The sequence below is a fragment of the Microcebus murinus genome, chromosome 18 (genome assembly GCF_040939455.1).
Source record: "Microcebus murinus isolate Inina chromosome 18, M.murinus_Inina_mat1.0, whole genome shotgun sequence".
Classification (NCBI taxonomy): domain Eukaryota; kingdom Metazoa; phylum Chordata; class Mammalia; order Primates; family Cheirogaleidae; genus Microcebus; species Microcebus murinus.
The window spans coordinates 4,762,234-4,834,322 of NC_134121.1; the positions used below are offsets into that span (position 1 = coordinate 4,762,234).

Sequence of the window (72,089 nt, forward strand, 5' to 3'; positions counted from 1 at the left end):
GAAATTAAATCCTGTTTAGAGGGGAAAAAGTTACAGTTTCTTACCTTTGAGTTTGTGACTTAAGAAACTTTTACCCACTATGTATCCTTTTGGGCACTAATCTTGAGTGTCAAGGCAAACTCTTTAGTTAAAGGAAAAGGAGAAAGAGGTTTACCAGCAACACAATTCTCCAGCAAGCTCGCCCTTCCGTGTGTGCGGTCCACAGCCGAGCCCCACGGGTCACCATGGCTTCTATCTAGTGGGGTGCCACCCTTCCCCAGCAAGAGGATGACCAAACTCCCCTCTCTGATTTTAAAGTGCAGATTTGCCCAAGATTCATTAATTTGTGCAAATAAAACCATTTAGGGTCTTTCAGGCAGTGGTGCTCAAACTTTAGCATATATCAAAATTACCTGGTGGGGCAGAAGGCAGGATGGTTGATAACGCAGATTCTTAGTACTGACCCCTGAATTTTGATTTTGATATAAGTGATCTTTGGTATACCCTTTGGGAAACAGTGTTAAGGGTATTGTATACCATTTGGGGTTCCTGAAAGTCTCCCAGAATGGAAAAATAACTCATTCAGATTCTGTCCTGCAGATTAGTTCTAAAGGCAAACCAAAGTTTTTGGGGGGGAAAAATCATGTGAAAGGTAGTTTCTCTAGAAAGTTGACAGCAACTGGGAGAATAAATGTTCCTGGAATAGAAATGACATCTTAACCATTGGTACTGGGGAGCTATAATGCCAGACTATAGAAAGCTTAAATAAAACTGTAGCCCTTTTTCTTTTATTAAAGAAAGCAAGCCCAAGAGTACAATGCTAGAACAAGAACTAATGCAGGAAGCTTGCTGGCACGACATTGTCAGTCACACCAGTGATGTGGATAAAAGCTTTGGGCAGATGAACAATTTCAGTGAAAAGGCTTGATCACTTTTTATTTCCTGGGCATTTACAGGAGGATAAACATGCTCGCATATATTATTTACGGAGTAAAAGTCAGCAGCAAAATGCAAGCAAAGACCACCAGACGCAGTTGGCAGACAGACATGGTTGCTTAGCAACCAGGCAAACTACAGAATTCTCTCTCCCTTTCTTTCTTTTTTTATTGGGAGCCAAGGATCGAGCTGCTAACAGTTGGGGTTCTAGAGGTCAAGCTTATTTCAATGAAATTAACTTTCCTCAGTCAATCAGTCAAGGACTCCTACTTAGGTTAATAATAGTGCCATTTCCTTAGTTTGAAACAGATGAATGCATGGGGTGGTGATGTGAGGGAGGTGGATGGATAGCGGAGGCCAGGCAAGGTGGGGGCATACCTTTCTGAACTCTGTGGTTCTTTCTCTTTGAGGTCTATCAGCCCTAGATGAGTGGGGTTCACGTGAGTAGCTCAGCTCCCTTTCTCTTTGAAAATGAAGGTGAAAAGTCACTTTGCAGCCCCAGCTTCCTCGTGGTCTTGAATCAGCTTTGGGGTGCACACTGCCAGCAGGAGCAAAGGCTACTTTCACGGCCTGTGCGTGGCTCAATTTAAATGGGGAACCTAACCCCCAGGCCAGGTGGGTTGTGGGCGTTACTCGCCCAGCCTTGTCTACATGCCCATAGAAGGCCATGTCCTTTGATGTCTTAGGACACTGGACACAGGGTAGGGGAAATCATCTTTCCAAATAAGCCTGTCAACAAGTATTGTTGGGGATCTGCGAGGGGTTGAAGGAAGGGAGGGCTGTCTGGCCCATGTGACAGTTTTCTGCTTGGAAGCCCCACATCCAGGTGTGCCATTGGTTCATGTTACCTGGTGACCATGCAGTGGCTCCTTGAACAAGGCTGAAAAGAGCATGAGCAATGCTCTCTCACCTTGCAGATCCTCAGAGTCTGGGCCTGGTCTCATCAGGCTGGGGCCTAGCACCTGTCACGCCCCCTCCTCAATTACTCCCACCTGATCAACTGCCTGGGTGGGGAAGCACTTTGAACTGAAACGGTCTTAGTGTTTGCATCTTACTTGAGCTTTAATTGTAGTTCTCCACCTGCTCCTGCACTCCAGGACATCTCTGCAGAGGCTGGTGTGGCTGATTTAGAACCTAGGGAATCCCAGCAAGGCTGGTCAAAAACTCAGGGGCCTACCAAAGAAGAATCCTCAGTTCATTTCTTTGCGGGTTGCCACTAACTCCCTAATGAGCTTATCCCTGTGTCCATGAATAGACTAACATTAATGAGATTGCATTTTAATTCTTACTGCTATCATCTTAGGAAGAATTTGGGATGTTGAAGCCATTGTTGCTAAAATTCTTTCTTTCTTCTCTTGCTGCAAAAGGAGCTGAAAATCAGAAATAAATAAGCCAGTGGAACAGTTCAGCTGCTGACAAGCTTATGCACTCAAAGCAATCACAGAGGGCCATGATTTTGAGTAGTTGGAGGTAAACATTTTATGGCTGGGACTGTTCCATTCTAAGGCCTGACAACTTATAGTGAACCTAACCTAGTTACTGATAAGAACTACTACACTGTCCATGCCTTGGCTGATGCTAGAGCTGTTCAATTCAGTGTGAAAAGAATTTAATTTAGTAAATAGTATCAGCCAAATGGGTAGTTCCATGGTGTAGGGGCACATCGGAGGCCTAACTAACTCTATTCTTTGCTTTCCCTAAGTTGAGTTAGAATCATGCAAGGGTCACCTGTAAGCCTTTGTATCTTTATCCTTGGTTATTAACTGTGTGCTTGGGGAGGAAGAGATCACAGAATAAGCACAATGGGGAACATAGACTACAGAGAAGATAACGACAGAGATGTGCATTGTCTGGGCTTCAGAGATCTAGGAATCTCTATAGAAAAATCTTTGAGTGGGAGGTGTCACCCAAGATAAACATTCCCTGTAATTTTAGTCCAATAGGTGTTGGAAATAACATTTTCCTAAGGATGCCCCACGGAAGTAACCATCTAGGTAGAGTATGACCATCTTTATTTACTGTCTTTTGGTTTTAACCATTTGTGCAGATTTTCAATTTGGGAAATTGACATTTAACTAAAGTGTCAACTCTGAAAGTGTAGCTTGATGATCAAAATTGGAATGGAGGAAAGTAGGTAAAAAGGGGGTGGCAGCACAGGGGAGTTGCCATCGCTGAGTTTTCCTGCAGAATCATCCACAAAGCACTTGAATCAGACAGTAGTGTGGGGTGGCCAGAAACACCAGGAGTTGGTGCATAACATGACATAAGGGGAAGAGGCATTTTGAGGGACATTGGGTGACCTGGGGACATTGCAAGGTGGCTCTGTGCATTTCCAGTCTCCATGAATATGAGCCAGAACTCTGATATTGTTTAATAGGCCTATCGAATCTTAAGAACTTCAGGAAAGCAAGACTGTTTCTGAGATGTGTTTTTCACATTTGCATCCTGGGACCTGCAGGGAGAGACACGAGGAAGGATTAGGGTTTTTTCTGGTCCCCAAATGTCCTGGCTTTGGATACAAGCAGTGGGGTGAGAGGACACTATCCTCAGCCCTGAGAGGACACACATGGAGAATGTAAGGACTTTCAGACTAGGGGTAGTCCTGGAACCTGTGTCTGTGACAAAGTGTGGTGCCAGCGGGGCCCAGGGACTGCTGGGAAGACTTGGAGCAGGCGTCATTCCGGGGCTGTGCTCTGCCCAGCTTTTAGCAACTTCTTCTTGTCTTCCTCCACTTCTTCCAGAAGAGGCTGGCCTCATGGTTTTGTACCTGGACGTTTCAGCCTTATCAGAGAGCTGGCCAAATGTTTGTCTTTTATGGACTTCACATTTCCAGTGTACTTATTGTCTCAGTCCGTTTGGGCTGCTGTTACAAAGAACCATAGCCTGGGTGGTGTATAAACAACAGAAATTTATTTCTCACTGTTTTGGAGGCTGAAAGTTTAAGATCAGTGTGCCAGCATGGTAGGGTCTTGGTGAGGGCCCACTTCCAGGTTGCAGACTGACATCTTCTCACCGAATTCCCACTTGCTAGAAAAGAGGGTGGGAAAGTTCTCTGAGGTCACTTTCATAAGGCCACTAATCCCATTCATGAAGGTGCCACCTTCATGACCTAATTAACTCTCAACATCCCTGTCTTCTAACACCATCATACTGGGGGTTAGGGTTTCAACATGAATTTTGGGGAAACAAACATTAAGTTCATTGAGCTTATGGTACAAGAGTGACTAACCAGGCCGGGCGCGGTGGCTCACGCCTGTAATCCTAGCTCTCTGGGAGGCCGAGGCGGGCGGATTGCTCAAGGTCAGGAGTTCAAAACCAGCCTGAGCAAGAGCGAGACCCCGTCTCTACTATAAAAATAGAAATAAATTAATTGGCCAACTGATATGTATATAAAAAATCAGCCGGGCATGGTGGCGCATGCCTGTAGTCCCAGCTACTCGGGAGGCTGAGGCAGAAGGATCGCTCGAGCCCAGGAGTGTGAGGTTGCTGTGAGCTAGGCTGACGCCACGGCACTCACTCTAGCCTGGACAACAAAGCGAGACTCTGTCTCAAAAAAAAAAAAAAAAAAGAGTGACTAACCAAAGAATGGTAGTCTCCCAGTTAATCAAATCTATATTCATTTCCTAAGCACCTAATTTCATCCAAGGCTCTGGATGTAGGCTGCCTGAGACTGAAACCTCCATAGCTACTATCTGTAGATGAGTTACTTAACATTTCTGTGCCTCAGTTTTTCTATCTGTAAAGTGGGGTAATAGAATCTGCTCATGTTCCTGGCACAGGGTAAGTACTATGTAAATATTTGCTATTATAATTATTAAAAATCTTCATTCAAAGGGGGGACTATCGAGTTAACCAAAGATTCTAATTAGATGGGTTCTGGTTAATTGAAAATCTTCTGTAAATAGGCAAGTCTTGAAAAATAAGTCATTTCTAACTCAGAGAGAAAGAGAATGCATGACACAGTTGGGTTTGGAAGTATCAGGCATTTAAAAGATTTCATCTGGGTGATACACTTCTTCCCAGAAGAGTGTTGTATCTATGCAGACACTCCCTAAGTACCCAATGGTTGTGAAGAGCTTATCTTGTCTGCAACTGTTATCTGATGCTCCCAGGTTTGGGAGCCAGGGCAGGTTGCACCATGATTTGGGAAGTTTCTCTCTCCTTTTGCTGGGTTCTGTAAGGAACAGCTCTTTTGCCATAGGAACAGGCCCCTGGAGATTGTTTCACTTGCTGTGGCTTCCCCCACATGGTCCAAGGTTGGGGCCCTCTAGGGATAAGATAGCTTATCCCAGCAGGAAAAGATTGTAACTTCAAGTATCTGCGTTAAATAAAGTTAGTCCCTGGGGCAAGACCATAGCAATTCCTGGGTACTGGTGGCCTCTGTTCTATTCAATGCCCAGAATCAATATGGCTAATTTCTACCTTCTAAACTGTAATTACTGAAAAACTCTTATTTCCGTTTTAACCAAATTTAATTTCTGGCGTTTGGCATATAACCATTCAAATTTAAAATGCCTCTAATTTTAATAATATAATTAGTTATAATCAAGTTTTAAAATAATACTTTGCCCCCCCTTTGAATATTTACCATCTCATATTTTAATTTGTATAATGATTTTCTCCTAAATCTGTCTTTTTACTTTTAATTTTGATTGACACATAATTGTACCTATTATAATACCATGATTAAATTATTGTACAATGTATACATGTATTGAAATATCATAATTATACCCCTATGTTCTTTTATAGAAATGTTCCTATATAGCTTTATTCCCCTTTTACTCCTTTTTGTTATACTAATGTTATATTTATTGTACCTGTATAGCTACAAATGCAACAATATGTTCTTATAGTTATCTCTTTAAAATTTTAAATAAGCTGAAATAAGCTCATTTAAAATAAACTGAAAGAAGAGGGCAATTATATACTGAAAAATTTGTGATGTTAAAATTTTGCCCAGTTTTGGTTCTCCTTGTTTGTGAATTCAAGTTATTATCTGGAAGCATTTGCTTAGCACAATATACCTTCCTTCCCACTCATCTCCTCTGTGCTGTGATTGGCAAATACATTAAATTTCTATATGCTATAGCCTCCATAAAATTACAAACACACTGTTATACAGTTTCTTTTAAAAATCAGTTAATGCAAGAAAAAAATTCATTTATACTGTTTTATAATTATATAATTACCTTTAATGGTATTCTTTGTTTTTCTTATGCATTCAAATTATTGTCTGGGCTCAATTTATTTTGGCCTAAAAAATCTCTTTTAGTATTTCTTATAAAATATCTTTACTTGCAACAAATTGCCTTCATTTTTATTTTTCTGGAATATTTTTATTTCTCTTTAATATATAGTTTTTCTGGGTATAGAATTCTTGGGAGACAGTTTTTATTTTTTATTTTTTTTGAGAATTAGACAAAACAAATTACAAATACGAATTTAAAAATCTTCCAAGAGGGCAAACAAGTGAAGACCTAAGAACACTGGCTGGATACAGCAACAAAGTCAGAATGAGGGCCGCTGGTGATAGATCGGACTGGGCTGGAGACAGCAGGGAAAGCTGTGGTGGAAGACGCGGGACTCTGGGGATCTGGTGGTTTGGACTGCAGCCAAGTTACTGCAGCCAAGTGTAAAGTTACTGGTGACAGCATGAAAGATAGTACATGAGGGCACACCAGGCTAAACCCAAGCAAGCTTAGATCTGGTGCCTTGGCCAAAATCCATAGATTGAGTGGGGGGAAAGTTACCACTTTAGCATCAGACAGTATTTGATTAAGAAAATGTACCACAAACATGGCAGTTATGATCAAGGTTAAGGTCAAGGTTAATGTCAGAGTTCGTGGTGGATGGGTGTCACAGAAGCAAATATTAATAAACTGTGTCAGTTGCTAAGGATGCTCTAACCATTTTATTCCACACACTCTAGTGCTGAGTGTGTGAAGTAAAGCGTCCCTGTAAGTAGAAACGACAGAGGGGACTGGGCCAGGGCGGCAGAGCACGCCACCGCGGGAGCCTGGATGTCCACATTGGAACGAGGTGTCCTGGTGAGGACAGCGCACAGCCCAGCCCTCCACGCTCCTCGAGTGCAGCTTTTCCTTCTGCCCTCCAAAATGCACCTTCCCGAACTGGTTGGGGCAAAAGGGTAAAAAGGCATCTTTGCATTCTGCTTCCTATGCCAGGTGCCCCGTCTCAAGGCTGTGGTCTCCGGGTGACAAAGCCCTTCACCTATGTAGATCTGGCACAGGGGCATTTCCTTCATTCCCAAAAAGCGGCACATAGGCGACCTGTGCCCCCGAAATCAAGGGACCACTGACGAATAGGTATGAAGACCACCAGGAATCTCGGAGTCAGCAAAGATACACTGAATAATATGACATGGAAATGAAAAACAAAGTTGAAAATTAGAGTTATTTTAAAACTTCTGTTTTGTTGACAAGGACTGAGCCCAGACAACCCACCTGGGAAGGATTACCTAAGAAAATGAGCTCACACATCATAAAATTTGGAACCCAGCTGTTGCTACTCTGTTGTTTTCCAGTGAGTAGGTAAGCTCAGTTTTCTCTTATGAGGCTCCCCTTTCCAACAATGCCAGGGCCAGGGCCACCCTGCGCCTACAGGTGACATGTCAGTTAAGGGCCCTGGAGGAAGATGACTGACAGTATCCCTGCTCACATGTCTTAGGGACCACAATCCACATGCACAGAATGGCCCCAAGACTCAGGTGGTTGAATGTGTTTCTCACCTTCAGCAACAGTGAGATCTCAAGAGTCAGGCGGGTGGCGGGAGGAGGCAGAGCAAGTCACCGCCCACCCCAGGCCCATCCCAGGAAAAGGGAAGCGGGCGTCCCAGAGCAAGTCACCGCCCACCCCACGCCCATCCCAGGTAAAGGGAAGCGGGCGTCCCAGAGCAAGTCACCGCCCACCCCACACCCATCCCAGGAAAAGGGAAGCGGGCGTCCCAGAGCAAGTCACCGCCCACCCCACGCCCATCCCCGGAAAAGGGAAGCGGGCGTCCCAGAGCAAGTCACCGCCCACCCCACGCCCATCCCAGGAAAAGGGAAGCGGGCGTCCCAGAGCAAGTCACCGCCCACCCCACACCCATCCGAGGAAAAGGGAAGCGGGCGTCCCAGAGCAAGTCACCGCCCACCCCACGCCCATCCCAGGTAAAGGGAAGCGGGCGTCCCAGAGCAAGTCACCGCCCACCCCACGCCCATCCCAGGAAAAGGGAAGCGGGCGTCCCAGAGCAAGTCACCGCCCACCCCACGCCCATCCCAGGAAAAGGGAAGCGGGCGTCCCAGAGCAAGTCACCGCCCACCCCACACCCATCCGAGGAAAAGGGAAGCGGGCGTCCCAGAGCAAGTCACCGCCCACCCCACGCCCATCCCAGGTAAAGGGAAGCGGGCGTCCCAGAGCAAGTCACCGCCCACCCCACGCCCATCCCAGGTAAAGGGAAGCGGGTGTCCCAGAGCAAGTCACCGCCCACCCCAGGCCCATCCCAGGAAAAGGGAAGCGGGCGTCCCAGAGCAAGTCACCGCCCACCCCACGCCCATCCCAGGTAAAGGGAAGCGGGCGTCCCAGAGCAAGTCACCGCCCACCCCACGCCCATCCCAGGTAAAGGGAAGCGGGCGTCCCAGAGCAAGTCACCGCCCACCCCACGCCCATCCCAGGTAAAGGGAAGCGGGCGTCCCAGAGCAAGTCACCGCCCACCCCACGCCCATCCCAGGAAAAGGGAAGCAGGTGTCCCAGAGCAAGTCACCGCCCACCCCAGGCCCATCCCAGGTAAAGGGAAGCGGGCGTCCCAGAGCAAGTCACCGCCCACCCCACACCCATCCCAGGAAAAGGGAAGCGGGCGTCCCAGAGCAAGTCACCGCCCACCCCACACCCATCCGAGGAAAAGGGAAGCGGGCGTCCCAGAGCAAGTCACCGCCCACCCCACGCCCATCCCAGGTAAAGGGAAGCGGGCGTCCCAGAGCAAGTCACCGCCCACCCCACACCCATCCGAGGAAAAGGGAAGCGGGCGTCCCAGAGCAAGTCACCGCCCACCCCACGCCCATCCCAGGTAAAGGGAAGCGGGCGTCCCAGAGCAAGTCACCGCCCACCCCACGCCCATCCCAGGTAAAGGGAAGCGGGTGTCCCAGAGCAAGTCACCGCCCACCCCAGGCCCATCCCAGGAAAAGGGAAGCGGGCGTCCCAGAGCAAGTCACCGCCCACCCCACGCCCATCCCAGGTAAAGGGAAGCGGGCGTCCCAGAGCAAGTCACCGCCCACCCCACGCCCATCCCAGGTAAAGGGAAGCGGGCGTCCCAGAGCAAGTCACCGCCCACCCCACGCCCATCCCAGGTAAAGGGAAGCGGGCGTCCCAGAGCAAGTCACCGCCCACCCCACGCCCATCCCAGGAAAAGGGAAGCAGGTGTCCCAGAGCAAGTCACCGCCCACCCCAGGCCCATCCCAGGTAAAGGGAAGCGGGCGTCCCAGAGCAAGTCACCGCCCACCCCACACCCATCCCAGGAAAAGGGAAGCGGGCGTCCCAGAGCAAGTCACCGCCCACCCCACGCCCATCCCAGGTAAAGGGAAGCGGGCGTCCCAGAGCAAGTCACCGCCCACCCCACGCCCATCCCAGGAAAAGGGAAGCAGGTGTCCCAGAGCAAGTCACCGCCCACCCCACGCCCATCCCAGGTAAAGGGAAGCAGGTGTCCCAGAGCAAGTCACCGCCCACCCCACGCCCATCCCAGGTAAAGGGAAGCAGGCGTCCCAGAGCAAGTCACCGCCCACCCCACGCCCATCCCAGGAAAAGGGAAGCGGGCGTCCCAGAGCAAGTCACCGCCCACCCCACGCCCATCCCAGGAAAAGGGAAGCAGGTGTCCCAGAGCAAGTCACCGCCCACCCCACGCCCATCCCAGGTAAAGGGAAGCAGGCGTCCCAGAGCAAGTCACCGCCCACCCCACGCCCATCCCAGGTAAAGGGAAGCGGGCGTCCCAGAGCAAGTCACCGCCCACCCCACGCCCATCCCAGGAAAAGGGAAGCGGGCGTCCCAGAGCAAGTCACCGCCCACCCCACGCCCATCCCAGGAAAAGGGAAGCAGGTGTCCCAGAGCAAGTCACCGCCCACCCCACGCCCATCCCAGGTAAAGGGAAGCAGGCGTCCCAGAGCAAGTCACCGCCCACCCCACGCCCATCCCAGGTAAAGGGAAGCGGGCGTCCCAGAGCAAGTCACCGCCCACCCCACGCCCATCCCAGGAAAAGGGAAGCAGGTGTCCCAGAGCAAGTCACCGCCCACCCCACGCCCATCCCAGGTAAAGGGAAGCAGGTGTCCCAGAGCAAGTCACCGCCCACCCCACGCCCATCCCAGGTAAAGGGAAGCAGGTGTCCCAGAGCAAGTCACCGCCCACCCCACGCCCATCCCAGGAAAAGGGAAGCGGGCGTCCCAGAGCAAGTCACCGCCCACCCCACGCCCATCCCAGGTAAAGGGAAGCGGGCGTCCCAGAGCAAGTCACCGCCCACCCCACGCCCATCCCAGGTAAAGGGAAGCAGGTGTCCCAGAGCAAGTCACCGCCCACCCCACGCCCATCCCAGGAAAAGGGAAGCGGGCGTCCCAGAGCAAGTCACCGCCCACCCCACGCCCATCCCAGGAAAAGGGAAGCGGGCGTCCCAGAGCAAGTCACCGCCCACCCCACGCCCATCCCAGGTAAAGGGAAGCAGGTGTCCCAGAGCAAGTCACCGCCCACCCCACGCCCATCCCAGGTAAAGGGAAGCGGGCGTCCCAGAGCAAGTCACCGCCCACCCCGCGCCCATCCCAGGAAAAGGGAAGCAGGTGTCCCAGAGCAAGTCACCGCCCACCCCAGGCCCATCCCAGGAAAAGGGAAGCGGGCGTCCCAGAGCAAGTCACCGCCCTCAGGCTCAACAGGGACTGCAAGACAAGGCCAGCCTCTGATGCCAGGAATTATGACATGGACCAGGCTTACAGACAAGAGTCTCATAACTCTCATCTTCATCTGTGTAATTTAAACAACTAGATTATAATTTAAATTTATTAGATAACAGGGAAAGTCATAACTTAATCATCAAATCTAATCATCTCAGCTCTCATCTGGGCCCGGGCCCTCTTTCATCCTCCCTAACTGTCCCTCCCTCCCTCCTTATCACCTCTGTCCTCACCTTCTCTTCCCCTTCCCCTTTCCCCTAGGCTTCTGATTCCTGCCCTCTTCTCTCCTGTCTCTCCACTCCTGCTGTTCATTCTTGTGTCTCTTCTGCTCCCTTCTTGCAGCTCGTTTCAGCTGCTTTGCGGTTCTCTCCAATCTTTTCATCGTCTCGCACGGGAGACTGTCCGACCTTACACATCTCCGCCTCCCTGTTAAACTCCCTCTTCCCGCCACAGCCTCCTGTCCCCAGGCCGCGCCCCAGGCTCCCTCTGGCGGGCTCCCAAGGCAGCATCCCGCAGGATCCCGCACCGGCCTCTCCGCGCCCCCCCTCGGGACGTCCCGCACCGGCCTCTCCGCGCCCCCCCTCGGGACGTCCCGCACCGGCCTCTCCGCGCCCCCCCTCGGGACGTCCCGCACCGGCCTCTCCGCGCCCCCCCTCGGGACGTCCCGCACCGGCCTCTCCGCGCCCCCCCTCGGGACGTCCCGCACCGGCCTCTCCGCGCCCCCCTCGGGACGTCCCGCACCGGCCTCTCCGCGCCCCCCTCGGGACGTCCCGCACCGGCCTCTCCGCGCCCCCCCTCGGGACGTCCCGCACCGGCCTCTCCGCGCCCCCCCTCGGGACGTCCCGCACCGGCCTCTCCGCGCCCCCCTCGGGACGTCCCGCACCGGCCTCTCCGCCCCCTCGGGACGTCCCGCTCGTCCTCCACTGCCGCGTCTTTTGCGGGCCCCACCCTCTGTCCCCGCCGTCTCAGTTTCTCTTTCCTCCCCTGTCCTCCTCCCGGCGCGCTCGGCCGGGCGAGCGGCCTTTGCCAGAGCGGCGGAGTGGCCAGACTTCGCGAGGGGCCGCGCCAGGGCCAGGACGGCGCCTCCCGCACGGCTGGGGAGCGCGCCCGCGCGGGGCGGGGGGGGGGGGGGGGGGGGGGGGAGGTGCGGGGGGAGGGTCTGGGGGCGCAGGAGAGGATCTGGGGGGGCGGGGAGAGCGCGGGCGGGGGCAAGCGGGGAGCGGGAGGGGGCATAGGGGAGGGTCTGGGGGACGGGGAGAGTGCGTGGGGGGGGCCGCGGGGAGGGATGGGGCCGCAGGGAGAGGGGGGAGGTGCAGGGGGAGGGCCTGGGAGCCAAGGGGCAAGGGGGGGAGGGCCTGGGCGGGAGCAGGGAGCTGGAGGGGGGAGGGCCTGGGAACCGGGGTGCAGGGAGCGGGGTGGAGGGCCTGGAAAGGGGGAGCGGGGAGCGCGGGGGGGGGGGGGGGGGGCGCGGCCGCGGGGATGGGCGAAGGGCGGGGACTGGGGGTAGGGCCTGGAAAGGGGGGTGGGGATCGGGGCGGGGCCTTGGGGATGGAGGGAGGGCCTGTGGGGGGCCGCGGGGAGCGGAGGGCGTGGTGGGGGGGATGCGGGGGAGGGGGGATGCGGGGCGTGGCGTGGCGGGACGTTCGCCAGCTCCTGTCCTGCGGCGACCAGGGGCCTTGCGTGGCGCTAGGCGGCGAATGCACCCGGGAGCTCAGGCAAGGGTTTTAGGGCTGGGAAAACTCTGCTTAAAGATTTAAAAAACGTGAAAAGCGGCGTTTAGCTGGGGCGAAGGCAGGAAGAGCGGGCGGACGGGCCAAGAGATTTCCAGCAGAGGGAAGCTGTGCAGGGCTGCAGGGCTGCAGGGCTGCAGGGCTGCAGGGCTGCAGGGCTGCAGGGCTGCAGGGCTGCAGGGCTGCAGGGCTGCAGGGCTGCAGGGCTGCAGGGCTGCAGGGCTGCAGGGCTGCAGGGCTGCAGGGCTGCAGGGCTGCAAGTGCGGGAGACAGGCACGGACGCTCCGCGGTTTGATGTTTGCCCCGCTCTGTCCGCTTCCGGGCCTCAGATTTATTTTTTTATTTTATTTTATTTTTTTTTTTGAGACAGAGTCTCACTTTGTTGCCCAGGCTAGAGTGAGTGCCGTGGCGTCAGCCTGGCTCACAGCAACCTCAAACTCCTGGGCTCAGCGATCCTACTGCCTCAGCCTCCCTAGTAGCTGGGACTACAGGCATGCGCCACCATGCCCGGCTAATTTTTTTTATATATATTTTTAGTTGGTCAATTAATTTCTTTATATTTTTGGTAGAGACGGGGTCTCGCTCAGGCTGGTTTCGAACTCCTGACCTTGAGCAATCCTCCCGCCTCGGCCTCCCAAAGTGCTAGGATTACAGGCGTGAGCCACCGCGCCCGGCCTTATTTTTAATTTTTTAAATTTCGTACTATTACTGGGGTACAAACATATTGGTTACATAATTGCTTTTGTGCCCTGTGAGTCAAAGCTGTAAGTGTTTCCATCCCCCAATAGTGTGCATGGTACCCCTGGGTGTGAATTTACCCATCCCCTTCTCCCCCTTCCTCCTGCTAGATTTCTGCTGAATGTTATTTCCATCTGTGCAAATGGGTGTTGACTGATTAGTTCCAGTTTAATGGTGAGTGTGTGTGGTGTTTGTTTTTCCATTCTAGATTTTGTATTTCTAGTGTAAATAATAATTCAGCCATGAAAAATGAGTTTTTGTGTTAAAAATATTGTTTCCAGTTGCTGTTGTATATTTTAAATATCACCTCTGTCTAGAAATAGCTACATTCTGTAGCTCATAAATTTACTTTTGAAGTCACAGTCAGCCATACTAAAATTTAGAATTTAAAGGGTCACAAATAGAGGAATGAATGTAAGTCACCCTGGTCCAAAGCTGGATGTTAACTAAAGGACAGGAGACAAGCACAACCTTTCTGATTACCTTTGCTTCTGGTCATGATCTAATAATAACAGGAACCAGATTTCCTATCTTACACAACTAGAAAACCAAACAAAATACATGAAACAAAAGTTTTCACACACTGAAAATAGACAGCAAAAGACTTTGACCAGGGAAAGAAGGAAAGGAGATGAGTTGAGCTCTGAAATTAAATCAGCTTCCTGCCTGCAGGCAGCTTCCACGTCACTACACAGAGTGAAAAAAGACCAAACAGAAAATCCAAATTTTCGCCTGATTAGGGAGGCAGAGATCAGCGTTCATAGACGCAAGAGAAATAAACTGCACACACAAAAAAGCTTTTGAAATGTGCAGAAAATTCCTCTTGCGCCATTTGCTTTCTAATCTGTTCATGCTTGATAGGAAACTTCTGTAACCGGTTCCACAGGCACAAAAAATGTTTTCTCAATAATGATAGTGTTTTTAGTTCTCTCATATTTCAAATGCGTTTTCAGTGTTTACATTATGGCTGGGGCCAGCAGCTCTAAGTGAGGCCGACAGCAAGATTTATCTCAGCCCTCATAACAGCAGCTACACAGTTTCAAATTAGGCAGAAAATAGAAAACTCTTCAGTTAAATTTGCTGAGCAGAACTTTGTAACTTTCCGTTGCTCTGATGCATTCTCTATTGAGTGTTTTTTTTTTGGCCAGGAATGGCAGAATACCCTACAAAGCCTCACACCACCTACTTGTCCAGGGAAGACAAGATAAGCGATGCCCCACCACAACTGTGCCCAAAGACCCACCGGGCCTGCACACAAGGCTGAAAGAATGACCAATATTAACCCCTAGCTCATTATAATACTAAAATCCTCATCCTGGGAGGGACTTATCTGCCATTTTTTGATCATGGGACATATGTACTGGCATGATTTCTCACTGTGCTTGCGTGCCCTGCACTCCGCCCCAAACACACAACGATGCTCACTCCCCTCCTGCATTGTTCATTTCACCAGCAGAAAAACCCTGTGATCCTGTTGGTCAGGCAGGTGGATTTGAGGCAATTCATAACCTCCCCCTCCCAGTTGATGCATCCACTGAAATTAATCCTTTCCTCCTTCCCAGGAGTTTGAGGTTGCTGTGAGCGAGGCTGACGCCACGGCACTCGCTCTAGCCTGGTCAACAAGTGAGACTCTGTCTCAAAAAAAAAACAAAAACAAACACCCTCAAGCATCCTATGATTCAATCAACTTCCGGCATCTATGGCATCTAATAAAAAATTGCCTGGCATTGAAAAAAGTTAGAAAAAAATATGGCCCATAGAGAGAAAAATTAGCAAATACAAAGTTCTAGAAATTACAGAGAAAATGGAATTAGCAGGCAGTACTGGGGAATAATTCTCTTCTCCATGTGGCCCTAACATTTTTGTATATCTTATGAGTAAGGTTCACTGACCAATCTTTTGTCTGATTATGTTTTTAAGAATGTTGGTGATAGCCAAGGCTATTTTAAGAATAGCCTTGGTGATAAAGACATTTTCTCACTTCAGATCAAATTGTAGGTCTGCTTATCACTTAAAATAAAAACAGGTAGTGTCTTCCTACAGAACAAAATGCAGGCATCATTTAATGCCCAGAATAGTAAAGACAATGTCTCCATATGGGGCAAAAGGATGGAATGCTTACCGTCCATTGTAAGACATTCAGGCTCCCTAACTCTCCTCTCCTGCAATGCAACATATTCTGTGTACAGGTATCACGAAACCATCTTTGCATTGACCTATGGGCATTGGGGATTGAAAAACCAAGGTGCAAATGCCAGCATTCTGGCTGCTGCTGTTTCTGTGAGTGCTACGCTGTCCATTGTTTAGGCCCCACGAGTATCGTATCTTCTGCAATCATCCATAAAACTGTGTCAAAGAAATTTGTTCACTTGCAAGTGGTATAAAATATCATTCTCTTCACAAATTTTGACCACAAATATATTAAAATATAAATTATACAAATGCTTTGTATGTCCTTAGAAAACAGAGGAAAACAAAAGACATATGAAGAAAATATAAAAGATATTTAAAAAGACATAAGTCAAACTAGTAGAGATAAAAAATCAATATATTATATGAAATGCTGTGAGATTCATAGCAGATGAAGCACTGGTGAAGAAAACTTCAGTAAACATAAGTACACAGAAAACAGCAACTATTCAAAACAAATTACAGAAAGACAGAGAGGGAAAGAAAGAAACAAAGAAAAGAAGGAAGGAAGGAAAAAAGAGAAAGAAAGGAAGGAAAGAAGGAAGGGAGGGAGGAAGGAGGTAAAGAAGGGAGGGAGGCAGGGAGAGAAATCTGGTAAAAATGAGCAAAGCATTGTGACCTATGGAAAAAATGTCAAGTTATCTAATATATGTCCCATTGTAGTCCCAGGAGTAAAAGAGAGACATGGAAAAAGAAGAAAAAGTCAATAAACAGTGACCAATAATTATCTAAATGTAATGAAAAACATAATCTTATAAATCCAAGAATACTGAAGAATAAAATAGAAAATAAACCACCAGGCACACCATAATCAAATTTCTGAAAACAAGTGACAAAGATACAACTTTAGAAGGACTGTGTAAGGTAGGAGGGATAAATATATTTCATGACAAGGAATAAACACAAGAATAAAAGAATAAAAACTTTTGTAATCAGAAAATATGTAGCTCAAAAGACACTGGAGAAGCATATTTAAAGTACTGAAAAAGTCAACTTAGGATTTTATATTCAGTAAAATGTGTTTCAAAAACAAAATCTGTGAGAGTTTGTCTCCATGAGACCTTGCACTAGCAAAAACAAACAAAAAAGTAAATGATTATGACATATTTTTTGCAGAAGAGAGATGATACCAGAAGAAAATGTGAACCTACAAAAGAATGAAAAAGACCTGAGAGGGTAAACATAGTGATTAGCAGATAACAGATATTTTTCTCATATCATAATTTATTTAAGAGATAATAAATTACTTACAGAAAAATAATGCTACAGATTTATTATGTGATTTATAATATACGTTGAAGTAGTATATGTGATAACCATAACTACATGGATAGGAAGGGAAACAGAAGTCTATAATAGTAACGTCTAAAAACATATGAGAAGTGGTATAGTTATTAGTGTAACACTAAAAATATATATGATAAATCCTTAAGTAGAAACTAAAAAATCATTTCAGTATGTTTTTGTATATTAAGACATCATTTTGTAAAACTTAAATATATACAATATAAATAAAATAAGATAAAGTCGAGCTAAAATTCAATGGTAGAAGTAAAACTAAATAGTAAAAATATTCAAATAATAAGAATAATAAAGCACTGGATAAAAACAAGAAAGAAAGAAGATATGAAAATTTTAAAAATCTTAAGCTGCTAGATTTAAATAGACATTAAAGATTTGGTAATTTAATTATATGTAAATGGTCTTTTTCCAATTTAAATACAGAAATTACCAAAATGGATTTTTAAAAAATATATAAATAGCTATATGTCCTACATAAAATTATTTTAAATACAAAGAAAAATTTTGCTAATAGTAAACAGATGGTAAAAGATGTACCATTAAATATGCATTAAAAAGCTGCAGCAGTTATTCTAATGTCAGAGAAAATAGACTTGGGAACAAGGACTACTGCCAGGAATAAGGAGATATGTTTCATAATCAAGGAATAAAAATAACAGAAAGACATAACAATTGTAAAGGGGTATTTGCACACGGTAACATAGATTTAGAATACATGAACCAAAAAGAGAAACATATAAATCCAAAATTTCATTTGGGTATTTCAATACTCCTCTCTTAATAATTAATTGACAAATAGAGAAAATATAATTAAGGCTATGAAAAGCTGGAACAATAGTAATAAAAAACTGTTCTTCATAGTTACTTACTGAATGAGTTCTCCATGTAATTAATAACATAATATACATTATTTGCAAGTATATATACAATATTCACCAATATAGATTATATTCTCAGTGATAAAACACATCTCAGTAAATATAAAGTAATAAGAATCATACAAATTATGTTCTATGACCAGAAAGAAATTCAATTACAAATCAAAAATAGACACATATCTGAAAAAACTATAAATATTTGAAAAATAAACAACATATTTTTAAATAACCCATGATTTAGGGAAGCAATCACAAGGGGAAACAAATAAATAAATATTTCCATATATTTCAGTGTATATTATTCACAAAATAAAATCTGTGGAGTAAAGCTAAATTGGTACATAGAGAAAAAAGAATAAATGTCTTAAATCATTCATCTAAGCTGCTTCCAGCGTTTCAAGTACTGGTTATTTGAATAGCTTACTTAAAAAGTGATAAAGCTCTGCCAGATTAACCTGTTAAAAAGACACAAAGTATGGCCGGGCGCTGTGGCTCACGCCTGTAATCCTAGCTCTTGGGAGGCCGAGGCGGGCGGATTGCTCAAGGTCAGGAGTTCAAAACCAGCCTGAGCGAGACCCCGTCTCTACTATAAATAGAAAGGAATTAATTGGCCAACTGATATATATAAAAAAAAAAATTAGCCGGGCATGGTGGCGCATGCCTGTAGTCCCAGCTACCCGGGAGGCTGAGGCAGAAGGATCACTCGAGCCCAGGAGATTGAGGTTGCTGTGAGCTAGGCTGACGCCACGGCACTCACTCTAGCCCGGGCAACAAAGTGAGACTCTGTCTCAAAAAAAAAAAAAAAAAAAAAAAAAAAAAAAAAAAAAAAAAAAAAAAGACACAAAGTAACAATATCAAGGCTATAAGAGAGGATAAACTATAAATCCTGTTAATATTAAAAGGATAATAAGAAATATTATAAATACCTTTATTGCAATAAATTTGGTAAACCAGATCAAATGAACAAATTTCCTAAAAAATACAAACTGTCAAAATTCACTCAAAAAATACAGTTCACACACAGCACCACATAGATATATATAAATTGAATTTGCCACTAAACAAAAAAAATCCAACCCATGATGGCTTCAGTGATGAATTTTACTAATTGATGGCAAATCATAAGAATTCTATAAAAACTCTTTCAAAATACAGAGAATGATACATTTTGTCTCATTTTATAGTACCAGAATTACCCTGATATTAAAACCAGACAAAGGTATTACAAGAAAGGAAAACTGAATATAAATGCAGAAGTCATCAACTTTTAAAATTTTAGTAAATTTATAAATATGTATTTAAAGGACCACACATCATGATCAAGTGGGCTTTATCTCAGGAATGTAAAGTTTATATAATATTTGGAGATCTATCAATTCAAATCACTATAATAGACTACAAAACAAAACAAACAAACCAAAAAAACCCCAAAAAAACCCATGTGGTCATTTTACTATATGCAGAAAAAAACTTAGCAAATTAAACAGACACTTACTATTAGTCATCTCAGCAACACACGGATGAAAGGAACTTGCTTAATGTGATAAAGGTTATTTCTGAAAAATCTCCAGATTAAGTCAAGCATATCAAGGCCACGATGTCCACTCTTACCTCTTCTATTTAACATTTCCATGGAGGTCTTAGCCAGTGCAATAAGGCAACAAGGAATAAAAGGCACATAGATAGAAAAGAGTGAAATAAAACTGTTATTATTCACAAACAACATTATTTTTCATGTAGAAAATTATAAGAAATCTACAAAACGACTACTAGAACAAATAAGTGAGTAAGATCACAGGACACAAGATTACCATTTCTGTGCTATCGTGAACAATTAAACATTGAAATTAAAGTTACCACTTATAGATGCATCAAAAATGCTTAGGGATTTTAAAAATGTTGGCAAATTTGTGGAAAAGAAACTATAAAACATAGAGAAATAGTAAAGATGACATCTAAATAAAGAGAAGTGGCATGTCTATGGATTTGAAAACTCAATATGGCTAAGACGTTGACCTGCAATTTCTTTTAAAATCCAGAGAATTGTGTTTTATGGATATCAATAAGATAATTTTTAACAGAAATTCAAAGATAATTAAGTAATCAAAACAATTTTTTTAAAGGAAGAACAAAGTTGAATGACTATCATTACTTGATACCAATACTTTCTATAATACTAATGAAATCAAGATAATGTAGTTTTTCCATAATGGCAGAGAATTGTTAAATGGAACAGGATATAAAATCCAGAAACAGATCCACATGGAAACAATGTAAAATTGTCTGAAGACAATATGAAATGTATAGCCATTTAAGAAAGAGAGTCTAGCTGTTGTTTTCACATAGATACCACTACATTTATAATTGAACAATCCCCTTTCTAGATATTTACTTAATAAAAATTAAGACTAATTTCCATAAAAGGTTTGAACTTGAATATTTAAAACAATATTCATAATAGCCTAAAAATAGAAATAATCCAAATGTTTAACAAGTGGTAAATGGATACATAGAGTATGCTGTATAATATGACAAAATAGTACTCAGCACTAAAAAAAAAGAAGACTACTGATGAATCTCAAATGTCTTACGTTAAGTAAAAGATGCCAGACACAAAACTACATATTTTATGATTAAATTACATAAAATTCTAAAAGGGCTAAATTATGAAGACAAAAAGCAGATCAGTGGTTATCAGAGGCCAAGGTGGGAAAGAGAGATGGGCTGCAGTGGCCATGAGGGACAATGTGGGGTGAGAGAAATATTCTATATTTGACTTCTTTAATGGTTACATTATAGTATATACATTTGTCAACACTCAAATTTACACTTAAATTGGGGGATCATCCTATCAAAGTTCTAACTCAATAAAACTGGATTAAAAATTTTAATACCCTTATTGTTTAATGGACAAGGAACACTTTGAGACTCTAGGATTTCAGAATTTAACACTACCAAAAATCAATTAAATGATGGTGAAATGCTGCTTAAGTGATTAGATTATTTTACATTTTAAATAGATTCAGATTCTCTGTGTCACTATCATAGCTTCTATCAATGATTATATATCCTTCCCTGTATTCTACCAGAAAAGAGGAAAAGGGAAGAGTGTTCGGGATCAGGCTGAGAATACATGTCTGTGGTTTGAGGACATGAATCTCCTTTGTTAATTCAAATAATTTTTCTCACTACTCTCTCCTTTCCTTCTGAGACTGCTGTTACTTATATGTAAGAAACTTGATATTATTTCACAATTCCTTTCTCTGTTAACCTTATTCAGTCTCTTTTAGGCTATCTTTACTTAATTGTAGTTGAATCTATTGCTGTATCTTCTTAATCACCAATATTTTCTTCTACGCTGCTTATTCTGATATTGATCACATCTAGAAAAGTTTTATTTTATGTTTTAGTTTTTCACTAAAGTTTCATATAGTGTTTAAGATATTTCATTGCTTTTCTCATTGTGTTTATGTTTTTCTTTAAGTTGTTATACATAGGTTTAGCAGTTCTTCAAACATAGTTTTTTGATAATTTCATAATCTTGATCTTCTCGGAGTTTCTGTATATTCACTTTTTTTGCAATGGGGTACTTTTTTCTTCTTTTCATGTTTTTAAATCAGATATCCTATATTGTTAATTTACATTGTCAAGTGTATAGATTTAATTATCTTCCTTTTAAGAATGTTTAATTTCGTATTTTATAGACAGTTAAGCTAATTAGAAAAGAATTTGATCCTTTTTAGCCCTTCTTAAAAGTTTTTATATAACTAGTCTAGGATGACCTTTAATCTGTGAATAGTTCACCACTCTGACTTCCCCATTCAATGTCCTGGATATGAAGGACAAAGAGTCTTTGTCTTGGCTGTTCAGAGCTCAGAAATGTTCTTACCGTATATTAGCTCTGGGAATTGTTCATCTTACAACTCCAGGTTGTTCCTTCAGTGTTCTGTGTACTTTTACTTTACACAAGAGGGGCCAAAGAACTAGGACAGCTTAGAGGGGCCAAACATGCATGCTTGTGGAGTCTTTTTTGCATAGTTTCCTTTTTTTTCTAGAACTCTGCTTTATAGCTTTGAGCCACTTCAGCCCAAAACTCTGATTTCTGCCTCTTCAAGTCACTGAGGCTGCTAGACTCTGTTTGGGTGCCTCACTTCTCTGTGTCCATTGTTTGGAATTGCTTCTCTGAAGAAAGCCAACTCATCTCGTTTCCTTTCTCATTGTGACAGGTGGTACTGCCTCTTGTCCAACTTTTTAAAAAGGCGTTTTGTCTATTGTCTATATGTATACAGTGAGATGGTTTCACCAAAGAGCTGAAAGTGAAAATCTTATATTTCTTTCTAATTCTATTATTACAGTTTTTAAAAATTGAATGGTATTTCCAAAGGCTATAACTAGAAAAGTTACCAAGTTCCATAAGTACATGTATTTCTATTATTTATGTCTTTATTTTTAAAATTTTATCTATATTGGCTAGAGCATTAAGCTCTGACTCAGCTGAACTTGCTACCTGCCTTCCTGTTTCTTTCCTCCCTCTCTCCCTCATCTTTCTTTCTTCCTCCCTTCCTTCCTTCTTCAGTAATGTACTACATTTATGAAAGAATAATTGTCACTCAGTGTAGGAGGTTTGTCTCTGTCTTATTTCCAATGAGTTATAGCATATATATATTTACTACAGCCATCAATTCCCTTAAATTAGCCAAGAAGAAATGTTTTTCTCTACTTTTTCCCATTAGTATTTTGCTATAATTCTGATAAAGAGGTTTAAAATCTCTTCTTCTTTTTTTTTTTTTTTTTGTTTTTTCCCCCCGTATTTCACAGGGTAAAAGAGAGCTACAATAATATAACAAATATTACAATAATAAAAAGTAAATACAAAGCACATACTGAAACCAAATAAATTATTAAAAGTCTATGCCTGGCCAGGCATGATGGCTCATGCCTGTAATCCTAACACTTTGGGAGGCCGAGATGGGAGGATCACTGGAAAAAAGGAGTTTGAGACCAGCCTGACCAAGAGTGAGACACTGTCTTTATGGATGTGGTGGTGCGTGCTTGTAATCTCAGCTACTTGGTAGGCTGAGGCAGGAGGATTGCTCAAGCCCAAGAGTTTGAGGTTGCAGTGAGCTGTGATGACACCACTGCACTCTACCCCAGGAGACAGAGCAAGACCCAGTCTAAAAAATAAGAAATCTATTCCTAAGGCACCAAGATATAATTTTCAAACTAACTTTGTCTAAACTAAAATTACAAAGCACAAATTCTATGTCTGACAAGCAGGTTGTTCCTAAAATTTCCTATGGAACAACAATTTTGGAGTTAAAAGTCCCACTGGAGAGATTTAATCAGTCCTTCTGCTCTTTCCAGGGAACTCCTGCATCACTCACTGCCACTTAACCCTTTTGATGCCAATGGAAGGAAGTGTTCACTGGAAACCAAAATAACTGATCTCCCGAAGTTGCCTACTAGTCTCTAGGAGAGTAACTGAGGCCCTTTCTGATTCCTCTCTGTCCAAGGTTGGAGATGAGCCCTGGAAAGGAAGAAGGGAAGGTGCTGAATTCTAATTTCCCTCAATCCTTTTCCCCAGCACTAGTTGTGGATCTGAAAGTAGGAATTAATAAAGGAAGTTCACTTAGAATAAAGTTGAAGGCCATATTTGTTTTGATCAATGTGTTTTTAATTTTAACCTGAATTTCTCTATAATAGTTCTGAATATCAATCAAAATCAGAAAGAGAATTTCATCATATTAATTTTTATTCGGCAATAAATGATTTGTTGTCTCCCCTCAATATTTAATTCCCAAGAATAAATATTCCAAGGTGTTTTCATGTTGCCATATATTATGTGGATTTTTTTTTTTTTTAGTTTTTTAGGAATTTGTTTTTCTCTCTTCTAGATCCACTGCTAATTTTCTATAGCATCCCTCTCTTGCTAGACTCAATTAATAGTCTGAGAACAGCATTTCAGGGACAGACTACAGAACTTTATTCTGTATGCAAAATGAAGAAATCATTATACTTTTTCAAGAAAAAATTTTCTCAGTGACTAGGACCTACAAATAATTTCAAGGACCAAAACCCTTAGTTTCTCCTTTAGCTTCTGAGTTGCTGGGGGGAAAAAAACAAACAAAAAACAAAACAAAACAAAAAAACTTTAATAAAAATAAAAGTGGATAAACATTGCCATCTAGTGTTCAGTTTGAGATATTGTATAAACTATGCACCCATAGCAGGGATTTTTGTTCCTGCACTGACTTCAAGGTTAAGTCTTCAATCATTTATATCCTGAAAGATCTTGCTTCCTTATTCAGAAATCCCACTCTCATTCAGATAGTTGATTTGTTTATTTCAATCAAATATTCTTTTCAGCATTTAAATGGCTGTCAGATTAGCAGAAATTTATTTAACATTCTATTAAAAATATCTATTTTTAACTGAGGAAGGAAATATCAGAGGACATAAACAGGTGGAAAATCATACCATGCTCATGGGTCGGCAGAATCAAACATTGTTAAAATGTCTATGCTACCCAAAGTGACCTACAGATTCAATGCAATCCCTATTAAAATACCAACATCATTTTTCACAGATCTAGAAAAAATACTTCTACACTTCGTATGGAACCAGAGAAGACCCCGTATAACAAAAGCAATCTTAAACAAAAAGAACAAATTAGGAGGCATGAATTTACCAGACGTCAAGTTATACTACAAGGATATAGTAATAGTAACTAAAACAGTATTGTGCTGGCGCAAGAACACAGACATTGACCAACGGAACAGAACAGAGAACCCAGATATAAAACCATCCTCATATAGCCATCTAATCTTTGGCAAAGCAGACAGAAACATACACTGGGGAAAAGAATCCTTATTCAATAAATGGTGCTGGGAAAATTGGATAGTCATATGTAGAAGACTGAAACAGGATCTCCACCTTTCACCTCTCCCAAAAATCAGCTCACGCTGGGTAACAGACTTAAACCTAAGGCATGAAACTATAAGAATTCTAGAAGAAAATGTTGGAAAAACTCTTCTAGACATTGGCCTAGGCAAAGAATTTATGAAGAAGACCCCAAAGGCAAATACAATAACAACAAAAATGCATAAATGGGACCTGATCAAATTAAAAAGCTTCTGCACAGCCAAGGAAACTATGATGAAAGCAAACAGACAACCTACAGAATGGGATAAAGTAATCACATGCTACACATGCGATAAAAGGCTGATAACTAGAATCTATGTAGAACTCAGGAAAATCAGCAAGGAAAAATCAAACAACCCTATCAAAAAGAGGGCAAAGGACATGAACAGAAACTTTTTAAAAGAAGACAGAATAATGGCCAACAAACATGAAAGAATGCTCAACATCTCTAATCATCAGGGAAATGCAAATCAAAACCACATTGAGATATCATTTATCTCCAGTGAGAAGGGCCTTTATCAAAAAGTCTCAAAACAATAAATGTTGGCATGGATGCAGAGAGATAGGAACACTCCTACACTGCTGGTGGGACACAAACTAGTACAACCTCTGTGGAAAGTAATATGCAGATAGCTCAAAGAGCTACAAGTAGAACTACCATTTGATCCAGCAATCCTATTACTGGGCATTTACCCAAAGGAACAAAAGACATTCTATAAAAAAGACATCTGCACTAGAATGTTTATAGCAGCACAATTCACAATTGCAAACATGTGGAAACAATCCAAATGCCCATCAATACATGAGTAGATTAATAAAACATGGTATATGTATACCATGGAGTTCTACCCATCCACAAAAAACAATGGTGATACAGCACCTCTTTTATTATCCTGGATAGAGCTGGAATCCAGTCTACTAAGTGAAGTATATAACAAGAATGGAAAAACAAGTACCACATGTACTCATCATCAAATTGTTATTAACTGATCAACACTTATGTGCACAAATAATGGTAACATTCATTGGGTCTTGGGCAGGTGGGACGGGGCAGGGAGGATGGGTATATATGCACCTAAAGGGTGCAATGCACACTTTCTGGAGGATGGACACGCTTGGAGCTCTGACTTGAGTGGGGCAAAGGCAATATACGTAACCTAACCTAAATACTTGTACCCCTGTAATATGCTGAAATAAAAAAATAAAAAAATAAAGTATCTAGTTTTAAATAGAGCAATGAAAACATGTATGTATATATAAGCATCAGTGCATATTTATCCTAGTATAATATTCTATGTCACTTCACCTAGAAATACAAATAATTATAAATTTCATTTTTAAAAGACAGAACCATATTTTTAATGTCCACTGCTTAGTATGCATTTGTACTCAAGTGTTTTAGAAAGTAAATTTAAATCTCTCAATGTGTACTTTACAGTGATATACTGACATACACAATCAACAGGAGTTTCAAACAAACTTAACTCATTGCAAAGTCTGAAATATCCCCATTTGCTTCCTTCATAAGTTCATATAGGCAAAGAAGTGATACTAAAAATACTCATTACTTATGATAATTCTTTAATCAGTTTCTTTTCCCTAAAATCATACTCTAATTTTAAAGCTATTCTGTAGTTATCTATAAAAAATATACAAGAAAAAGAGTTGGCAAGAAGATCATTGAATTTTGAAATATTTATAAAGGAACATGGAGAAAGATATAAGAGAAAGTTCTTAGGAGATATAAGATATAAGAGAATGTTCTTAGGAGGAAAAGACTGCTGCAAGGAGGAAAGACAAATCTATTTCTGAATTCTAAAATGGCCCAAATTCCAAATAGAGTGCCCCCTCTTCATTTCCATTTTTTTAAAAGACTCATTAAATCTCAGTATAATTTAACACTACTTCTTGCATGCTCTACTTTATTTAGAAGCAGATAAAAAAGAAAAAGAAAAAAAAGTCTCCTGTCTCTTTTTTATTTCTAGGTACACACAATCATTTAATAGATTTTTAAAATAAACTCTATTTTTGTAATAGGAGACATAATCAGTTAAGACAGAAGTTCTAGGAACCTAGACTGAGACAATGCCTCTTTATTGAACAAAATGAAGAAAATAAAACTCTGTTGAGAATTATAAGGAAAACCAAGTTGAGTAAAAAACAAGGCAGGAAAAGAAATCATGTCAATATTTGAAAACAAAGATCATCAAAGTCTATAAATTACCTACTTATAGTGCAGCACTAGAGAAAGAAGGGAGCTCTTTTTGCATTGTTACAAGGGAAGTGGGAAAAATAGGCAATATTGTGAGCAGAGAACAACCTTTATATAAATTTAGCCAAAAAAGTCTAGAAAATAAAAATACCCATGTATTTTATTTTTATAGTACACTTCTAAATGCTAGAGAGCTAACATTTTGACAATGATTGCTTAATCATTGTCTATCTTAATCATTGCTCTATCTTGCTTAATAAGTGATAAATTTTTGAGCTGTTAACTGAAAACAGAGAAGCAATTTTTTGTTTTATGTTAACAGCTCAAAAATTCTATTGTCTATGAAGATTATTTTATATGTAAAGCTTATCAAATCTATAATTAATTCTTGTATGTGTGAAGGGCAATTTTATATAATGTGTAATTTTAAATACACAAATAATGAATACTTTAGGTGACGGATATGATAATTAACCTGATTAGCCATAATGTTTAAATTTATCAAAACACCACATTGTACCTCATAAATACATATGATTATTATGTATCAACTAGAAATTATTAAAAAGATAAAGAGGTAAATAAACAAATAAAAAAGAATGTTAGCTCACCATTTCCTAATTTCAATTCAACTTGACACCTTCTCTAAAGGGTGAGAAGAGGAAAGCAAAGACCTATTTACTTGCATTTTTTGAAAGCAAATTTGTACAGAGTTATCAATTCAAATAAAAGTTTCAAGATCATTAAGCAGATACCTTTTTCTTGTTCTTCTTTAGGAAAAATTAAAAACAATACATTTTGAATATATATTCTTCTATAACCCTCCCCCATATAAAAATAATTCCTAGTAGATACAGGTCTCTTTAGAATCTTCAAAAATGTAAAATAGCTATTAATTTTCTTTGCTTTAGCATTTAAAATAAAAACTAATTAACAGTAAACATAAACAAACTATACCTCATGGGACTTCTAAAACTGAACTCTCATACATATATCAAAGATAAACAGATATACATACTATCGATAAAGAATTTGTATCCCGTAATAATTTTTGTACTTCTTTTTATCTTTCTGAGTTGTGAGTAGATGACTTTTTTAATAAAGTTGTCTGAGCCAAGGCCCTTAGCCACCAGGCAGTTTGCTGAAAGTCACTGACATGAGGCAGATTAACAGGAGAAAAAGCATACACATTTTTTTAGTGTGTATTCACGGAAGCCTTCAGAATAAAGATTGAAAGATAGAGGGGGAACTGTCCATTTTCATGCTTAGGTTCAACAAAGTATGGACAGCTATGCAGAAACATGAATGAACGAAAAGGATTTGATGCTCACAGACTGAGTGGAGAAACCCAGCCAGGCCAGTCTGTCTGGATTCTTCTTGGCCTCTCTGAACTTTGCCTCCCTTCTGGATGTGGGCAGGGCCCTCTCTGGAATGGGGGTCTTATGACCTACAGTCAAAAAGGTACAGATAATTACTTTATGGCCAGTTTTTACATAAAATAGATTTAGGTTTTATGGCTGGCTTACCAGAAAAGAGGTTCTGGTTTCTATGATCTGCCTTGGGGAAGAGGGATTCTAGTTTCTATAGCTAGCCACCAGGGAGAATGGGACAGAGAGATAGGAGGGCAGAGAAGGTCAGAGAAAAACTTTTGCTTTGGAGGCCTGCATTTTGGGGTACTGTTTTATGAGCCCTGACAAAGTCAAATGGTAAGAACCAGCCATTTTCTGTTGCATTACATCTCCCAAACAATGTCTCCCATCTTTAACTGCTTGCCTTCATTTCCCACTTTCTCATTTCAGATACTGGAGCAGATATTACCATACTCCAAGGCTGCATCCTAGTGGGCAGAACCACTCACCCAAGAAACTAACCTAAAATGATTAACCTAAGATGAAATTCCCCCAAAACTTCCACAGCCAAACGAGTCCCTAACCCCACTTGTAAAGTGTCCTTGGATTATCTATTCAATTTGTGAGGTTCCAAGAGCCATCCCTCTGGGGTTTGAAAACTGATTGCAAATGACTGCTGCAGTTGCCCTAGGATTGAAGGTGAGGACTGGGAAGATATGAGGGGTGGGGGCAGGGGCGGGGCGGTCCCGCGGGGGAGACACTGAGTCACTGATGGAAGGCCCCGAAGTGCCACCTAGTCCCCAGGAACTGCCGGCCAAACGAGCTGGGCTGCTGCCGCCGCCTCCCACCTTCGCCTCCCTGCCCGCCGCCTCGGGAGCTGGAGCTGGGGGCGGGGAATTGCGAAGACCTCCGCCCCGCCCCCAGCCCCGCCCCCAGCCCCGCCCCCGCATCCAGCCCCGCCCCCGCCCTAGCCCCACCCCACAATGGAGACCTGCTGGTCTGGAGACTCCCCAGACCAGCAGGAAGGCCCTCCCATTTCAATGTCCCTAGCCTTACTCACACTTGCTCAATGATTTTTGTCACAAAGGTAACACATTCACGTTTCATGCATTAGAACCTAGATATTTTGGGGGACCATTAATCTACTTTCCACAGTAAGATATATTGTGACATATACCATATATTAATAGACATATGTATATATTATATTACACTTATGTATATATTATAATATACATTATATTATGCATTAAATATTAATATATACATACATATTGCATTTTAAAATATACAATACAGAATATACATAAATCTATATATACAGTTTATATAATTTTAAAATGAAACCATATGTACTTACTATCTAGACTTAAATAAACAAATACTGCCCATAGCTTAGATGCCTCTTCCTTCTGGTTTGCTTCTTTCCAAATAAATACCCCTGCCTCCTCTACCACTCCTCTCAGAAAACACTTACACTGGATTTTGTGTTAATTGCTATGACAGTTGTTAATAGTGCTCACCAATTCTTTGTATATATTTCCTTCCTGGGCATATGGGAGACAAAATTTTCCAATCCCTCCTTCAACCCAACAGGTATGCAAGATTACTAAACAATCAAATATGATATTATAATTTGCTTCTGTGTGAAGCAGTGTAAAATGTGATGTGGTGCTAGATTATCTTTGCCATTTTGCTAGGAAAAAAAAAAAGGCACAAGATCAAACCTGCCAGGGTTTGTAAGTCTCCCTATAAAGGATGCCCTCATTTGAACTGAACTTTGCATGTACAAAAAACCAGCCTAGATTCTGCACAGATATTGAGTTTTTTGAATTTTTTTTGCAAGCAAAGCATGGCCTCACTTATCTAATATAATTATTATTGATATTCTGCCAATTCTGTAAGAATTCATAAACAAGTTTACTTAGTCTCCCTGTTTTTCAAAGTAGTAAGAATGGTATAAAATTGTATATATTTTTGCAATTTGTACTTTTTACTCATTTTTATGTATTTGAGAGTTTTCCATATATGGGTATGCAGTTTTTCATTAATTTTCACAAAAATATAACATTTAATCATATTAATTTATCACATTTTAAACTTTCTGTTTTGCATTTAGTGGCTATTTGAATTATACTACAAGTATTCCTGGTATTAATGCTCTTATTGACCTTACTGTAATATATCCTGGTGCATATGTAGTATAAATTCTTTAGGATATATTAATAAGAGGTAAACAGCTGGGTTTTAGGATCCACAGAGGTACCTTTTAGAAACATATATATATTTTTTCTAAACCACTATCTGCTTTGTACTTCTACCATTTTTAATGGGAGTCCATTTTTATACACACCCATGGCAATATTTTATAGTCAGAAAATTTTGAATTGTTGCTAATTTTATAGACTATCATGATCATTCTAATTTACATGTCTTTATTATTAATGAGGGTTAATGCTTTCAAATGTTATGGATCACTTGGGCTGATTCTAAATTCCTGTCATTTGCCCATTTCCCAACTAACTTTTGTTTTTCCATATTGACTAATCAATGTTCTTTATAAATTATAAATACAAATCCTTTGTCAATTTATATATTACAAATAATAAGTTTCATTTGTGGCATATATTTTCACTGTCATTAAGATGGCTTTTAATTTATAGAATTTCTAATTTTAATGTGATGAAATGGATCAGTGTTTTCTATATTCTTATCAATTTTTATGTCTTGCCAAGAAAATCATTGCCCATCCAAAGGTCATAAGGATATTCTTTCATATTTTCTCTAAAAGCTTTATAATCTTGTCTTTAATCTATCTGGAATGCTTTTCAGATCTTGTACAACATAGGGATTTGATTTCATGTTTTCTTTTTCTCTGTAACAAATATCCCAACAGTTTTGACTGAGTAGTTCCTATGTGAGTGTAGATCTCTTTCTGGGGTCCCTATTTATACCATTGATTTGTCTTTCTGCATAATACTCCATCAACTTGATTTCTCAATTTTCTCTTTCAGGAGTGTCTTTTTGGGCTAATTTTGGAATTTAGTTCTCTCATATGAATTTTAGAACCATCTTGTTGAGTCCCACTTTAAACCTATATACATGATATCCTAAGCTAACTTTTGTAAAAATAATACTCATTTGCTATCCATTAAACCCTTCTACTTTCTGCAATACAATCCCATAGCAATTGCAAACTAGAAAGAAGATACATTGCTATGTCTGGAAAGAAGAGGAAATGATTTATGTGAATAGCTAGCCAATTGATTTCATAGTGTTCTTTTCTTGATATCAAATCTTTGTTTTACCATTCTTCCTAGACATACAGCATGTTCATCTCTTCCCCAGAGATACTATGTAGGTCACCAACTCATCATTATATTCAGCTCAAGTACAAGATCTCCATCTGATGTGTAGTCCTCTCAATAAAATCTGCACTTGGCTTCTCCTGTGCTAGGCATATATGGACATGGTTTCCACTGCCTCTTGACCAATTCACAGTGGAAGAAGAGTCAAGGATAATTACAACAAAGACTCTCACTCATAAAACAGAAGCATTAAAGACACACAGCAATCACTGTTCAGAGTGATTATGAAATCAGGCTGGGCTGGTATTGTGAAATTCCTCTGCTACTTCAAGGTACCAATTTCTTTATTCAGCAACTAGAACAAACAAGCCTCAGAATATATAAAGATTCAAATACCAAAGAAGGTTAGTTCTTGATTAGATAAAGTTTCAATCACAAGTTTCTATTTGGTGGGCATCTCTGTTCCAAATAGTCCCCTTCTGTCATATGTTTTCACCATCTTTATTGTGACTTCCATGTTTGCTGTGTTCATCTCAAGCTTGCAATAATATCAATAGCATGGATGATTGTGAATGAAAGAAATTTATGAGCCTGGCCCTAGAAGGGGACTACATCAATTCTCCCCAATTTCTAGCAAACTAGAACTTGATTATACGGCCAAATGTAATTGCATGAGAAGCAAAGAAGTTTACCCCAGATAGTGCTCAGGAAGATGATGATATTAGTTTCATAAACATCTGCCTGTATTTGCTCATATTTGTTCATAGTATATATTTCCCGTGGAGTACACAGATGGATTTCATGACAAAGAGAAGTAAAATATGAAGACAGAATCATGTAACTTATAAAATAATATTAATAATTATACTGTATATTTTAGTCAATTGGTGGTCCCTATGTGCCAATAGATGATATAATATTTAAATTCATAACTTTATTGTGACATCTGAAATAAATATATTTGTTATTTACACTTACAAATGAGAAATCTGAAGTTAAAGAGAGACACCATCTTGCCCAGTTACACAGCCAAAAACTGATGTTGTGTGCTTCAGATTCTATTTATCTGATTCTATAACCCTGGTGCTAAATATTGTATGATACAGTCAACAATCAACTATAGATGAAGTCATCTGCTTAGTAACAAGAGAGGAGTAAAATGAGAGAATCAGTTTAGAGAGTAGGTATATGCTAAAGTGTGTAGTTTAAGGTTTGGTAAATGTAAACTAAAATAGTATAATGTATATGGTATATACATAGTAAACATGTATTGAAGTATCATGTGTTTTTTTCTTTATTATATTATGGTAAAAAACACATAACATAAAATTTATCATCTTAACCATTTTTAACTCTCCAGTTAAATATTGTTAAATATATTCATATTGTGAAACAAACCCCCAGAATATTTTCATCTTGCAAATCTAAAATTCTATACTCATTAAGTGGACAATTTCCCTTTTCCCACTCCCTGTAAGCTGCTAGTTACCACATTCTACCAATAATGTGTTTTTAAGACATTGTGATTTTGGGGTTTAAGAGCCATGTAAAGATCAACAGGGTGGAAACAATCTCTTCTTGTATATGGAAACCAGTTATTTGACCATCTGTTCTCCAGCTTCATTCAAAGCTGTTGCATATGAAAAAATACTAGCATATATTTGGGGTAAGAAAAATATGATATAAAGATGGATAAACAACCTTATGAAAGATGAGTCTTCTCTTGGATAGAACTGTAATTACTGACTTGCCAGAATTATGTTTAGATAGGAGGACAGTAAATTTTTGACAGATTGCTGGCAGCCTGATGACAGGTAATTTCACTTTATGGTTAATTGTGTGGATTTTAGAGTTAGTGAGACCTGAGTTCCAATCCAATTCATACCATACTAAAACTACTTGTCTTCAAACAAGTTACTTTACCTCTCTGAGACTCAGTTTCCTTGTTTATAAAATGGCATCAGTAGCAGTACCTATCTCATAGAGGTATTAAGATAATCCACACAATTACCCTCAACCAAGTGTCCGCTCATTGCTTTCAGGAGCTGGTTAGCTAGAGACCCTAGCTGTCAGGGGCAGGAGTGAAGGAGGGCATAGGGACATGGCACAGAGAAGAAAACAAAATAAGGAAGAAAAATATCTGGTACCCTGAAAGTTGTAACTCACCTTACACTTGCTTACATTAAGATCTTCTCCCCTAATATGCTCACATAAATAATCTCATTGTGGGGACGGGGACTGTCCTTGTCCCCACCAAACCCTTCCAAGGCATATCTACCTCACCTCTGTGCGACCCTACCTTGTGGGAGTGGATGCTGAAATAGAGTAGGGTAAGGTAGAAAGAACGATATGAATCACTGTAATTTTAATTCGCCACCCCTCATTGTAGACAAGGCTGTCCAGGATAATTCAGAAATACCTAGTCACGAAGTTTCCAGTGTTCTTGTTTTTGTATTAAAATACAAATTTTAATTTTCTATTAAAATGCTATATATTTTTTCTAATTCTCTAGCAAATGGTTAAAATGGTTTTTCTTCAAAGGCTTTATTCCAAATTTAAGTCAAAATATTGACTACATTTTTCAAAAAACGGAATTTCAACCATGCTTCTAAATATGTTTATTACTTAACCATGGAATAAGAAGGCAGGGAAGATACATACCTGTTCTAAAGGATGAATTTTGAATACGATACGATATTGAAATGCATTATATGAACTTTAAAAGTAAAATCAGACATATAAAGTACTATATCCAATATACATGCAATCATGTAAAATATAACATACATTACGTAATATGCATATAAATTACACTTATGTGAAAATAGGCTATTTGATTATAGGACGTGTAATTGCATAGTGTTATAATTATCCGAACCTGCCTAAATAAATAAATGTATCGCGTCTTTGGCTTAAGGATTAGTGACTTTATAGCCATACATATATGAACTACCGAGCAGGCCTGCGGAGCGGGGCGGGCGAGGACCGAGACGGGGCCCAGCTGGGAGGGGAGCTCGGGCACCGAAGGGACCCCTGGCAGCTGCCGGGCGAGGGGCCAGGCGGGAAGGCCGGGCGCCCAGCACTGCACCTGGCGCCTCCCCGCCCGAGCGCGTCTCCTTCCTGCCAGGCTGAGGTGTCCCTGCCACCTGTCCCTGGGTCCCTCCAGCGAGGGCTCCTCCGCGCGAGGGGGACGCGCTGGAGGGGAGCGAGCATACCTGGGCGTTGTCGGAGGGCGCAGGTGGCGCAGGGGAAAGGAAGAGAACGCTGTTCCCCCTCAGCCTTGAAGACCCAGCCCAGGTCCTGCAGCCCCCGGGGAAGGGTGGTCCAGATCTGGGCTCCAGGATTCTCTGCGAGGGCGGAGGGCTGCCCAGAAGTTTGCAGGGTCTGGGAAAAAGGAACAGTGTGGAGAGGGTCTGGGGTGAGGAAGGTCACCGGCCCCTTCCTCTCCTGCCTGGGTTCACAGGGCCACAGGACAGGTTGAGAATGGTCGTAGCTGGCTGTCCGCCTCAGTGCAACACTCACCTGGAAGGGAGAAAACCCAATGGTGGGTGGGCTGGTGTACCCTGGGGAAGCTGGAGCCATCAGGGCATGCTAGCACCCTGGGACCAGGACTCCAGTCTCCTTCTGCTGCGCTGTCTAGGCTTCTTCCCGGTGGTCCCCTCCTTTTCTGTTCCTCAGGAGCCCTTAGGATGCTGCTGCACGTAACACGTGCTGGTGTAGTCTACAGGGATTTGCCTCTGGAATTTCCTACTTCAACAGAGGTATATTGTTTTTCAATGGTTAACCTTTGAGATACTAAACAAAATCTAATAATTCATGTATTTTATTTTCCTTATGGTTCTCTCATTCCATAACTATTAATATTTCTTTGGTTTCTCTTATGTGCTAAGAAATATTTCCTGAATATGCAATGATGAACAAAATAGACATGCCCGTATCCATTTGAAAATTAACACCTGCTTGTGGACTTACTAGACAATGAATAAACAAAGCTATAAAGCTATAAATTAATATGTTAGTAAATATATTCTCTTATCCCATCCAGCATTGCTTCTGAGCATAAAACATTTTCTGATATTAATGCAAAAATGTCATCTTTCAAACTGAAGATTGATTCCCCACTCCCACTCATTGTCAGAAATAGCCAAACCACAAATAATAGTCCGCTGTCCTATAAACATTGAGTTGACATCCACATGAGAGATATCACATGATGTGTTTGAATGCTGTCCGGCAGGCTGTTGGCTATGCTATTAGTTCACTAAATAGATGCTGTTTTAGTTACAGCCAGTGCTCCTAAACTCAGAGAACCAGAGACAACAGTTGTAGACTATTCCACCTAATAAAACTAAAATATTTGCTTCCTTTCCATGTGACTCTGTCCTCTGCATTTTATAACCCTTATTATCCGAAGAAGAAAAGTTTCTATTATGTGGGTTTGCAATGTATGCATTAAACTGAAATTTGCATTTGCCTTCCAGCCATTTGGGACTTCTTATGTCACAGACTGACAATCCAAAATAGATGAATCCCTAGCCTTATATAGCTATTCTGAACTAGGCTCATAAAGTACACTATGGCCATAGGAATTGAGACTTTTTATTTTTTATGTTTTAATATGTGTCAAATTATTATATACTTATTAACTGTATTCCAACTCCACTGAGTAAAAGTCCAGGGAATGTTTATATTGTAAATATATATAGAGATAGGTTTATATCACTTACAAATTACTCAATTTAGTAGAGAGAAAAGTATTTTTTTTTATTTTGGCATATTATGGGGGTACAGATTTTAAGGTTTCAATAAATGCCCATTTCCCCCCCTCCCCCCAAAAGTCTGAGCCTCCATCATGACCATCCCCTAGATGGTGCACATCTCACTCATTATGTATATACCCCCTCCCCCCTCCCCGCTGCTCAATACCCTATTACTGTAGTACCTATGTGTCCACTTAGGTGCTACTCAGTTAATACCAGTTTGCTGGAGAATATATCTGGTGCTTGTTTTTCCATTCTTGGGATACTTCACTTAGTAGTATGGGTTCCAGCTCTAACCAGGAAAATATAAGATGTGCTATATCACCATTGTTTCTTAGAGCTGAATAGTACTCCATGGTATACATATACCACATTTTATTAATCCATTCTTTGATTGATGGGCACTTGGGCTGTTTCCACAGCCTTGCAATTATGAATTGTGCTGCTATAAACATTCGAGTGCAGGTGTCTTTTTTGTAGAGTGTCATTGGATCATTTGGGTAGATGCCCAGCAATGGGATTGCTGGATCAAATGGTAGATTCACTTGTATCGCTTTAAGGTATCTCCATATTGCTTTCCACAGAGGTTGAACTAGTTTGCAGTCCCACCAGCAGTGTAGGAGTGTTCCTCTCTCTCCACAACCACGTCAGCATTTATTGTTTGGAGATTTTTTGATAAAGGCCATTCTCACTGGGGTTAAGTGATATCTTATTGTGGTTTTGATTTGCATTTCCCTGATGATTAGAGATGTTGAGCATTTTTTCATATGTTTGTTGGCCATTCTTCTGTCTTCTTTAGAAAAGTTTCTGTTCAAGTCCTTTGCCCACTTTTTAATGGGGTTATTTGATTTTTTCTTCCTGATTTTCGTGAGTTCTAAGTATATTCTAGTTATCAGTCCCTTATCGGATGCATAGGATGCACAAATTTTCTCCCATTCTGTAGGTTGTCTGTTTACTTTCAAGACTATTTCTTTGGCTGTGCAGAAGCTTTGTAGTTTGATCATGTCCCATTTATTTATTTTTGTTGCTGCTGTGATTGCCTTTGGGGACTTCTTCATAAACTCTTTGCCCAGGCCGATGTCTAGGAGAGTGTTTCCAACTTTTTCTTCTAGAGTTCTAATAGTTTCATACCTTAGGTTTAAGTCTGTTATCCAGCGTGAGTTGGTTTTTGTGAGAGGTGAAAGGTGTGGGTCCTGTTTTAGCCTTCTACAGGTGGCTATCCAGTTTTCCCAGCACCATTTATTGAAAAGGGATTCCTTCCCCCAGCGTATGTTTTTGTCTGCTTTGTCAAAGATTAGATGGCTATATGAGGATGGTTTTATATCAGGATTCTCACATCTGTTCCACTGGTCCATATTCCTATTTTTGTGCCAATACCATATTGATTTAATTACTACAGCTTTGTAGTATAGTTTGATATCTGGCATATTAATGCCTCCCATTTTGTTTTTGTTGCCTAGAATTGCTCTTGATATTCGGGGTCTTCTTTGGTTCCATATGAAGCGTAAAATTATTTTTTCTATATCTGTGAAGTATGCTGATGGGATTTTAAGAAAAGTATATTATACTCAAAGTCTAGAATGACTGAATGAAACTCTAATGGTGGGGGAATTAATAAGAGGATGTCTTGAGAGTCTTAGTTATGAATATTCTAAGAATCATAGAAAGCTTCACATTCTGCAAATTGAGAGAATAACTTTCTAATTGGTATGTGCGAATGTATGTGTGTGTGTTTTGTGTGGGCTAGCATACAGGATGAAAATTCTGGGATCAAAATTACTGAGACCATAGAGAGTGTACTGGGTCGTGGCAATATCCTTGGATTCTGGGGTCAGGAATTACGGATAAATCAAATTTAATTCCCCAAGCTGAATGAGATAAGCTTCAAGAATTTATTAAACGTATATTTAAGTAATATCAGTACATGTCTTCCAAACTGGCTTTCATTTCTCAATATTTCCTCACAGACTGCTCAACTAGACAACAAAGCTCATGAACCCGACTTCTTAGGAAGTATTTTAGTGATGATACCAATGGATTCATTTGCAGCCTCTATCTCACCTTCTGAGTATTTATGCCGATCTGTGACTTATTAGACTTTGAATTGCTGTGGTATATCTAGCTTTTTGCTTTTCATTTTATATATGTATATATATGTATGTATGTGTATTTTGTGTTTATCTTGCCTAATTTTATTTAAAGTATTTTATCATACATACACATAAAACTATTCCTTGTTCTGTGAATATATTTTTCTGTTTTTATTACTTTAATTTTTGTGACAGCTTTCAAAATAGTAATTCATCATCCCGATATGCACAAATGTGGGTGCACTCATTCACTCCTACACAGGAATATCAAACACAGGTGTCTTTGAGCAAGGCCCCTTAAAATACTTTCATTCACATTTACCAAAAGAGCTTCTCCTTTGATAAATACAGGTGAGTGTGTTTGATTCTCAACCAGAATGATTACTCTATCTCCTTTCCCCACAGTAAACTTTTCTGAATATTTTGCATTGATTAGTCTGTATTCTGAGAAAAATCCATAACTATATTTAATTTACTTTTAAGATATTTCATTGCAGTGTTACCTGCACTGAAGTATAATTTATCATTTTTGTTTCATAACAAGTTCCCCTTGTAATAATAAAACTAGGTTCATTTTCAATAATTTCATCAGCATTGTTATCTTTGCCACAGGATATCACATTCACACTATTCCTTACAAAATTTCTTATAGCAGGGAATGAACTTATCAATGTTTTAAAATTAAAAGTATTTTGTTCTCATATCTTTTTTGGATAGTCATTGAAGGAGTCATGGGAGAATCTTGGTTTAGTTTGTGTGTATTCCTTTACATGTAAGTCTTATCAAGGTTGCACAGCTCACTGTTCTTTGTGACACTCCTGCTGTTAAATGAAGTACCTACTAAAATCACATTTAATTGTAAGAGGTTGTCAAAAATGACAATATACTTTTATGCAGGTATATTTTTAAGTTTGTTTTGTCATTTAGGTCATGAATACTATTTTGCAGTTCTAGTATCAATTTGTAAAAACATGCCTCTTTTTTAGTTTATTTTTGTTAGCAGTATGATTAATCCCTTTTTATTTTAAATAAAAAATGTAAAATAAAGTAACATTTCTGAAGATTTTATGATAGGAACTATAGTGTTAGGTACTCTGAAGTGGATAAAAGTAAGTCATGGATCTATATCTATTAAATAATACTAATACACTTACATACTTGGGATTAAACATGATATTTAGGTTAAATAATATTCCTAAAATTCCTAAACTAAGAAATATATTTGATCTATTTCTGCATTACCAGTTCCTGGCACAATACAGAGGTATGTTTGGTAAATGTTTGCTGGCTAACTGGATGTTTGACCAGTAGGCACTGTGATTTTTTTTCTTCTGCTTACATCATTCCATAAACCCTTACATCATTCAGAAACACAGATTTCATCACATGCTGGCGAAGCTAGATTAGCATTAATTCATTTATTCTGGAACTGGTGAAGGTTGCAGGATGATGGGTACGAGGTGCTCCTTGTCCTTGTCCCCACTGGCTCCAGATGGAGCCCAGGCATTCACACCTCAGGGTCCACAGTCACCCACAGTCCCAGGCAGGTGACAGTGGTCTGAGCTGTAGTTTAAAAAATCTTTAGACTTGAATCCAAGCTTTTAGGTGTCCCTGGGTTTTATTCTCTGTTCACTGAGGGTGCCAAATGCATAAAGGCCCAGACAATGATGGGGAAGAGAGAGTGGCCCTTTCACCCAGGCCTTCCTCACTAACTCCGAGCACCAGAGGTGGCTCTGACCTGCTCATCCCGAGGCTGCATCTTCCGCCCATTCTGATTGGCCCTCTCTTCCCTCTCCCCATTCAGGACTGTGGTTCCTGCATGTTCCCTGCTAGGTCAGATCAATCATACTTTGCCATCCAGCATTTACCATCTGTGGTTCCAAACAACATGTATACAAATTGACGGAAGTCAGGTGACCCTGGGTCATATGCACCCAAAATAATTCTAAAATTTTCAATGCATACCTGATGTTCTTATTTGAATTTAGGGAAATTGTTAATTATAGCATTTAATTAAATAATATCTTAAGTTTAAATTCTAAAGTTGCTTACATACTTGACTATGGGAGAGGTAGATCTTTAGATGTAAGTGGAGTTTTGGGGATTTAGGACAGTCATTTGGAAAATGGAGAGGTCAGGACAAAGAGAATAGGAAGGAAGAGTCAATGGTGGGTCAGAAGAAGACAGATCAGAATCACAAGAGGGAGATGGAAGAGCTGGATACAAGGAGGTAACTGGGAGAGAAAAGGAGGGAGAAGATTTACCTAAAAAATGAGTCCAGTTTTTGTTGCTTATTAATTTGTATCACCTTTGGCCACTGAATAATTTAGTGAAGCAACTTTTATTTTTTATTATTTCAAAAATTTTGTTTCAGAATATTATGGGGGTACAAACATTTTGGTGACATAAATTGCTTTTGCACAGTTTGAGTCAAAGTTTTAAGTGCGTCCATCCCCCGTATAGTGTGCATGTATGCGTTATGTGTGAGGTGTGAATTTATCCATCCCCTCCCTCCTGCTTGATTTCTGCTGAATGCTATTTCCTTATGTGCACATAATTGTTGATCAATTAGCTCCAATGGTAGTGCATGTGGTGTTTGTTTTCCCATTCTTGTGATACTAGCGAAGCAATTTTTAATTCACAATTTTATATGGAGTTTTCTGCCTCCCAATCACAATGAGATATCACTTAACCCCAGTGAGAATGGCCTTTATCAAAAAATCTCCAAACAATAAATGCTGGCGTGGTTGCGGAGAGAGAGGAACACTCCTACACTGCTGGTGGGACTGCAAACTAGTTCAACCTCTGTGGAAAGCAATATGGAGATACCTTAAAGCGATACAAGTGAATCTACCATTTGATCCAGCAATCCCATTGCTGGGCATCTACCCAAATGATCCAGTGACACTCTACAAAAAAGACACCTGCACTCGAATGTTTATAGCAGCACAATTCATAATTGCAAGGCTGTGGAAACAGCCCAAGTGCCCATCAATCAAAGAATGGATTAATAAAATGTGGTATATGTATACCATGGAGTACTATTCAGCTCTAAGAAACAATGGTGATATAGCACACCTTATATTTTCCTGGTTAGAGCTGGAACCCATACTACTAAGTGAAGTATCCCAAGAATGGAAAAACAAGCTCCAGATATATTCTCCAGCAAACTGGTATTAACTGAGTAGCACCTAAGTGGACACATAGGTGCTACAGTAATAGGGTATTGGGCAGGTGGGAGGGGGGAGGGGGGCGGGTATATACATACATAGTGAGTGAGATGTGCACCATCTGGGGGATGGTCATGATGGAGACTCAGACTTTTGGGGGGAGGGGGGGGAAATGGGCATTTATTGAATCCTTAAAATCTGTACCCCCATAATATACCAAAATAAAAAAAATAATTAAAAAAAAAAAGAAATTAAAAAAAAAAATAAAAATAAAAGTGCCTCTTAAGTGAACAATGTTGTTCTAGTCTATTCAATAAATTAAAGGTCCACATAATCCTTGGCAAGGTTATGCTATTTAGAGAGATAGGCACAAGAATTTCAGAAAAAGTGTGCATAAATACAAGGAGTGTTTACTAAAAGGGGAGCTTATTTATTCAGGGCTTGCTATTGCAAGGGGGTCAGCAGCCATCAATTGTGTTGAGTGAAGAGTCAAAGGTCAGCAGAGGAGGGGGAGTTTTATAAGTAGGAAAAAAATTGAAATCTTCAGGTATTCCCTGATTGGAGGCTATTGCTATGAGGAAGTTGAAGGTAGGGAACTAAAAGTAGAATCATCTATGTGCTCAATTAGGTGTTCATATTTGGCTTTTTCTAGTTTGTCCTAAATCAGAAGTAGAGGCAAAAATTAAAGAAGCTGTCAGTTATTAATACAATCCTATTTTTAAAGGATTGTCTTCCTGAACCAGTTGCTATAGACAATAGTTTGATTGCCTGGACTAGTTTCAGAAGATGGTAGGCTGGCTTCCTGGGATAACTGCTGTAGGTTGTGGTTCAGAGTTCTGTTTTTACATATAATATGGTCATTGTCCCTTTATACATTCAACTCTAAAAATGAAAAGAGAAGTAACTGAATGTAAGAAAATATTTGCAAATAATATATCTGATATTAGTCTTGACTACAACATACAGAAAGATCTGTTACTATTTAAAAAATAAATTCACCAATTATTAATGAAGGGAAGATTATTTTAATGGACATTCCTTCAAGGAAGTTATACGGATTGCCAATAAATGAAGAAAATATGTGTAATATCATTAATTATGAAAATGTGCATCAATGCTGCAATTAGCTCCCACTAGAATGGCTATAATTTAACAAATGATAGCAAATAATAGCAAGGCTGTAGAAAATATGGAGCCCTCATACATAGCTGGTTGGAATGTAGAGTCATTTCCCAGGAGGTTATACATAGAATTCCTAGCAATTCCACTTCCAGGTATGTACCCTCAAAATAAAAAAGTGTGATCATATAGGATTCATATGTAAATGACCACAGTGACACAATTTATAGTAGCCATAAAAGTGGAAACAACCTAAATATCTATCAACTACTGAAAGGAAAAACAGTACATATATATATCATATCCATACAATAGACTCCTGCTTCACACTCAAAATGAGTGAAATTATGATATGTACTACAGCTGAAATAAGTCTGAAAATTTTATGTGAAAAAATCCATACACAGGCCATATAAAATACCTTATATTCTGTTTTGTTCAATTTGTCCATTAGTTACTTTTTGTGTTTCATTGAACTTTTTAAGAGTACAATTTTGATTTTCTTTTCTCATCCATTATTTATAATTTATGTATATAATTTATATATATGTATATATAATTTATGTGTTGTCTTATTTATTACCTCAGAGATTACAATTACTATCATGTATTTTATGTTATCTACTTTAAATTATCACTTTAAATTTGATTTTATATCCAAACCAGCATATTCTATACATTTCTTCCTCTTTATGTTGTTTTTGTCATGTTATATCTTTATGCATTATTCTCATTAACATATTACAATTATTGTTTATTAGTCTTTTAAATCATGTAGAAAAATTAAAAGTAATACAAAAGGTATTTAAACCCCCCAAAATTTAATACTCTCATTTGTATTTTTCTATGTTATTACCTTTACTGGTATTGTTTTTCCTTTTTATATGGCTTTAGTTACTGCCTAGTGCCCTTTCATTCAGCCTGAAGGATACTATTTAACATCTCTCCTAGTATAGGTCTACCAGAAAAAAAAGAAATCTTAATGTTTATCTGGAAATTTCTTACCTTCTCACTTTATTTTTGAAGGACTTTTTTTGGAGATAGAATTCTGGGTTGGTAAATTCCACCAATATCCAGTAGTTGAATAAGTAATTCTGCTGTCACCCAACCTGATGAAAATGCAGCTGTTAACTTAGTGAGCATGCTTTGTAAATGAAGAGTCAATTCTCTCTTACTGCTTTCAAAAAAATTTTCTCTGTTTTTGGCTTTTAAAAGCTTAATTATAAAGTGTGGATCTCTTTTAGTTTATCCTACTTGGAGCTCGTGAGGATTCTTGGAGTTGTGCCTTTTATATGCCTTTTATTCTTTTAGTTGTGCCATTATACCTTTTATAATGTTTGGAAAGTTTTAACTGGTTATTTAAAAAAAATAATCTTGCCCCTTTCTCTCTTCCTTCTCTTTCTTTTCAATTTCAGTTTATGTTGATTCTATAATGCCTGTGTAGGTACACTTGATGTTCAACTGCCAGTGTCTCTTAGGATCTGTTCATTTTTTTCTTCCTTTTTTTCCTCTTTGATAGATTGAATAGTTAAAATTAAACCATATTCAGAATTGCTGATTCTTTTTTCTGTATGCTCAAATTTGCTGTTTAATGGCTCTCTTAAATTGTTTTTATTTCAGATATTATACTTTTCAGGTTCATAATTTAATTTTGGCTCATTTTTAAAAATTTCTACTTCATTGATATTCTGTTTAGTGATACCCCATCTTCTTGGTTCACTATAGTTACTTGTACATGTTTTCTTTTAGCTCTTCAAACATATTTAAGGCAGGTAACATAAAGATTTTCTCTCATAAGCTATTGTCTAGGTTTCCTCAAGGGCAGTTTATGTTGATTTCTTATTAGTAAGCAATATTTTCATAATTCTTTTCATGACATAACTTTTTGTTTAAAAGTGGATATTTGGGATATAATACTGGAAATCAGACTTTTTCCCTTTACTTTGGGTTATTGTGACTGATTATTGTGAGTTTTAGTTATTTATTTGTTCAGTGTGTTTTCCAAACTCTTTATAATCCAGTTATTATTCGCTGTGAATGGCCACAGAAGTCTCTAGTTCATTAGCTATGTGGTCAGCTAGTGATATAGACAGAAATATACTTGTTTGCTTCCCTCCTAAAAAATATATCTCTAATTCTTTAAAGCTGTGCTCTGAGTGTTTCATGTGGTATAGATTTATTACTCAGAAAATAAGTTTTCAACTTTGCTTTTGCTTATATTTCCTGGTTCTCCAGAACTTGAGGGTCAAGTTTAAGGCCTTCCTATGTCTTTCCTGCACCCGTACCTGGCCCTGATAATACACATTGTCTTTTAAGTTATCTGAACTATGCAAGCACTTTTCAAAGACCTAATCCCCAAATCATTTTACGGCCAATTCTTTCCTGCTAGGCATTTTGGCATGACTGTTGTTTATTCTAGCTAATATCCTTTGGTCCAGGTAAAATAAGTAGTTTATTTATATTAAAAATATTTAGCTAACCTTAGGTTGTTGATTTAAATCTTTCTTTATTCAGGGAGACATTTATACTATGAGAACAACTTTTGCTACATGCCATGTTTTGCTATGTTGGGTCTTCATTTTCATTCATGTCAAAATAATTTCTAATTTTCTTGTAGATTTCTTTAACACATTAGTTATTTAGAATTTTATTATTTAATGTCCACATATCTATCCAAAATCTATCCAAATTAGCTATTATTAATTTGAATCTTTCTCTTGTAGTCAGAGAACAAACTTTGTATTTTTAAATCCTTTCATTTTATTTTTTATGGCCTTGAATATATTCTACCCAAAACAATGTTCCACATACACTTAAGTAGACTGCAAACTTTGCTGTTGTTTGGTGGGTTATTCTATACATGTCTGTAAGGACTAGTTTGTTTTCTTCAGGTGCTCTACTTCCTTGATTATTTTTTATTTGTGTTTATCCATTACTGAAGGTGAAGTATTTAAATCTCCAACAATTATTGATTTTTCATTTTAATTTTTAACTTTTAATCATTATAGGTATCTAATAGTTGTATATCTTTACAGGGTACACATGATGTTTTGATATAGACATACAATGTGAACGAACTAAATCAGGGTGATTTGGGTACTCATCACTTCAGGCATTTACCATTTCTTTGTGCTGGGAATATTCAAATTCTACTCTTTTAGTTATTTTAAAGTATACCCTAACTTATTGATGATTGTGGTCACTTTCTTGTGCTATCAAATATCGTTCACTCTATCTAACTATATTTTTGTACCACTAACCATCCCCACTGTATCCCCTACTACCCTTTTATTGTTGAAATATTTCTTTCTTTCTTCATTTTTGACAGTTTTGGATATAAGTATTTTGCTGCTGATTTTTTAGGTGCATATCTATTTATACTTTTTGTGATATCTTGGGAAATTGGCCATTTGATCATTATTGAATGCCCCACTTGATATCTAGTAGTTTTTTGTTTTGTTTTACTTAACATTCTATTTTTTTTCTGATTCTGGAATAGAAACTACAACTTTCTTATGGCTACTGTTGGAGTGTTTCTAAGTTTTTACTTTCATATTATTTGTGTTTTGGGATTCAAAGTAAGTGTGTTGTATATAGCATATCTTATTTTTATATTCAGTTTGACAATGTTAGGTTTTCTTAATTGCTTTTTAATATTTAATGTTATTATTTACATAGTTGTATTTGTTATATTCTTTTTGTTTTTTATATCTCTTGTATATTTTTATTATTTTTTCTATCTTTACTGCTTTCTTTTTTGTAAGAAATTTTTTATATAACATTATAATTTCATAACTTTCTCCATATATTTTTGGAGTTATGTCATTACTTATTGCTCTAGGGCTTACAATATACATCTCATCAGAATCTGCTTCATATTTATACTGACTTAATACTGATGATATATACAGTGTTAATTTTACATATTTCTATTCCTTTCTCATATTTGTGGTATTAATTTTATAAATATTATATCTATATATGTTATAAACTTGATATATTTTTATATTTATTTTATATGATTTTATTTATTTTACTGAAAAGAGAACAATTACATAGCTACAACTGTTGTGATGGTAATCATCTTATTTATCATTTCTTGTTCTCTTTATTTGTTCAAGTATATTCAAATTATTATCAGGAGATATTTCTTTATTCCAAAACAGCTTTGTTCTCATTTACTTTCTTTGTATTTTTACTGGAAAAAGTATTAAGTTTATACTAATAATAGGCCCAACAATAAAATTATACTCATATTTTTAAATAATTTTTAAAAATTGATAAAGGAAATGAAAAGAAATATCCTTTTACATTGTCTTTTACAATGACATTATTACTTTTACCAGTGCTCTTTCTCATATTATGTGAATAGAAATGAGTATCTGTTTGTAATTAGTTGATTTCAGCCTAAAAAAGTTTACTTTAATATTTTCTGTAGGGTTGGCCTACTAGCACCAAATTTTCTGGTTTTGTTTGTGTGGATTGTGTTTATTTTTCTTTTATTTTTGATAGCTTGCCTTGGTATAGGATTCTCAGTTAACAATTTTTCTTTGAGGAGTGGAGAAGAAAGCTTCAAGTGGAGTTGAAATCTTACAAGTGCACAAACAAATCAGCTCCTAAGAAAGCCAATTGGATTGAAAAATGAAGTCATATTGATGACAACAAATGACAGATGCAGAAAGAATTAAACTTTCAGACAACAGAAGTCTGTGAAGGGAGTAGTCCTGACTGAGGCCAAATGGAGGACTTAATTTTTAGAGGATCACAGATGACACATGAGAGCATATCATGCTGAATATAAACAGGATAAGCTGCTATCCTGTGCTAAGATCCCTATGGATTTTATCCTTTCTTTATAGAAAGAAAAGTCATATTAATAATTTTAACATGAAATAGTATATGATTAAGAGGATCACAAATGTGGAGTAATAATTACGATTAAGAAGCTATGTTTAGGCCGGGCGCTGTGGCTCACGCCTGTAATCCTAGCTCTTGGGAGGCCGAGGCGGGCGGATTGCTCAAGGTCAGGAGTTCAAAACCAGCCTGAGCAAGAGTGAGACCCCGTCTCTACTATAAATACAAAGAAATTAATTGGCCAACTGATATATATATAAAAAATTAGCCGGGCATGGTGGCGCATGCCTGTAGTCCCAGCTACCCGGGAGGCTGAGGCAGAAGGATCACTCGAGCCCAGGAGTTTGAGGTTGCTGTGAGCTAGGCTGACGCCATGGCACTCACTCTAGCCTGGGCAACAAAGTGAGACTCTGTCTCAAAAAAAAAAAAAAAAAAAAAAAAAAAAAAAAAGAAGCTATGTTTAGTTATAACAGAAGTGTGTTTTAATAGCATAACAAAAGGAGGAAAATAACCATTGCTCAGTTGTGGGTGCTGTACTGCTGAGCATGTGAAACAAAACACTCCTGTGAGTAGAAGCATGAGAGGAGACTGAGGGATGAGGCTGTGGAACACATCATCAGAATAGCTTAATACTTCACATCTCAGTAAAATATCATGGGGAAGGGCAGTCCACAACTCAAAACTCACCGTACTTGGAACAGAGGTGTTCTCCTGTTCCTCTCCTGGACAAGCTGGGGAAGAGGAAAGGGAAAAACAGCCTGCATTTTGCTTTCCATATCTGGTTCCCTGGCTCAGAGCTGTGTCCTCTGGAGGACAGAGCACTTTGCCTGTGTAGGTCTGATAGAGCTGGCATTTTTCTAATTCCACAAAGGTCCTTTTGTGACCCTTGAGAGATGAGAAGGGAAGAGTTACATGTTTCAAAACAGATCGGCCTCTTCTCTCCTAGGAGAGACAAGACAAGAACACTCCAGGAGGCACTACAGCGTCTGGAGGCAAAAGCAAGGAGGCAAAGTCAAGGAGGCTAAAAGAGGGCGGGAGAGAGGGACAGAGGTCAGCCCTAGGAACAGGTAGGGGAGAGCACGTGGGGCTTTGCGATATGCTCAAATCTCTCTCTCTCCTTCTGTACATATTCTGAATATTAATCCTTTTCCTGCCTTTGTTATAAATATTTGTCCCACAACTTCTTTCATCTTTTCAAAGACCCTCTCCACTCTCAAATTATAAAAATATTCTTCTACACATTCCTTATACTTTTTAAAGTTTTAATTTTTTTTATATATTTAGTTCCTTAATCGCCTAGTTTTTTTCTTCTAAAAAGTGATCTAGCTATATTTTCTTTCCTAATTGATAGTTAATTATCCCAACAAAACACTTATGGAACATGACTGTTTTTCTGTCCAGATCTGAAATGCCATCCTAATACAACTCAGCAATTTCACTCATTGGTATACAGCCTAGAGAAACTCACATGCTTTCTTACCAAAGGTATTTACTGCAGCACTGCAATAGGAAAATTTGAGAAAAACCTAAATTCCTGTTAATAAAATGGATAAATTGTGGCATATTCATATGATAAAATACTATATGGCAGTTAGAATGAATTAACTAGAGCTTAATATTTCAAAACAGATAAACCTCAAAAAAGTAGAGAATTTACAGAATGATATTCACATATAAGCAACACAGAAAACAATAGTACTAATTTATAATCCACATATAATAAAAGCATAAACACATGTAAGATATACATCTACTTTGATAATAGTTACATCAAAGGAAGGAAGGAGAACTATGGAGGAAGAGGTACAATCTGCAACCCTTTATTTCTTAAAATAAAAACTGTTGTAATCCCTGCACTCTGGGAGACTGAGGTTGGAGGATGCACTGAGGCCAGGAGCTGGAGACCAGCCTAAGTAACAGTGAGACCCTGTCTCCAGAAAAAAATTTAAAAATTAGCAGGGCGGGTGGCTTGCAGCTATAATCCCAGCTACTTGGGAGGCTGAGGCAGGAGTTGGAGGCTACAGTGAGCTAATGTGATTTTACTACACTGCAGCCTGGGGAACAACAGAGTGACACCCTGTCTCAAAAACCAAACAACACCAAAACTAAAGTATGATAAAATATTATGTTTTCCATATGACCAATAGTGGTAGATGGACATTTGTTATATTACTCTTTGCACATTTCTATGGGCCTGAAATAGTACATAAGGAAAAAAAGCACATCTTTATTATCAAGTATATTCCCACTTATACATGACTCTAGGCTCACTATTAATAATTTATCTTTTCTTGTGCCAATGTCACACTTTTCAAATAATGATGGCATTATGAGATTTTTATGTCCCGTAGGCCAAGTTTCCTCTCCCTGTGCTTTGTTGTTGCTGCTCCTTTGAAAACTTACAGAGCTGTTCGAGTACATTTCCTCTTGGACAAGAGTATCCAAGTCAGCTTCAAAATAGGGAGTGTTTAGATGTAGTAGAGTTTGGAAGAGTAAGGCAAGAAAAGTGGATTCCAGAAAGGAGTACAATAGGAGGAAAAACAACTCTTCTTAATGTAACACAAAATAGGCATAGTATCTAATAGCCCAAATAGAATAAAGAAATATGTCATGCTTCAGTATTTATGTGAAGATTATCAATTTAAAGAGAATATGCTTTTTTCTCTAAAACAAATTATATGGCATGGGTACCTACAGAAGACTAATATTACAAATGAGATTTTCAATATAACACTAAGTATACAGTACATATCAGTGCTATTTATCTAAGCTTTTATGTAACAATTGAAGCACTTCATACTTTAAAAAAAAATCCCACAAGTCTGAGAATAGGTGAAACAAGCAACTGCTAATTTATGAAATAATTTAAATTATTTTTTGGGGTCTCAGAGGTACCTTACCACTGGCATAATAAAATTTCCATCACTGTAATACTTAAATTCCATGAAGTATTGCTAGGTCCAGATACCCCCAAGGACATTTTTGTTTAAGAAGATATTCATCAAAGCTGATTAAAAATTGAGCAAACTAATTCCCAGTGATTACCATATCACTGATATAGATCAATACCAATTCTTTCAAACTATACTTTCGTTGCAGAAATTTAATGGTAAGAAGTACCTTAGGCCGGGCGCGGTGGCTCACGCCTGTAATCCCAGCACTCTGGGAGGCCGAGGCGGGCGGATTGCTCGAGGTCAGGAGTTCGAAACCAGCTTGAGCAAGAGCGAGACCCTGTCTCTACTATAAATAGAAATAAATTAATTGGCCAACTAATATATAGAGGAAAAAATTACCCGGGTGTCACATGCCTGTAGTTCCAGCTACTCAGGTGGCTGAGGCAGGAGGATTGCTTGAGCTCAGGAGTGTGAGGTTGCTGTGAGCTAGGCTGACGCCACGGCACTCACTCTAGCCTGGGCAACAAAGCGAGATTCTGTCTCAAAAAACAAAACAAACAAAAACAAACAAACAAAAAAAAGAAGTACCTTAAATTCAATATCTGAGCTGAAGATCCAGATACATCTCTCATTCCCCATTCACTCCAATTTTGTTTTAAGTAAGTGTCAATTATCACACTGAATTGCCCCGGGTATTACATGGTGTGACGGAGTGAACTACGCTGGATGGCAAAAGACCTGGATTCTGCTACTGCCCAACTGCAACAACTTAGGCAGATCACGTCTGTGACCCTGACTTCATTCAAAGGTAAAAACAAGTAAGACTAGATCATCTAAATGACCCTACATTCTGTAAATTATTACCATTTTGTTTTAACCAATTTTGTTTTTGAGATCACGGCAAAATAAAGTAACGGAAGCATACATGGAAGAAGCAAACTGAAGAACTCCACAGGAACATTCTCAAAGGGGAAAAAATAGATTATATCTGAAGACTATCCAAGTAATATTTTTACCACTTAAGCTCCTGAGGTAGGAAAAAATGTTAGAACAGTATCACTGTTCAAAGAAAAATACCACCACAAGAATACAAAAAAACACACAACAAAACAAAACAAAAAAACCAGATGCTCCACATAGAGTTATTGCTACATTACAGAAGAAGCTTTTCATAGGTTTTCAATACTTCTAAGAAGTCCTGACAGAAAAAGAAATGTTTCCTTAACCATCTAAATGTACTCTCTGCATCATCAAACGTGAAAAGGACAAAATATGAGACAGTCTATATAGTTAGCTATTTGTGCATATAATTGATCTGCTGAACTATGCTTTATACCGGTTTAGCATTTAGTAATATGCCCTGAACATAAAAGGTACTTCACACTGGTTGAACAAGTTAGTGAATGAAAATACATGAATCTTTAGTCTACAAATGAAGCTGTACATTATAAATTCTAATCAACCTTTACTACCTGCTTTATAGCATATTCTAGTAAAATCCAATATTTGAATTAAAAGAAAGGATGGAAGTAGCTAAATATGCACGAGCTCTATCATCCTCAGACATCAATAAAAATTTGAAATTATAACTAAGATAGATCACAGAATACAATTTAAACTGAATAACAAAAACAAGCACACAAAAAGTTTGAGTAAAAAATAGCCTACCATTCACCTACATTAACCTCTGGTCTGTCCAAAGGCCTGTTTGGGTCTCAGAGGTACCTAACCACTGGCATAATAAAATTTCCATCACTGTAATACTTAAATTCCATTTGCTTTCTATGGCAGATAGCAAAGGCAAGAAAATTTCACCATTTCACAAACATTTTTTAAAAATGTTTTAAACAATTAGAATAACATACATTTGCCTAACCTTGGGACAAACTTTTACTCAATTGAATTTTTAAAAAGTTAATTTCAAACATTTCATGCTTTTTTAAAAAATTAAAAGGACAGGCCAAACACTTAAGTTTTACTGTATTTTTTAAATTCACCAAGACATCCAATTAAAATATACATTCCTCTAGAAGCCATGGAGAGAATCACAGCTATAGATGTGTCATGGCAGATAACAGGTGTATTCTGTTAAACTGTAATGTGAATACATTTTTCTGATTTGAATCCTGTTTATTCAACAAAAATTTGCAGTGTCAATGTCTGAGGCACACACACACACACTCCTACCCCATGCCTTAAACATAAAGATCAAATCAGAGAAGGGCCTACTTTACTCTCAAGAGGAGACAAAAATAACAACAACACAAGGTAGAAAGTGTAAGCTCCGGGAGAGATGTGCAGATGTTGCCACCTCACAGAAACATAACCCTTTCATCTGTTTAAAGCAATTTCATAACTATTAACTCCCTTTAAGCTCACAACAGCCAACTCTGTTGTTGGAGTGCAAATGTTTTCCTAATATTACATTTGAGGAAATATTAGATGAGGAAACTGATGCACTGAAAGGTTGATCAGTTCTAAAATGTCACACAGTTAGTTACAAAAATAGAGACTGTTTCTGTTATATTTTCTCTGGGGGAGTAGCTCAACATATGACAAGACTTTTGTAAATGGAAAGAGTATTGTGGTACTGTAAGCAATCACTTCCTAGTGTATTTTATATATACATATAGATATCTATATAAAAGACTTGATTTCCATTAACAGATGTGCTTTAAGGCAAAGCAACTAGGTATTATAAATATTAAAATAAATAAACCTCCACTATGTTTTTAACAGAATGAGAAAATAAAATGCAAGATTTGTCTCTCCAGTAACTTGTGGTTATTTCTTCTGTAAGTTTTACTCATGTCTAAATAAGATTCTAAAATTGGTCTGCTCCCAAGCCCAGGCTAGTATAAGTTGGTTCATCCAATAAACACCTTTAAGAAGGGGTACATCAAAACATTCTCAAAAAGCTACCGAAAATTTAATAATGCCATCAACTCTTCAGTTATCCCTAGGACCATGAAGTGACCCAGCCTCAGCAGCTACTGATCAAGTATGTGGAGCGAATGAATGAATCTCTGTAGGATTTTAAAATCCTAGGCCTGTTGCTCTTTGCACACTGGCATGTTCTGCCTCCCATCGCCGCCTCAGCAGGGTGCACACAAGGAATGTACATTTCAATATAATTAGGATACAACTAGGGAAGCAAGTCTGATGCAGGTGAATATACTAATTCCAAAGATTTGAATTATCCGTACCACTACTCTCCAAGGCTAACTCTTCTCCTGAAGAGCCACCGAGGCATGCAACTATCAAGAAAAGAAAAGTGACACTTTCTGAGCAAATACTTTTCATAAATATCATTTATTCCTATCCACTCCTTTAATAAATAGCTATTCCTGATCCCATTTATTAGAAGAATTCCGTCTCCTCTCTAGTAAGGCCAATTTCTCAACCACAGCTTCTCAAATCCCTCTCTACTCAAAAAGCAGCGCACTCACCGACTTCCCACGTGAAAACCCCAACAAGTGACGGCGGAAGGTACAGGGTTGGGATCCTTGCCGTCTCCACCACTACCCACCCTGCCCCATCACAAGCGGGTCGGTTAGAAAGGCGAGCTTGTGTGCTCTCCAGGCACTTGTCCATCGCTGTCGCCCTCCCTGGCCCCTTCCACACTCCCCAGTCGGCCACCAGCTCCGCCTCAGGGTGACCCAGGCCCGCCACCTGCGCCGGCCCCACCCCGGACCTCCGGGCCTGCCCCTCGCGGTCGGCCGGCCCTGCGGGCTCCGCACGCCCCCTCGGCTCCGGACACCTCGGGGCGGCCCGGCCCGGCCGCAGCCCATTCTTCCTCCAAACTCCATAAGCTACCCCTCGCCCGGCCTGAGCTCCCCGCAGCGCCCGCCTCGCCGGGGCCGCCGAGGGAAGAGGCCAGGCGGCTGGGACCGGTCCCGACCTGGCCGGGCCTGCGGCGCCCCTCGCCCGGCCGAGAAGCCGTCCCCGCGGCGGGAGCCCTGGGAGCCCTCGGATGAGCAGGGGCGCGGAGGCCGGGGCTGTAGGCGCCGGGGCCTACTCACCGGGAGCTGGCGGAGCGCGGGAGCCGACGCGCTCCGGACCAGAGGGGCAGGACGCAGCCCCGGCGCGCGACCCCACGCCAGGACCTCGCTCGGCGCCGCAAGCTGGGCGCTCACTCCAGCCGCCGCCGCCCTCTAAATCTAACCCCGCCCCCTGGCCCCGCCCCGGCGGCCGCCGGCCCCGCCTCATCTTAACCCCGCCCCTGGCCCCGCCCCGTCGGCCGCCGGCCCCGCCTCCCTGCCCTGGCCCAGCGCAGCTCCTACCTCCGCCGAGTTCCTAGCTGGTGTCGCGCCTGGTCCCCTGAACTCTCTCCTAGGCCAGGAGGCCGCAGGCCCCTCTGATGTACATGTCAAATTGAAGAACTGAACTCAGAAGATTAGGAAGTAATTTTGTAGGTATTTTAGAGTTGTAGGTATTTTAGGAGTTTAGAGTGAAACTCCACTCAAGTTTCAGTGAAAGTTTCAAAGGATAGGTTCTTTGCAATACGGAAAAGGTCAAGTGACGAAACGAAGATTGATCATGATGCTGGATCATTGGATAATTGCACAGGCGTATTAGGTGATTACGCATGAAATGTCTGATTTCCTTAAGTACTAACTTTCACAGTTGATATCTCTGACAGTTCACTGTGACATATGTCTTATTTTTATTGTGAAGGTACATCCTCAGTCTTGCAAACACGCGTTTTGGCTTGTGGTTATCTTTCATTAGTCAAAATTTCGTGTAAGTTTCGAATATGAGTTACATGGTGGAACCAGTGCAGCAGGGACAACTCAAAATATTAGCCGAGTGTTTGGGAAGGGTGTGGCTAATGACCTCACGGTAGTCTATGGTTTGAGAAGTTCCCTTCAGGTGATTTTAATCTTGAAAATGAGCCACGTGGGAGACCTGAGACCAAGGTGGGTAATGATGAGCTGAAAGCTGTAGTGGAAGCAAATATATCTAAACTTACACGTGAATTAGCAGCAAGGTTTGACGTTATAGTTTCAACAATTTTGGACCATTTGAAACAAATGTGCAAGGTGAAGAAGCTGGATATAGATGAGTTCCGCAAGAATTAAATGAGCATCAGAAGAAAAATCATCTCGAAGCTTGCCTTTCTTTGCTGTCATGACATAAAGGGAAATCATTTTGATGTCACACTGTTACATGTGATGAAAAATGGATATTTTTGACAACCGCAAGCGTTTGGCACAAAGGCTGGTAAAGATGAAGTGCCGAAACACAGTCCAAAACTGAATATTCATCAAAAAAAGCTAATGGGGTCTGGTGGTCCAGCGCTGGTGTTATCCACTACAGCTTCATGAAACCTGGTTGGTGGATGACAGCGGATGTCGCTGCAACCAGCTGAACAAAATGTTGAGGATGCTCGCGATCAAGCAGCGGAGGCTGGTCAACAGAGACAGGCCAGTCCTCTTGCAAGACAAGGCTTGACCGCATGGTTCACAAACAACGCTGCTCAAACTACAAAAACTGGACTTGGAAACACTGTGTCATCCACTGTATTCAGCAGACCGTGCACCAACTGGCCATCACTTCTTCCAGGCCTTGGACCACTTCTTGCAAGGAAAAATATTAAATTCTCAACAAGCTGTGGAAAACGCCTTTCGTGATTTCATTACCACTTGCTCTCCAGGCTTCTGCACTGCTGGCATCAACCAACCAGCTGCCGTTAAGATGGCAAAACTGTGTGGAGAGTTTAGGCACATACTTTGATTGATTGTACTGCTTCTTGTTTGAGATACAATAAACTACAGTTTTGATTCAAAATCAGACATTTCATATTTAATGAGCTAATATAAATGAAGTCATTGAACTGTACACACACAGTGGGTGAGTTTTATGGTATGTCAAATTATACCTCAATAAAGCTGTTTCTAAAAATTGCCCATGACTTCTTTTAACATTTGGTTGTGTGTGATTCCAATTCTTTTCCTCTACAGATTTGTCACAGAAATCACATTTTGTAAAATTTTATATTCTTTTCATTTAACATTAGTTTTTCATTTATTTAGTAAATATTTATTAAACATTTATGCGCTAGGCCAGAGGTCCTCAAACGTTTTAAACATGGAGCCAGGTCGCTGTCCCTCAGACCGTCGGAGGGCCGCTGGAGAGTCGCCATTCCACACATGCGCACTGTGGGCCCCTGTTGAGTCGGCTGCTAAGCAGGACAGGCATGGGGGCAAAAAGACCCCGCAGGCTGGATAAATGTCCTGGGCAGGCCGCATGTGGCCCGGGGGTGGTAGTTTGAGGACGCCTGTGCTAGGCCTTATTCTGTGCCCTAGGAATACAACAGTAACAGCAAGATAGATAAGGGCTGTGTCCTCATGGAACTGGAAATTAAAACATTTACTCCTGTTAATAAGAGCTAAATATATAGCCTTTTAAATGGTTTCATCAAGATAAACCTTAATTTAGTCTTCCTTTATTGTGTGTATATTAGGGGTTTTTAAATACTTTTTCTCTATTACAAATGACAACATCTTTATTTCAAATTTTTTCATTAGGATTAATTTCCAAAATTGGCTGTTTTAAGGCTTTGCATGCAAATCACATTCCCAAAAACATTAAACCATTTATATTCTTACTGGCAGTAATGACAGTATCTGTCTTAATATATTACCCTCTCTAAAGCATTGGCTGGCATTTTTTATAAATTTCTTGATTAATATTTTTTCTCAAAAAATCTTTTCTTTCCAGTAGGAGTAAACTATCTTCCATATTTATTGAGAATTTGGGTCTAAGCACTTCTCACTCTGTGCTGTGTTAAGGATTGCTCCTCATTGCAAATGGGCCAGGCCAGTGGCTCCCACCTGTAATCTTAGCATTCTGGGAGGCCAAGGCAGGAGGAATGCTTGAGGTCGGGAGCTCGAGACCAGCCTGAACAAGGGCAAGACCCAGTCTCTACTAAAAATAGAAAACAATTAGCCAGTTGTGGTGATGCACACTTGTAGTCCCAGCTACTCAGGAGGCTGAGGCAGGAGGATTGTTCGAGCCCAAGAGTTTGAGGTTGCTGAGGTTGCTGTGAGCTAGGCTGATGCCACTGCACTTTAGCCAGAGTGACAGAGTGAGACTTTGTCTCAAAAAAAAAATCTTTTTTTAAATACTATGCCACAAGCTTTTTTCCCTACTATTTTCTGGTTTATATAAATATACTTTACTGACTTGCCTCCTCAGTTAAAAACAAAAATCAGACAACTGTGTTTGTGAGTTTCATGACCTTTGGGCTTAAAAATCTGCTCCTTACCAGCAACATGTCTTTGGGGGTTTATTATAAATGAGTTTGTACTTGCTTCCTTTTTGGAAGTTGTCCTCTTCTATTATTGGGTAATATGCAAGAAGGTGGTAATGAAACTTAAAACGTGATAAAGAGACAAGTTCCTTTAATATGAGCAAAGAAAGAAAAACACCACTCTAGATATACAAAAATGACCAAAGTAGTACTTTTGCTCCTTTTCAATTCATTCCTAAAAATCAAAATTTTCGGTCAGGCATCACGGCTCACGCCTATAATCCTTGCAAATTGGGAGGCCAAGGCAGGATGATCACTTGACCCCTGGAGTTCAAGACAAGTCTGGGCAACATAACAAGACCCTATCTCTACAAAAATAAAAAACAAAATTAGCTGGCTGTGGTGGTACATGCCTGTAGTCCCAGCTACTTGGAAGGCCGAGGCAGGAGGATTAATTGAGCCTGGGAGTTCAAGGTTGCTATGAACTGCAATTGCATCACTGCACTCCAGCCTGGGCAACAGGGCCAGACTTTGTCTCAAAAACCAAAACCAAGGCAAACAAACAAAAAAATTTGCTCTGCTATTCTTACAGGACAGAAATACTAGAAAAGAAGTTGTATCTTTACTATCACCTACATCCAGTTATGTCGCAATTTTCAGACACTGTCCAGGAGCTAACCCCAGTTTGGAGAGAGTTGCTACCTACAAGTAGGTAGACAATAACCAATTTCTAAGATAAACTGATAACTTTACCTAAACAGCTGACCTTAGGCTCTGGGACATACAAGAGGAGTCTGTGAGGAAGACCCAGCTCACGTGTCTAGAAAGTGGTTTCCATGATCCAGATTCTAGACGCTCAGCTAAGGACCAGGGAAGAGCTGCCAAATAGGAGGCTGCCAAGTCCATACGTAAAGAAGGTCCCCACCACCCTCATTCCCTGTTTGTTTATTTTTATTTTTGACATCATTGCAACAAACTCGGTCCCTTTTGGTTTTGGTTGGGGGGGTTGTTTGTCTTGTGCCCTTAGAAGATGAGAACCAGTGTGTTATTAGGAGGGCGAAGGGGTTCCTGCCACAGCCACACGTGGTGAGTAGTAAATTACAAATGGGCGCTGAGTCTGCTGGATCCGTTTAGGTGGCTTCAACAGTAAGATCTGCGCTCTCATATGTGAAGTCATCCAGAAGCAAGAGGGTTCCAGAGTGGCTCAGCAATGTCCCAGATCCTTCCCATCTTTCTGTGTAGCTGTTTTCATCGTGTCAACATGCCTCCCCTCACGGTTCCGAGTGACTGCAGCAGGTCCAGATGTCACAGACACAACCGCGTCCTGCCAAGAGCGGGGTTATTTTCCTCCTCACATTGCTTTCTATTACGGAGAAAAACAGAAGCCCAGCAGACTCTCTCGGGTCTCTTGCCCCGCCTGGCTTCCCACCACCACCTCCACCACCGTCCCACCGCCGAAGCTGCTAGGTACTGGGAAAACCACGATCTCATATTTTCAGCTTTTGTAGTGGCAGGTGACATTTGCCAGCAGTGTTGGGAATGCTATAGGCAGGAAAAAATGCTTATTTTGTTGTGTTGCAAAGCCTGTATGCTTTATACCCGACATGGACTTATATTGCCTTGTCCATGAGCTCAGTCATTCTCCTGGAGTCTCCTTTTTCATTTCGACATCTGCTTTAGTTGGCTGCTTTCTTCCCCCAGTAGAAAAGGCGGTGAGTGGAGTTTAGGTGAGGTGTGAGAGGTTTAGCATCGTCAGAGTATGCATCTCTTCCTGTTTTAACCTTCATGACATCACACAGCAACATAAGCTATGAATGGTAGAGAGAGATGACTTTAGAAGGCATCCAAACAGCACAAAAGCAATTTAGGTAACCAAAACGTTTGTATCCCCATAATATTCTGAAATAAAAAGATATATATATTTATAAAATCAATAAATCTGCTATATACTTGCAATACATCTGCTAAATATTTGCAATAAATCCTTATAAAATATGTCAAAAATATTATTCACAATGATAATAAAAAATAAAATGTATCAAAATAACCTTTGCAAGAACTATTTAGTACCCACATGAAGAAAACTATAAGAAGTCCTATATGTTGACCTTGGGGCCAGGGTCAAGGCCAGGCAGGTGTCAGGGCCTGGCCAGCACATGGGCACAGCAGCCGGAGTTGAAAGGGACGGGACATGCGGGGATCTCCTGGGTGTCAGCTGTTTGGTTGCCTTCTGGGAAGGAAGAGTGTGCCCAGCCTTATTATAGAATAACCGGATTCCTCCCAGCCACCCTCTGGGCTGCCTTCTGGACCTGGCACTCCCATTGAAGGTTCAGGTTTCACCTGCTGGGAGGCTGTAGAGGGAGTAGTGGTGAGGAGAAGGTGAGAGGAAGTCAAGTTTGCAAGACTCGGTGCTCCTGTGATTGGTGCAGTGACCAGGACCTGGAGCCACAGGAGGGTCCCGTGGCTGAGGCAGGGGTCAGGAAGCCTGCTTCAAATAAGAGGCCTCCTGGGGACTCCCAGGGGAAGAGTAGAAAAATGAACAATGGACATTAACAAAGGAAGTAAAAAGGAATACAAAATACTCTGTGGCAGGCAGAATAACCCACCCACCTCCCCCAAGATGTCTGGTCAAGATTGCAGATTAATTTATGGCTGTGTCCAGCTGAACCTGAGGGGGGCCACCCTTGATTGTCCGGTGGGCCTGCTGCACTCCCCAGGCCCTTAGAAGTCACAGGACACAGAAGAGAGAGTCAGCCTGGTGTGACGTGAGAAACACAGGACTGGAGATGACTGCCAGCTTTACAGGTGGAAGGGGACCAAGGGACAAAGGGCATCAGCCCTCTACAAGCTAGGAAAGGCAAGGAAAAGAATTCTTTCCTAGAACTTCCAAAGGGAGCACAGCCCAAAGGACACATTAATTTTTGGCCCAGTGATCCTCATTTCAGATGTCTGACTTCTAAGTCTCTAAGATAGTAAATAGATTTATTTATTTATTTATTTTATTTTGGAGACAGAGTCTGACTCTGTCACCCCAGCAGTGCTGTCATCATAGCTCTCTGTAACCTCAAACTCCTGGGCTCAAGCGATCCTCCTGCCTCAGCCTCCCGAGTAGCTGGGGCTACAGGGACATGCTACCACGCCCAGCTAATGTTTTTCTATTTTTTCAGTAGAGATGGGATCTTACTCTTATTTAGGCTGCTCTTAAACTCCTGACCTCAAGTGATCCTCCCACCTCAGCCTCCCAAAGTGCTAGAATTACAGGTGTGAGCCACTGTGCCTGGCCCAATTGATATTGTTTTAAGCCACTGAGTTTGTGATCATTTGTCATAACAGCCACAGGAAACTAATACAGACACCAACATCTGTAGAAAGATGTTCACCCTCATTTACTATGAACAACCTGGAAGCCTGAACAAAGACATCATTGTTTTTCTTTTTTACCTATTAGATTAGCATCAATTCATGAATATTAAGAAATATGTTAATATTCTTGAGCCACTGAGAGGAAGAAAACAAGACTATGGTTCCTTATTGGTGAAAGAAAAAATTAGCCCCGACACTAAGGGGGTGCTTTGGGAGCACACAGTGACTTTGCAGGTGCACGCCCTCCAACGCAGAGTGATGGCTAGGGATTCGCTCCCTGCGTCTCCCAACCCGCCAACAATAAGCACAGCGCTTTGCTTTTTAAGCAACTTTATTGAGGTTATAATCAGAATACAAAAGGAAATACACTCACTCAAAGTGGAAAACTGGATAAAGCCGAATGCCTCCTGAGACCATCCCCAGAATCGAGAGCGTGAACTCGCTGGTGACCCGCAGGTGTCCTCAAGCTCCAGAACGAACGTCCATCTTCGTTTGACTCTGCTGCTCCTGGCCTTCCCAGCAGGGCCACCAGGTCCAGCCGGCGGCAGCCGGGCGGGAGGAGCCGGGCCTGGGTCCCGGGGGTGGCAGGGACTGGGCTGGACTTGTCCCCCTCCAGGGGCGGTCTGGATGGGAGCCCGGGGGACCCTGGACCTCAGTGGGCAGGGGCGTGGCTCATCCTGGGCTCTGGCATGCGGGGTTGGAGGGGTCCCCAAGTGACAGCTCCTGGGAGACCCTGGCCCTGGTGAAAGCCACTGGACTTTGGGAGGCAGGAGGAGCCCTTTGGTGCAGCCCCGGATATACTGCGGCTCCCACAGGTCAGTTAAGGTGCTGGTCTGGGCGCCATCAGTATCTGTGAATTGTACACATGACTCCAAGTTGTCACTTAAGGTCACTTCTTGGCTCCTTTGCTTTCAAAGGGACCACCTCCACCTCCTGACCCTGGTCCATGGAGTGAACCCAGGTGTGTCAAGGTGTCCTGTGTGGGGGCAGCTAATGGCCCAGGGTGTCCGGAGCTGCCCAGGAGGGAGGGGTGCCCATGGCATAGCTGCATCTATGGAGGCACGTGGTGCAGTCAGGGCCTCATGGACTTTGGGGTATTGGGCCTAGCCCAGACCAGTCAGGTCACCTGGGACAAATTTCTTAGTCCCTCTGAACCCAGCTCTCCAGAATTGTGACAAGGATTAAAGGAGTAGTAGAGGCAGTGAGTGGTGGTCTCTCCCTCTCCTCCCCTTTCTTCCCTCTCCCTCTCTTCTTCCTTTCCTCCCTCCACTCCTATCTCTCTCCCTCCCTCTCCTCCTCTTTCTCTCTCCTTCTCTCTCTCTTTCTCTCTTCCTCTCTCAATCTCTCACATCTTGTAGGTACAGAATGCTTCCCTCTTTCTTTTCCTGGCAGTCTCCACCTGAATTGTCATCAATTATTTAGTTATATGTCCCTCTAGACTGTGGCTTTAATAGGGACAAAGAAGAAGGTGCTTGCATCTCATCCTCAGGGGGCAGGAAGCCCACAGAGGGTGTTCAGCTGGGCAGCAGGATGATCAGACTTTCAGGTTCAGATGGTGGGCTGCCTGCTGTGTGCAGAGACAGGGAGGCCTGGAGGGGACGGATGGTAGCAGAGACCGAGGGACGTGGACAGGACGTGGAGGCCTCAGAACCTGCTGGTGGATGAGGGTGGAGCAGGGGGATGGACATTTAGGAACCAAGGGCACCTCCAAGTCTTGACCTGGGCAAGTGGGCACATGGGGTTACCTCTTATGGGGACAGTCAATGAGTGAAGATCAGAGCTCTGTTTTCATTATGTCATGTTGGATTGCCAATTGCAGGTGGATATAGCAAATAGTCTGTGATATGCATAATCCTGAGTTCTAGAAGAGTTGAGGGTTAGGGATATAAAATTGTGGTTCATGGACATTTGATGTTATTTAAATCCATGAAGCCAGTTGAGATCCACTGGGAGACAAATCTCATATAGCGAGGAAAACGTGGCCCAGGCCCAACCCTGCGACACTGCCACATTCCCACTACTTAAAACTTGAGCAGCGGAGTCGGGGCCGGGAATGGAGGCCAAAGGGAGTCAGAGGAAAACTAGCAGAAGGTGGAATCTGAGAACAAGGAAAGGGAGCGTTTAAGCGAAGAGTGAAAACCCGGTGAGACCAGCGCTGCTGAGAAGCCGGGTTTGGTACAAACACGAGTGGGCACGCGTCGCCGCCCTGCGCGCGCCAGCCATTGCTCACGGCGCCCTGAGCCTCGCCACGGACGCCGCCTCAGAGTCCTCCGCAACAGTGTTTCCCGGGACCCCTCAGAGACTGAAGGTGCATGTAAGTTAAATCTATTTACCATTCCTCATAGAGCCTAATCTCCTAGCCTTCTAGATGAAGAAACTGAGTCCCAGCGAGGTTGTCACTCTCGCGATATTTCACGGCAGCCTCCGGTATTCGCCGTCCGTGCCGGCAGCTCAGTGGTAGGGCCGTGAGGACAGACACGTCTGTGTGGCTTCTGGGATGTTTTTGTGGAATCACTGTGTCATTAGTCAGGGTTCTCCAGAGAAACGGAATCGAAAGGATGTGGGGATAGACAGACAGACAATCCAAGGATCGGCTATGGTCATGGCAGATGGGCAAGTCCGAAATCTGCAGGGTAGGCCGGGGGCTGGAGACTCGGGGAAGAGTTGCAGTTCAAGGCCAAAGGCAGCCGGCTGGCAGGAGCCCTTCTTTCTCTGGGAACAGAGTCTGTTCTCTTAAGGCCTTCAAGTGATTGGATGAGACCCACCCACAGTACACAGAGTCATCTGCTTTACTTAAAGTCTGCTGATTTAAATATTAATCTCATCTAACAAAGGCCCCTCAGAAGGATCTAGAATAATGTTGACCACTTATCTGGGTACTGTGACCTAGCCAAGTTGAAACATAAAATGAGCCATCACACATGGGTTGACATTGGTTTATTTTAAGAAACTGAGTTAAGAGAGGTCTTGTTTGGTGTTGGGAGGAGGGGTGGAGGGATGGGAGGTCGGAGAGTGGCCTGTGCTGGGGGTCCTTGCTGAGGAAGTGTCCCTCTGCTTACCACAGAGAACGTGGCTTTGGCGATTAGCACATCACCTGGAACTCGAGCATCCTAATAAAAGCAATAACAGCTGCAGTTTATGGAGCACTTGCTGGGTCCCGGCATCCTGCTAAGTGCCTTTCACAGCTTATCTCATTTGGAATCACTCTGCCCCATCTGGCCAGACACAGCACACAGCCCTGCACTGTCTGGGGGCCGTCACCTCCCCAGGACTCTATCCCAGGGTCGGACACAGGGCCCAGGTCTCCAGGACCCACCAATATTTCTGCTCCCTGCTCCACTGACTGGGGAATGTTTTCCAAGAGGGATGGGGGGGCGGTGTCTTAGGCTTTTGGAAACCAAAGCCCGGAGGACTTTTTGTTCTTTGCTCTCTGTTCTGCCTAATCCCTCCCAAGAGTGGGCCTAGCTGTTCAGATGGGGTAAGGGCAAAGGCGGACCTTTCTTGGAAGGAAAAGTCAGTTAATGTTTTTGAGGCGTTGTCCCAGCTTGTCGGTGACGGTCCATCAGTCACATCAGTCAGCTCATCGCCTTCTCCTGGCCCTATATTTTACTTTTTCCCCTCCTTCCCCCTCTCCCGCCTCCATGTCAATAAAGAAGAGGGGATGAGTTCAGAGCTTTGAAAATGCCTGACCATTAGTGACTTGAGACAATGCCACGGGCTCCTGTTTTATAAGAGAAAAAAAAAACTCATAAAAGATTTTCTTGAATGCGCTTTATGTTCATATTCTGTCTCTGTCTCCCTCTCCCTCCCCTTGTAACTCCAGAGAGCTGGTAGCAGCCACTCTGCTTTGCTGCTCAGCTGGTAGAATTGCCTGGAGAGCAGCCAGTGGCCTGGGTTCAATCTCCTGATAAGTCATCAATTTCTTTCTCACCCAAAACATCTGGTTTAGGATCCTGAGTTATGAGCTAATATTAAATATAAAAGTTTATAGCATCACATATATAATACCGTTGATTAGAAACATCAAGAAAAGTAATTGACTGGAGGGGACTCAGTGTGACCAGCTGGTTGAACATCTGGATGGGATCCAGGGGGCCTGCACTGAATTCCCAATCCATCCATTCTTTCCTGGCCAGCGGGACCTGGTTTGGGATCTTTAAAGATTTGACTCTCCTCCTCGGACATTACTATTTCCCAGTGTTTTATATACAATAACGTGGACGTGTATTTCGGTTAACTCAAAAAGGTTAAAATTAAATCATTACCGTTTTCATCTTCTCAAGCATCGTTCTTTAGACATTTATGGTTTTGATGATTTCCCACGTGTCGTCGTCTTACCGAGCAGGGCCTCTTGGTGGCGGTGCACACTCGCGCTTCCCCGTGGCCGAGGCGCGCGAGGAAGCACGTGGTGGGCCGCGCATCTGGCTCGCAGCTGAGCCCCAGCGGGCAGCCCTCCTACCCGTCTGGGGCTTTGTTCTCAGGGCGCCTCACCGAGACACACCACTTAGGTAGTCCACAGAATTCCTCGGTCCACTGCATTCCTGTGACCAACAGCCAGAAGTTAACCCAGCATTGTGGTGACACTATGTCCTGGTGTTGAAGAGTTGCTTCTCCTCCTTCCTTCATTTCTGTCGCGTTGGCTTCCCGCCAGGACACCATGGAGTTTTCCCCCTCTCCCCCAACATGCTAGGGTCCAGCACCTAAGAAAGGCAGTGGTTCCCTGCAATCTCTCCGCAAGCAGCGTCTTTCCAGGGCGCGGGCAGAAAGTGTCGCACCCGCGCGCCCACTCGGGCTGGGAGCGGCGCGGGCGCGCCTTGTGCCGGCGGCGGAGGCAGGATGCGGGCCTCGCAGGCACGCGCCTTCTTCTCTCCTTCCTCCCTGGCTTCCTTCCTTCCTCCCTCGCTTCCTTCCTTCCTCCCTGGCTTCCTTCCTTCCTCCCTGGCTTCCTTACTGTCTTCCTTCCTTCCTTCCTTCCTCCCCAGTAATCGAAATGCTCTGCGGCGCGGGCCTGGACCAGGCCTTCGGCAGTGACAGGGCGCCGGGGCCGCCCTCGGAACCAGCAGGCTCACGGGAGGGACACCGAAGGCTGCGCGCCGGGCTCGCTGGGGGGGGGGGTAGGAGGCTCGGACGCCAGGCTCGTGGAGGGAGGGGGCCGCTGGGACGGGGCGCGGCGGGAGGGCGCGGGCGCAGGGCTCACGGGGGTGGGGGGCCGCTGGGACGGGGCGCGGCGGGAGGGCGCGGGCGCCGAGCTCGCGGGGGATGGGGGGACGCTGGGACGGGGCGCGGCGGGAGGGCGCGGGCGCAGGGCTCACGGGGGGTGGGGGGACGCTGGGACGGGGCGCGGCGGGAGGGCGCGGGCGCAGGGCTCACGGGGGGTGGGGGGCCGCTGGGACGGGGCGCGGCGGGAGGGCGCGGGCGCCGAGCTCGCGGGGGGTGGGGGGGCGCTGGGACGGGGCACGGCGGGAGGGCGCGGGCGCCGGGCTCTCGGGAGTGGGTGGGAGGGGGGGCGTGGGCGCCGGGCTCGCGGGGGAGGGCGGGCTGGGACGGGGCGCGGCGGGAGGGCGTGGGCGCCAGGCTTGCCAGAGTGGGTGGGAGGGAGGGCGGGCTGGGACGGGGCGCGGCGGGAGGGCGGGACGCCAGGCGCGCTGGGACGAGCGCAGCGGGAGGGCGCGGGCGCCGGGCTCGCGGGGGCGCGGCGGGAGGTCTCCGCCACTTACTGTGCCGCTCTGCTTCCCGCGTTGCTGAGAACCCACCGTGGCCCCGGGCGAGGACGGGCGGCCTGGGCCCGGAGCGCGGGCCGGGGCAGGGCGACCGCAGCCCCAGCTCCCGGCAGGTGCGGCCCTCGGCGGGCGGGCGCCCTGGGACGTGCGGGCCGGGGCGGCGCCAGAGCCTGGGGCGCTCTGCGGGAGTGCGGAGAGTCTGCATGTGCACGTGAAATACCTTGAAGATATTTATAAACACTCTGGGCCCCGGAGAGTAAGCGCGGAGCCCGGCCCGGCCCCTGCCTGCCCGCAGCCCCGGGAACCCGCCTCCTTCCTTCCTGCTCAAGTGTGGCTTCTGAGTCCCAAAAAAGAAAATACTGTGACGGAACGTGTAGAGTGCCGCCCTGACGGCGGTTTCTCGCCTTTCCCTTCTGGAAATTAGTCAAACTGAAGCGGGCTGCGCGGTGCTGTGTAGACCCTGCCCTGCGTGCCGCGCGGGGTCGGTGACGACAGCGACAGGCTGGAGTCCCCGCTTGCTGCTGTGAACTTGCGGGCTGATTGCAACCGACGGGATGAAATACGGTTAACACCTTGACCTGCCTAGAGTCCAGTTCCAGACCTGACTGCTCCCTGCCACGCAAGGACGCGCTGCCTAGGGGGCATGGGTTGAATGGGTTCATGGTGGTCTTTGAACTCCCCTGAAATGGCATGCAGAAGTGTTTGCTTGTGCATTTTATCTTGTGGAAGACGGCTAGCCCGAGGCAGAGTCTCAGAGAACCTGTAACTCAGGAAGGGGGAAGACACTGCGAAACAGGGTAATCAGACCTGCGTGGGCGCCCCAGTGTCCTGGCGGGCTTGATAAAATGCAGTTTCTGATTCTGTAGGTCTGGGGTGGGGCCCCAGAAGTCACCTTGCTAATTTAATTTGCATGCGTTCCCAGCCAAGGCTACAGGTAGGCCACACGGCGAGGATTCCCACTGTACACGACCAGCACTTGGAGAGCAGATCTCGCGCTTTCTGCCTTTCTGCTCCGATGCTGGAACTCATGGGCAGGTGTTTTGCTTTCAAGTACAAAGCTGAAAAAAAACCAAAAACACAGCGTTTCATTTCATAATGCTACCTAACTCCTAATCCCATCCTTTGCTATGTCAAAAATAGTTTAAAGATTCTGGTGACAACTCTTCATTTTGGATGTTTGATTTAATAATTTGCTACTTAGAAGCCAAATGAATTCTGTCAGCAGAATGGGAGGCTGGGAGTTTGATAGTGTCATTACAAGGACAAACGGTTTGGAGAGACAATATAACGTGCCTACTACCCGTCTCCCTCCACACTGTGTCACTGTACTAGAAGTTGTTCCGGGGGAGTACCAGAGGGTATATTCTATATGAGCTAAGTCCCCTTTCACTTCTAGGAATTTCTGAAATGTGTGAAAAAGATACATTGGAACCTTTATAGTCTCTGTCCAGGGAATCTTTGTTTACCTGCCATTTCTGGTCTCCAGGAGAGAGTCTGCCACTTTCTGCTGAGCAATTACCTTGACACAGCAAAACATGGTCATTCAAAAGCACCTGAGCCCTCACCGCATGCTAGATGCCTTGCCAGGGCATTAAATGTGCAGAGATCAAAGTGCTCTGGGAAGTCTCACTTGCATAGTGTGAGGCCCCAAGAATGGTGGGGTCCAGGCCTCCCAGCCCTCCTCTCTGTGGAAGCTGCGGCTCGGACTTCCGGCACAGCACGCTGGGGTGGCCAGGGCTTCCTGGGAACCTGAGAAGAGTGTTTGGCTTTCAGAGGCTGGGCCTGGAGTCTTCCATCTCCTGCCTTCCTGTCTCCACCTTTTCTGCTCTTGCCTTTCTCCTTAGTAGAGAGGGGTAGAGAATTTGAGAAGTTGAAAATGTTTCTTTCTTTAAAAAAAACTTGCTTTCAAGTTTATCGAGGTATTATTTTCGTACACGAGTGCATCAGACTGCTTTAAGTGTAGTTTGATGAGTTTGGACAGAGGCGGACTCCCCAGGACGGGACGCATCAGCAGGCGGGATGTGGGCGGTTTCCATCCCCACTGCATGGCCCTCCGCCCATCCACGCAGTCTCCGCGCATCTGCTGCTGGTCCCAGGTGACCAGACTCTGCACCACTGTCTTGGACCTCACCTATCTGCTTACTGTATTCGTTTCCTGTGCCTACTGGGACAAACTCACAAACTTAGTGGCTTAAAACAACACAGATTTATTCTCTTAAGAGTTCTGGGTGTCAGGAGCGAGTTGGCAGGGCTGCCTTCCTTCCAGCGCTCTAGGGGAGAATCTTCCCTCGCCTTTTCCAGCTCCTGGGTGCTGTCTGCATTCCCTAGCTCGGCGCCCTGCTTCCCTCCCATCTCTTCTTCCTTCATCACGTCCCCTTCTCTGCCTGTGAACGCTCCTGCTCCCCTCCTGCACAACCCCTGTGATCACAGCGGGTCCTCTCGGACAATCCAAGATCATCTCTTTATCCTAAGATCCTTCACACGACCACATCTGCAGAATTCCTTTTGCCATGTGTCCACAGGCTCTGGGGATTAGGATGTGGACATCTTTGGGAGGGGATTATTCAGCCCCCCACACTCACACAGCACAGGAAAACTTGAGCTTTCAAGATCAGACCCCCATCAAGAGCCCGTGTTCATCTGCTCAGCCACATCTCTGCTTCTCTGCTTCAACTTCACTACACAAGCCAAAGAGGTTTTCTTTCTATTTAAATGAAAATAGTACTTACTAGCTAATAGGAATTCTGCATCTCATATGTGCCACTTTCCTAAGCACTTTATGTGTCCTTAACTCACTTAATCCTCACAGCACTCTTAGGAGGGAAATGCCATTCTTTATTCCTATTTTACAGCTGAGAAAATAGAGACAAAAGCAAAAGAAAGCTCCCCAGATCACGCGGTGAATTTGGTGGAGCAGGGATTCAACCCAAGGAGACCAGCGCTGGCCCCTCCTGCTGGTCACTGCACACATCCGACTGCCTCTACAGCACGCTGCCGTGTTTTCTTAGCCCAGCCTTGGGGCCGGATGGTTTCCTCATTGCTTGTGAAGGGCATCAGAACATGTCAGCCCCAAAAGTGCACTGAGGCATACTGATCATACTGAGCTGAAGGCAGCTGAGAAACAGAAGGCTCAGGAAGGGTTCTCTGCCCCCACCCTTTCTACCTAAAAGCAGGGCACAAATTTCCTGGGAGAAAAGCCCTCTGTGTACTGAGAGGAGGGGAACATTCTTATCATTGGAGATGGGGAGTTGATGCCAAGATGAATCTGTATAACAAACCTGCTAAAATAACCCTTATCTGCCATTAGTCTCCCCCATATATTTCCCAGCCACTTTCCCACCATATTTTACCCCCCTCCTACAAACCCCTTTTCCCTTTGTCTTATCATCTCTACACAATTTATTGTTAAAATGGTATATAAGCTCTCGGCCTCTCATTTTGTGTATACAGAGGCCTCTGTGTACACATACAAATATCAACATCAAATAAAATGGATGTGCTTTTCTTCTGCTAATCTGGGTTTTGTCAATGGAAGGCTCAGGCCCAGCCACAGAACCTAAGAGGACAGAAGAAGAGTCTTTCCTTCCCTACAGTTCTCACACATTCCATCTCCCCTCTCCCTCCTCTCTGCTTTACCCTGGCTATTTTTAAAGGTCACATTCAAATATCCACTTCTGCGTAAACTCTTCCCGAGTCACTGTTGGCTTCTTGATGAAGCTACCGTCTCCCTGACCCCCACTGAACCCTGGGGTGTAGGATGATTGTGCATGTGAGGGGTGAAGATCTGGATAGATGAGACCAGCAGGGCTGGGGGAGGAGTTCATAGAAACATCTGATTCAGGTGTCACGTGCCATTGGCCTGAATTCTTTGGGTTATTAGTAACAGAAAAACAACATAAGGGCTTGGGCAAACAAGGACAGTTATTAGCTCAACCAACTGCAAAGACCAAAAGTAGACTTGGTCAGGGGTCTTCAGTTATGACTGTATTCAGTGCTCAAAAGGTGTCACCAGGAACCTGTCTCACTCTCTACTTCTGAGTCCCATGCTCCTTGTTGGTGGCCTCATTCTCAGATGGACTCTACCCAGGAGGGAGCAGATCGATAATGGAAGCTCCAGCAGATGGTCTGTCATCCCAGCATGCCCAGCAGAAAGAGAATGCCTTGTTCACAAAAGTTCCAACAGATGTCCTGGGACCATGCTCATTGGCTCTGATCTGCTCAGCTTGGGTCACACGCCCAACTCTGAACCAATCCCAGAGTTGGGGGGCATCGCTCCCATTTGCCAGGACTGGTTCAGTTGCCCACCTACAGTGTGAAAGGGAAGGTCGGCCTGTCCTGACCGCACAGACGGATAACGGTAAAGGAATGTTCCCTCAAAGCAAAATCAGGAGGACATTATGATAATAATAAGAAATGGTCTCTGGACAGCCAAAAATGATAGATGTTTCTTCATACTCTTTTTGGATCTAGTCATTTTGGGGCTTGCTGTCCTCTTTCTGGATTGGCCTTTGGTATACCTCTTTTGTCAGAGGGCTGGGTCTGTCCTTGCCTGGCAGGCTGTTTCTCCTCTTAATACTCTGTTGAATTCCATGTAACAAAGGAGTCACATGGGCTGCATTTAGTTTAGCCTTAGCTGAAGCTGTCCTTGCAGCTCATATGTGGTCCAGGCCAGCTCATCAAAAAGCTACATTCAAGTTTGAAACCAAAGCCCCTCAGGAACACCTGAACATAGAGTTGTGTGAAATTCTGGGGTGCTGCGTTCAGATGCCCCTTTCAAGGTCTATGCACCCGTCTCCTAGCTCCTGCGAATATTGTTTATAGGTAGAGTGCTCGGGTCCCTCACTGAGAATTGCTCAGGGCTGCAGGGAGCTGCTTGCTCAGGTCACATGACTTCCCAAGGTTTAGTCCACAGTCAATTACTGGCTGAAATGCTCAATGGGGGCATCTTTGAAGGGCTACCCCAATTGCAGAGCTCCCTCTTGTATCAGCTGAGGCCTCCCCTGCAGACACACTGTCAATGGAAAAGAAGCCAAACTCTGCAAAATAATTTAAAGAGGTTTATTGTGAGCCAAATTTGGGACCATGACCCCGAGCCATGTCCAAGAGACCTTGAGCAGTAGACTTGCTGTGGCTGCCTTACAGTGTGGTTTTATACATTTCAGGGAGAAAGGGGTTACAGGTAAAGTCATAAATCAATACATAGAAGGCATACATTGGTTTGACATTTTCAAAGGGGAAGGGTTACAGGTTATAGGTGGGTTTAAAGACTCTCTGACTTATAATTGGTTAAAAAATGAAGCTTTGTCTAAAGGCTTGGAATGTTTTAAGTTAGGATGAGGAAGTCTGTTTATCAGAGACAAGCTACAGCCCTAGGCCATATATTTGTTGTGTAAATT

General features: G+C 42.3%; 2 long non-coding RNA genes across 2 annotated transcripts; both read right to left on the reverse strand.

Moving 5' to 3' along the window:
* Nucleotides 1-5,653: 5,653 nt before the first annotated feature.
* Nucleotides 5,654-36,248, reverse strand: LOC105862006 (uncharacterized). The gene is made up of 3 exons (XR_012913005.1): nt 34,991-36,248; nt 34,684-34,852; nt 5,654-7,282 (listed from the first exon to the last, which is right to left on the reverse strand). It is a non-coding gene; the product is annotated as an uncharacterized LOC105862006 (long non-coding RNA).
* A 942-nt stretch (nt 36,249-37,190) lies between these two features.
* Nucleotides 37,191-54,500, reverse strand: LOC142861903 (uncharacterized). Its single transcript, XR_012913006.1, has 4 exons — nt 54,378-54,500; nt 50,755-50,891; nt 43,613-43,716; nt 37,191-37,765 (listed from the first exon to the last, which is right to left on the reverse strand). It is a non-coding gene; the product is annotated as an uncharacterized LOC142861903 (long non-coding RNA).
* Nucleotides 54,501-72,089: the final 17,589 nt, after the last annotated feature.